Below are 72089 nucleotides of genomic sequence, written 5' to 3' on the forward strand. Positions count from 1 at the left end.
ATTACGGTTGAAGTCATTGATCACACTACAATAGTCCTCAGACCATGTAGTGATCACAGCATCATAGGATCCTTCGTGGCTTTTAGCCGATCCACTAGGAAACATAATAGGTACCAATTGTGTGCCACGAGCCACAGGTCTACCGGTTCGTGAACCAACATTCTCCGGAGCACCATCGTGTGTCTTTGCAACTCCCATGGAAACAACATTTCCAACGTTGCTGCCATCAACTGGCATCACGGAATGTGCAACATCATTGCCGTTCCGATCATTTGAATGTGCACCTCCGGCAACATTCACGGATCCAATACTCTTGGAATCCATCGACTGGTTCATTATCACCAACAATACAAATATATATATATTTCGGATATATATCAAATAATATTTTATATACTTGTGTGTGTATATATAAATATTATTTTGCGATATAAAATCGTTTTTGGTTCATTATCACCAACAATCTTAAAACCTTATTTGCCACCTCCCACAAGTGCTAGGAGCGTCGTGGCCTAGGTTTCCCAGGATAAAACGCGCTACGGTTCGACGTTTGAGCACCCAAACGAGCGAACCCGGCGAACTAGAGCAAAGCTATGAACACAGTTTAGGCAAAGAAAGGAGTAGAAGGAGAAGTGTTTTGTAGCTTGAAAACAAATTTCGTGTAGAGCTCTGTGCTTTCTTGGTGTGTAAAAGCTTATGCCTTCTACCCTTCTTATATAGGGATGGAGTACTTTATAGCATTAAACAAAGCCATTAACCTTAGCTTTGTAACATCTGAAACAGCAAACCGTTACATGGGATTTAAATTCAAAATTGAAATTGGAATTAATCCAAAATTAGCTCTACAGTTGAAGAATTTAATCCCACGTTCAGCCTTCCAAAGCCGAAACTTTCGGCCGAGACATTAGACCAAGTCTCGTCTAGTTGGAATTTGATTTGCACCACCCCCCCCCCCAGCGCGAGAGAGCCTCTATGCTATACAATTCTACAAGCTCTAAAAAAGCTCTTGTATAAAAGGGGGGTCAAATCCTCTTTCCAAACCAATGTGGGACAAAAGCTCACTTTTTCCCTTCATTTTTCCAACTCAATGGGTCTACTTTGAGAATCAATATCTCATTCACCCATTATCCGTTTTGAGTGTACAATATATCAATCTCTTCGTCTCACTACGAAGAAGCAGAATCCACTTTAAGTGCACTCGAATACACAACACTACAAAGACAACGATTTTAAAAACCGTTGTCTTTGCGCATTATAATTTTTTAAAAGACAACGGTTTTATTTAACCGTTGTCATTTATGTGTTGTCTTTAATAGCACTTGAATACACAACACTACAACGACAACGGTTTTATATAACCGTTGTCGTTGCGCGTTCTTTATTTGTTTAAGACAACAGTTTTATTTAACCGTTGTCTTTGATATGTTGTCTTTAAGCGTATTTGAATACACAACACTACAAAGACAACGGTTATAAAAACCTGTTGTCTTTGCGCATCATTGTTTTATAAAAGACAACAGTTTTGTATAAAATGTAAACAACAAGAGTCGAACCTATGACCTCAAACATAACAAACATGGTTTAACCAACTAAGCAACACAAACTCTTATGTATGCAAGTGCAACATCTGGTATATAACTGGGTTGCTTCTGTGTTGTCTCACATATGTACTTAAGCGCAACATCTAGGATATAACCAGTTTGCTTCTGTAAGACAATGATTGTACCTAAGACCTCTAACATAACAAACAAAGTTAAACCCATCAAACCACACCACCCCTTGTTTATTAAAGTGTTACACCTTATCTTTTACCTATAATTTTGGGCTGTCAGCTTTGACCTGCGGGCACTTTAACAAAGAAAGAATACAATTCAAAAGTTAATTTAATAGTTACTCCGTATATTTTCTTTCATATTTAAATATAAAATTATTCACCAAAATTCCAATTTCAATTCATTAAATTTTTGTTTTCAATTACAATTAAGACCAATCTATGAATTCAAAAAAATAAAAATAAAAATTATCAAGTATAAAAAATAATAGATTATATCTATAATATTTTTTAAAAAAATTGGGGGCCCTGTGCGGTCGCGCTGGTCTGACATGGCCTAGAACGGCCCCGGCGGTGCGGTGTGGTGTTCCGAATGGTGCGATATGGTGTGGATCGGGGTAAGGGCAGTATGATAGGGGCTGGGGTTAGTAATCGACCCTTCCGGCTAGCGCATGACTAACAAGGCTAGTTATATGTTGGTAATCGACCCTTCCGACATGCATGGGACACGTGGAAAATGGATATGAAAGAGTAGTTGATATCGTACAGTTAGCTATAACCCATTTCCTTTGCCGCGATCTTTGTAATAATTGGGCCGCCAGCTGTCTGGGTAATAAAGGGCAAATTATGTTGTGCAACTGTGTGCACCATGCATGGTGCACACTGTTCTATGTTCATAATTACCGAACTATATATTCATAATTTTTGAAATTCATATTCATAATTATTGAACTCTATATATATTCACAATTACATAACACTATGTTCATAATTTTTGATGTTCATATTCCAATTGTTGAACTCAGTATTCACAAATCACAAAACTTTAGTATAGAAATTATGAATCTACAGTAAAGATTTTATGAATCTATATTATAGAAATTATGAATCTTTAGTATAGAAATTATGAATCTATAGTATAGAAATTATGAACCTATAGTATAGAAATTCAAAATCTATAGTATAGAAATTATGAACTATTTTGGACCTAGCATTTCGCGTAATAAAGCTACTATTTTCTTACCTCCCGTTCTGTACCTATATACCCTGTACACCCCGCGTAATAAAGCTACTATTTTCTTACCCCGCGTTCTGTACCTATATACCTGGTACTATTTTGGGTCTAGCGCCCCGGATAATAAAGCTAATATTTTCTTACACCCTATTCTATACCTATATATATACCCGGTTTATGGTGGATCCGGTCCCTATAAAACCATGAAAATATTTATTTAATTTGAAAAAAAATGAAAGCTTATTATAAAATTAAAATAAAATTTCGTTATTTTCCTAATTATATTAGTACATAGTATATAGTATATGTTATGTTATTTCCCTCTTTACAAAATCAAAATAATTCCTTCAATTCTTTCCCTCTGTAAATTTCTAATCAGAATACTTAGCGCGAAATTTTCCTCTTTACAAAAAATTCAATTCCCTCCCAAACAAAAAAAAAAACTCAGACAACCCTAATCCCACAATTCCCTCCCACACTTAGCTGGAAACTCACACAGCCCTCAATTCAGAGACCTCTCCCTCCTCCGGCCATCCACCGCCGTCGCCGTCTTCCCTCTCCGGCCAGCAATCGCCATCGCGTCTTCCCTCCCCGACCAACAACTGCCGTCGTCGTCGCTCCAACATCCAATCTTAAACCCCAATCCCTAACTTCCATTTTTGTTTTATACACGATTTCTTTCTTTCTTTTACTTCATGTTTCTTTGTTTTATACACGATTTCTTTCTCTGCAAAGGTATAAGCCGTCCGTCAGCCACGCCATCGTCCTGTAGCCTCCCCTCGCTGCCAACAGCCACACAACGACTGCCATCGCCTCCTCGTCGCTCGCTACTGCCTCCTTGCCACTTGCCGCCGCCGCAGTCCGCTGCCTCGCCACCATTGCCGGCGACCTTGAGGTAAGTTTCGTTATTTTATTTTATATTTATATATTTATATTTATTTTTTGAATTTATTTCGAATTTTAATTTTATATTTGATTTTTTTATTTTGAATATTATTGTATGTTATTGTGTTATATATGATACTTTAGATTTTTTTTTTTTGAGATTTTGTTGATTTATTTTGATTTTTAGTGTTACTTTTTGAATATTAATAAATCTCTTTCTGCTCTGTATTCTTGTGATAGGCATATTTTACACTCATATTTTAGGTACATCTTTATAATAATTTTGCATTAATTATTTACTATTATATATTAATTATTCCATTTTAGAATTTATTTAATTAATTAGGTTTTATAATAGTATTTAATTAATAATTTAAATTTAGAGTCCATTTAGTTTATAATCCAATTCTAGGGTAATTATTTAAGTATTATTTTTGTTTAGCCCAATCATTTAACATAAAGACAAAACAAAATAAATAAAACATAAAAACTTCTTTTCTTTCTTTCGTACAGAGCTTGGGATAAAGCAACAAATTGACCTCCTCAAAATGCAGCGCAACTTGGATGGCAAATCAGCGGATGACTCGGGCGTGATGCGCAAAAGGAGGAAATGAGTGGCAGAGATTCATTTGAAATTATTTTAAGAATAGTATAAATAGTAGAAGTTTTTCTATTGTAAAATGTTCATTCTTCCCTCCTCTATAGTATTCGTTGAAGTTGTTATCAATGTCCATTTGTGGCTAATTTCTAGTTGGTTTAGTGAATTGAAGCCCTGGAGTTCATAACGCTGTAAGATTATTTATTTAACTTTATTATATATATGTTTTTATGCATTTTGAGTATTAAATATTCTTCTAAATTATTTGAATAGTTGTATCATTTAATTGCTAGGGAGGCCTACTAGTTATTTATTTGATATAATTATTTGCTATATTAGATAATGTTGTGCTACAAATTATTCTAATATTCAGTAGCAACTGAGGTTAATTATTGACGGCTTAGTGATAATTGGTCTCGGGTAGAATATTTTCCTAAATTAAATGCAACCGCTTGTGCTTGTGTTATTTAGTTTGTTGGTTTTCCTAGTTCCTATTGCTGCTATTAAATTAAATCTATAGCGCTTGTCTTAGATTATTTAGTAGTTAGGGGTAATTAAATCGCTTGTGCTTTATTTACCTACAACTAAGGGAAAACAGAAATGAAATAATTTCACGACAAATATTCAATTGCATATTAATTACTTTATGAATCAATGATCAGCGTTAAACTCCGGTGGTGGATCTTTACTAACCAAGGTTTTCTATTATAAGTGTTTCAATATATTATTTTCATCGCTTTATTCGTTCTATTAAATTACTTGTTTATTTAAATTCTCTTTTATTTTATCTTTATTCTCGATATATTCCAAACCCCCCATTATTTCTTTTAGCACAAAAGTTAAACTAGTTACTCCTCGTGGGATCGATCCTTACTCCCGCTACTACGTTTGTAAGGTTTTAATTTGGGAGCCTACGACAGCTCGCCAAATGTTGGCGCCGTTGCCGGGGAGATTTTCTTGTTTATTTTGTGTTTATTTAATTATTTATTTGTTTATTTGTTTTTCTCGTTAATTTGTCCCATAAAAATTTTTAAAAAAAAATCTTTTCTTTCGTTACATTTACATAATTGCTGCAATATATTTTCTTTTTGTTTATGCCTATAACTCGATCTGCTAACAAAGAAGTCTTGCCATACAATCCAGAAATTGAAAGAACTGTACGCAGGTGGAGGAAACAAGCTTTGAAGAAATTAGAGTTTAGTGATCTGGCTACCGATTCTGCCAACTCTGATTTAGAAGAGGAACCCATGGCTCAAAATCGGACCTTAAAAGAGCTTGGAGCTCCAAATTTGGATCAGCAACCTTTATGCATTACTTTTCCCGCTCTGGATGCTAATATACAATTTGAACTAAAATCTGGGTTAATTCATCTTTTGCCTTCTTTTCATGGACTTGCAGGTGAAGATCCGCACAAACACTTGAAGGAATTCCATGTGGTGTGTTCAAGTATGAAACCCACAGGGGTTACTGAAGAACAAATCAAGTTGAGAGCCTTCCCATTTTCTTTGAAAGATTCAGCGAAGGATTGGCTATATTATTTACCTTCCGGAAGCATCACCACATGGAATAACTTAAAGACATCATTTCTTGAAAAATATTTCCCAGCTTCAAGGGCGGCCAACATTAGGAAAGAAATCTGTGGTATAAGGCAAAACAATGGAGAGTCCCTGTATGAATATTGGGAGCGTTTCAAGAAACTATGTGCAAGCTGCCCACACCATCAAATTAGTGATCAATTACTCATTCAATACTTTTATGAAGGACTTTTTCCAATGGATAGAAGCATGATTGATGCCGCAAGCGGTGGTGCTTTAGTTGACAAGACACCGGACGCTGCAAGAACTCTAATTGCAAACATGGCTGCAAATTCTCAACAGTTTGGCAATAGACTTGTCCAACCGTCTAAGCAAGTGAATGAGGTAAATATTTATGCTCTTGAACAACAAATTACTGGTTTAACTACTCTTGTTCGTCAATTAGCAGTAGGCAATATGCAAACTGTAAAAGCATGTAGAATTTGCTCGGTAGTTGAGCACCAAACTGATGCCTGCCCAACTCTTCAAGAAGAACCTATTGAACAAGTCAACATGGCTGGAGGTTTTCCTGGACAACCTCAAGGTAAGTATGATCCATTTTCTAATAAATATAATCCTGGATGGAGGGATCACCCGAACCTTAACTATGGGAACTCACAGGGGAACCAGTTTGTTCCGAATCGTTCCAACTTTCAAACGTATAGACAACAATTTCCTTCCAACCACCAACCAGCCCAAAGCTCTAGCTCAGGTATGAATCTAGAAGATATTGTTAAATCTCTTGCTACTAACACTTTGCAGTTTCAACAAGAAACACAACTATTCCAACAAGAGACAAGGGCTAGTATTCAAGAAACAAAGTCTAGTATTCAAAACTTAGAAAGGCAAGTGGGCCAACTAGCAACTACGGTAAGTCGGTTGGAAGCACAGAGCTCTGGCAAATTACCCTCTCAAACGATCGTTAATCCTAAAGAGAATGTAAGTGCAATTACTGTGGGAAGTATGTCGCTGGAAAAGAATGTTGATTTAGACAAGGAAATAAGTGCAGGTAACATTGTCAATAAAGAGAAGTCCCAAGGTAACCTTTCTTCTTTTTCTGATTATGAACCAGTACCCCCTTTTCCTCAAGCTCTTTTGGAACCAATAAGAGGAAACTCAAATAATGATTTATATGAGACATTTCGTGAATGTGAGGCTAATAAACCATTTTTAGATTCTATGAAAAAGGTACCTCGCTATGCAAATTTTCTAAAAGAGGTATGCACATTGAAAAATAAACAAAATAAAGAAATTGATGAAGTGAAAGTGCACGAGAATGTCTCTATGGCTAGTCAAGGAAATCTTCCTGAAAAGTGCAAAGATCCAGGTATGTTTACTATTCCGTGCATGATAAGTGGTGTGAAACTTGAAAATGCTATGTTAGATTTAGGAGCTTCTATTAATGTCATGCCATATTCTGTTTATAATTCTTTAAATCTTGGACCCCTGAATAAAACTAATGTAGTCATTCAATTGGCTGATGGATCTACTACATATCCTAGGGGTGTGATTGAGGATTTGCTTGTTGAAGTTAATAACTTGGTTTTTCCTGCTGATTTTTATGTGCTTGATATGGAAGATGATAGTAAAATTTCTCATATTTTGTTAGGAAGACCATTCTTAAAAACTGCAAAAACAAAAATTGATATTCATAGTGGTATGCTTACAATGGAGTCCAATGGTAAACTTGTGACTTTTAATATTTATGATACCATGAAATCTCCTAGTGATGATAATTTTGCAATCGTTGTTGATTCTTTGAATCTAGTTAAATTTGAGGCAATTGCTTATAATGAAAATAAAGAAGAAAAAAATAATAAATCATCTTTGAGTACTAGTCTGCATGACGGGACTATTTCTTTGAATACTCATAATCATCGAAGGTACTCAAAAAGACGATGGAAATTTAAAGATATATCATAAGTCGAGCCAACGACGATAAACAAAGGCGCTGCTTGGGAGGCAACCTAAGGTGTGTTTGTTCCATTTTTATTTTATTTTATTTTATTTTATTCCCTATTCTCATTCAATAACCCTTTTTCTGCATGTTTTTATTCAACATTGGGGACAATGTTGATAATAAGTGTGGGGGAGGAGATTTAGTTTTATTATTTGTTTACTTAATTTAGTTTTATTGTTTGTTTGCTTATGTCAAACAAATTTTTATTATTATTTGTTTTCTTATTTCATAATTTTCAAAAAATATTTTATTAATATTTTATGCAAAATAAGTATTATTTTGAAAAATAATATTTTTTTTCTTTCTTGGAATGCATAACATGATTGAATAAATAGTTTGGCAAGTTGTGATTAGTTTGTTAGCATCTCTTGTTTGATATGTAGTGGCTATATTAAGTAAGCAATAAACTTGTGAGTGTTTTGAGCCACTGACTGACACTTCGGTCTTATTTTCCTTCTTTTGTGTGATTTCTTCCATAATTTTGTTTCTCTAGAACTTGTCTTGATTCTCTTTTAAAGCTAATTAGACCATGCATGATTCAAATGTGATTAAGGCCATTATTTGACTTTGAGCCTCACTAGCCAAATAACCGGTTTGTCCTATGATTTATTTCCCTTTGTTAACCACTTTGAGCTTTATGGTCATTCCTTTCTTTATTTTGGACCACATTACAAGCCTTTTATATCTAAAATAATGCCTTCACCCAGCTGAATAACTAGTTGAGCAAATTTTGGATTATTTTTGTAATCTACGTGAGGTTGGGAAGGATAAGTGTGGGGGAGATCACTTACTCTTATTAATATGATTGAGAGTGAGGTGAGTTGTATCTTCGTTGCCAATATGTCGTTGGTCTTCTATGAAAAAAGAAAAGAGGAAGCAGTTCACGATTCAAAAAAAAAAAAAAAAAAAAAAAAAAAAAAAAAAGCATGAAAAATTGAAAAAAATGAAATGGAAAAATGAAGAATATACGTTTGAAAAAGAAGAATATTGCTGAAAATTTATGAGAAAATGAAAAAGAATCAGCAATTGATTTTGAGTTGAAGTTACTTCTAAATAAATGAAGTAAGGGGAAATTCTGGTAATACTGAGGAAGCATTCTGTACCTCAATGGGATGTGTTTTTTTGATTGGAAATTGAGGGTGTTGGATTACTTGTATTTATTTGTTCCTCTAGTTTGAAGCTTTTGTTTAAGCTAATTTCCTAAAAATTCCCTACCTTAACCCTAGCCCCATTACAACCTGTGAAAAGTCCTTATGATTTGTGTCATGCATGACTCTTGTAGTGGTGATTGAGAAGATATGCAAGCCTATGGTAGATCAATTTTATAGGAATGAACTTGAGTGAAATTTATACCCATCAAACACTTGAGTGATGAGTGATATTCCTGTGAGGGCTTACTTATTTAGTTTTCTCCATTTTCAAACAGGGTGCTAACTTATTAATTGCGGGGTGCTTCAGATTGTTGTTCATGATATGTTATGAGTTTTGGGAATTTCATTTCTATTTACTTCGCAAATAATATTTTTGCTTGGGGACAAGCAAACGTTTTAGTGTGGGGGAATTTGATAGGCATATTTTACACTCATATTTTAGGTACATCTTTATAATAATTTTGCATTAATTATTTACTATTATATATTAATTATTCCATTTTAGAATTTATTTAATTAATTAGGTTTTATAATAGTATTTAATTAATAATTTAAATTTAGAGTCCATTTAGTTTATAATCCAATTCAAGGGTAATTATTTAAGTATTATTTTTGTTTAGCCCAATCATTTAACATAAAGACAAAACAAAATAAATAAAACATAAAAACTTCTTTTCTTTCTTTCGTACAGAGCTTGGGATAAAGCAACAAATTGACCTCCTCAAAATGCAGCGCAACTTGGATGGCAAATCAGCGGATAACTCGGGCGTGATGCGCAAAAGGAGGAAATGAGTGGCAGAGATTCATTTGAATTTATTTTAAGAATAGTATAAATAGTAGAAGTTTTTCTATTGTAAAATGTTCATTCTTCCCTCCTCTATAGTATTCGTTGAAGTTGTTATCAATGTCCATTTGTGGCTAATTTCTAGTTGGTTTAGTGAATTGAAGCCCCGGAGTTCATAACGCTGTAAGGTTATTTATTTAACTTTATTATATATATGTTTTAATGCATTTTGAGTATTAAATATTTTTCTAAATTATTTGAATAGTTGTATCATTTAATTGCTAGGGATGCCTACTAGTTATTTATTTGATATAATTATTTGCTATATTAGATAATGTTGTGCTACAAATTATTCTAATATTCAGTAGCAAGTGAGGTTAATTATTGACGGCTTAGTGATAATTGGTCTCGGGTAGAATATTTTCCTAAATTAAATGCAACCGCTTGTGCTTGTGTTATTTAGTTTGTTGGTTTTCCTAGTTCCTATTGCTGCTATTAAATTAAATCTATAGCGCTTGTCTTAGATTATTTAGTAGTTAGGGGTAATTAAACCGCTTGTGCTTTATTTGCCTACAACTAAGGGAAAACAGAAATGAAATAATTTCACGACAAATATTCAATTGCATATTAATTACTTTATGAATCAATGATCAGCGTTAAACTCCGGTGGTGGATCTTTACTAACCAAGGTTTTCTATTATAAGTGTTTCAATATATTATTTTCATCGCTTTATTCGTTCTATTAAATTACTTGTTTATTTAAATTCTCTTTTATTTTATCTTTATTCTCGATATATTCCAAACCCCCCATTATTTCTTTGAGCACAAAAGTTAAACTAGTTACTCCTCGTGGGATCGATCCTTACTCCCGCTACTACGTTTGTAAGGTTTTAATTTAGGAGCCTACGACAGCTCGCCATCTTGACTTTCTCCTATTTTTTGAACCACCCTTACTCCTGAACTCCAAATTTGACAGAAAGAGTATTGGTTTAACTTCACTGTATAGTAGGAGTTGAAACAAACTCTTTCCACTATAAAAGCAGGTGTATAGTTCATGCATTTGGTTGATCTTACTGGAAGTGACAGTAGATAGACACAATAGAATTCTCAATAACAGTAGTGCACATACCTAGATATTTAACCAGATCATTCCAACAATGACCTTATCTAACAATGTTCATGCAATTGTGTTTTTAATTTAATTCTTGTAGGCATGGATGTTTATAGATTTAATGAAGCTTTCTCGAATTTTACTCTTCATAGAAAGAAAATGACATGTTTACATTTCACATAAAGAAACATAGTAACTTTGTACTTTGAAAAGGTGACTAATTTATAATCTTGAGAAATTGCATTGCAAGTTTCCATTTAGGATTTACTGTTCATCAGTTAGTTAATTTATTTGGTCCCCTCTTTTCAATTCTTCAAATTTGCAGTTCTTATGTTTATTGCTGCTGAGTTTAAGTGTGCACTGGTTAATCCAAATAAAATTTGGGTTATGAAATGAAGAGAGAAATTTATGTTTCCAAATGGTATGATCACTAACAAGCTTGTGATGCCTTAATGAAACAGAGATTGGGCTAGGGTTGACTGGATTTGGAGTATTTTTCTCATTCTTGGGAATCATTTTCTTCTTTGATAAGGGATTAATTGCCACACTATATTTATTTTTCAGGCTTTTATTTCCATATGCTACTTCAATTCCTTGTTCATGTTGTTGACCTGTTATTGTTTTACTGAATCAGATCCTCTTCTTCTCAGGGGTGGCCTTAACCATTGATCTTAAATCATCCATGCAGTTTTTCACGAAACATACTAACTATAAGGTTAATACTTGTTTCTTTTGATGTTCTTCTCCTCACCATTCCCTTCAATTCATTCTTCCACATCTCCCTCCCCTCACATTGGTTGAATCTTTGTAACTTTGTATTGTTTCTCATTTTTCATTTTGTTTATTTATTTTTTCACTTCATTTTAAAATTTATTAGTTTACCTTGTTCTTTTGTTCATTGTGTGTAGGGAACTATGTCATTTGGTGTAGGCTTTTTCCTGGTTGTTATTGGGTGGCCTATATTGGGTATGATTCTTGAGGCATATGGATTTATTATACTCTTCAGGTTAATAGGGTGTCTGTTTCCATAAATTTAATGGTGTGTACGTATTTGCTTATTCTTAGTTAAATAATTAGTGGGTTGCTGACAAAATTATTTATGCAGTGGGTTCTGGCCAACGTTGGCAGTTTTTGTCGGAATAGGGATTACATTGAATGAACAAAAAGCAGAGATAAACAAGAGGCAGAGATGGAGCGAAGAAGAGGTGCAGAAGATGAACAAGAAAGAAAGTTATTATTGATGGTAAGTCCAATATTCTTACACTGGTTTTGTTTATATAAGGGAAAGAAAGGGAAAGAAATAAAAGGGAAATAAAGGAAAATAAAATGGAAGGGGAGGATTACATTTTTATCCTCCAACACACCCCCGTAAGCTGGAGCATGTAGGTCCTACATGCCCAGCTTAAACACAAAAAATAAAGAGGACTGCAAACATAGGCTACTCATTGAGTCCACCAAGAATGGTGGACCTCCTTATACACCCATCAGATTCTGCTCTGCTAGAGAAACCATCAACATGAAGCATCATCCTTCATCATGAACTCAACTCCACATTGACCAACAACATTCTGGATCGTACTCATATTGAATGAAAAGCCATCTCCAAGCATTTTAAACAGAAATTCCTTAACATCATTGTGAAGTGTGTCACTCTTCTCTGTATTCTCAGAACTTGAAGTTGTAGATGTGCTAGCTTGCAGATTGCAGATTATGTCACCATCAATAGAAGGATCGCGACCTGCTTTACAATAAGCTGAAGCAATATCTTCAAGTGAAACAACAGAACCAAAAAAACTTCAGAACATAGTTTCCCAATACCATTTGGTTCAAGCTCAAACGGATGGTTTGCTGCAACCTCTGCAACAGCGCTCCATCAAAATCTCCTAGCTTCAATTTACAGGCAGAACAATTTGAGAAGATCTGAGACCTCATCTTCATCAAAGTCTTTATATTCACATTATCAATGCTGTTCTTCTCCCAACAGTCCTGGAAATCAGAAACAACAACATCTCTGGCTATCCAGTGTTCTAGATCATCAATTGATCCACCAGATACTATTATTGCTTCTAAGCTGGACAGTCCATCTCGGAGATGATGCTTAAATGTTTCTCTATCAAACTCAACATATTTACCGATTGCACAGGCAGCCATCTGTTGAATGTGTGGATTTGAATGATCCTTGCAAGCTTCGAACAGGAGTGGAATGTATTCTGCATACTTCCTTAACACATGTTCTCCGCCTTCCTTTGCAATGTTACTCAAAATATTTGCCAAAAACCGTTCTTCTTTCTCCAGAGAAAGTCGGCTCAGAACCTGCAGAATTGTCTCAGAATTGCCTTGCGCCATTGAGAGATCAGACATGTCATCATAAAATTCAATATAACCTTTGTTCCCGCCCTGGTATCCCTGCCAAGGCGGCCGTCCACAGAGAAACTGATTCTTCTCAGGAAAGCTCAAACTACGGTCCTTGAAAATCGCACTGCGCGAATCAAGCACATTGGCCAAATTGCCGTCCGGACTGATCGGAATCCTCTGCGGATTGATCGGAATCGACGGAGCTCCTCCCTTCCGCTGCGGAACGGCTACGTCTGTGGCTGAATCGGAGAACTGATCCATCTGCTTCAACCACTGTGAGCTACGAACTCCTTCCTCTGCGGCTGGGGGATGATCGGCTACGGCTATGGCTCTCTGAACGTATTTGAAATGGAAATATACAACCGCTGCGGCTGATTGCTCCAAATCCCGAATCCTCTGCGGATTGATCGGAATAGACGAACGAGCTCCTCCATTCCGTTGCGGAACGGCTGTGGAGATCGCCGTATCTTCTGGATTCCTCTGCGGAATCAGTGTTGATGCTGATCGGACTGTTGATCTAGCGTCGACTTTGTTATTTCTACTCTGCGTAGAACTAATCTTCTCCGCTGCCTGGGATTGAAGAAGAAAAGCACGGTTGATCGAGTTCCTCTGCGGAACCGACTTTGGAACAACGCGAGAAAGGAATCGAACGAACAGATATTTTGCGGCTGGAGATTGTGCGATCGGAATGGTAGCCAGCGTCTCCTGCTTCACGCCGGCGAAGGTAGAGACGGCGGCGACGGCGTAGGATCGCGGCTCTGATACCATGTCGGAATAGGGATTACATTGAATGAACAAAAAGCAGAGATAAACAAGAGGCAGAGATGGAGCGAAGAAGAGGTGCAGAAGATGAACAAGAAAGAAAGTTATTATTGATGGTAAGTCCAATATTCCTACACTGGTTTTGTTTATATAAGGGAAAGAAAGGGAAAGAAATAAAAGGGAAATAAAGGAAAATAAAATGGAAGGGGAGGATTACATTTTTATCCTCCAACAGTTTTCCTACAGAAGATACCTATTCTTGGGTGGTTACTTCAACACTCGTTTCTCAGATCGGTATGGTTTTCTATATCTTGTCATTAGCTGTTTCATGTGCAGATCTATTTGTGAAATTGATGTGCAAGAAATTCGAAATTAGTTTTACCATTTTTACTTTATTTTTTGCCATTTTAATAGTTCAACTTAATGATCAACTGGTTGGGCAGATACTGTCTTAATGGAATACTTCAATTGTGTCTATACAACTCTAAACTTTTAATTTTAATTTCATGGTAGATAAGGTCATTGTTGGAATTTTCTGCTATATTAATCATCCCATATAGCTAGGCACCAGATGATATATGAACTTACTTGCTTGGCAGCTTGCCCCAGTCACCAACATTAGATCTCTTTTGCAATGTTTTGCAATAGATAGATCTTGAACCCATGTTTCAGTACCATCTCTTACCAACTTTTGATACTCTGGAGTAGTAATCATAATGATGCCATAGTAAGTTTTTTGCATTCATGAAGAATCATTAACTTTTAACCAAAGAAAGTAATTATATGAGCTATTTATCTCCTTGACAACACTACAATGACAAAACCAATTTTAAGGGTTACAGTGCAACAAATAGAAATTAAAATCATTAGCTTCTCAAGCCCTTCCAAATAGTCAAGACAATTCACAAGGTAATTGTGATCAATGTTAGTACTTTGAATTTTCTGCTATATTTAATAACTTGTTTTATCCTAATGATTTTGGGTAGGTAACTTACACTGTTGGAAGGGATCTACATTACAGACGAAGTATTGTTGCAGAAACTCTACATCTAATTACTACCCCTGTTATTGTAAGCAACTGTTCTATTGGTGGAGTAACTAATTTTTAGTTAGAGTAAAAGACATTTTTAGTTCTAAATTTATAGTGGCTTGGACAATTTTAGTCCTTTATAAAAAAATTTGCCATTTTATGGACAGAGTTATTGTGGCGATGACATTTTTGGTCCTCCGTCTATATTTCTGTTAGATAACCGTCCGAGAGAGTGGTAATTACGTCAATTTAGGCTATCTCCTTCTATCTATTATATCTATGTGTGTTTTGTTTTCTTCTCGATCATAATTCGAAGGAGTCGGAGAGTCCAAGTTGCAGTTGTACGAAGAAATTGCCGGAGAATCGAAGCCGCCAAACATGTTACTAATCAAATAGATAGAAGGAGAATCGAAGCCGCCAAACACACATTGATATAATAGATAGAAGGAGATAGCCTAAATTGACGTAATTGCCCCTCTCTCATACGGTTATCTAACAGAAATATAGACGGGGGACCAAAAATGCCCTCGAAATATAGACGGAGGACCAAAAATGTCCTCGCCACAATAACTCCGTCCATAAAATGGCAAATTTTTTTATAAAGGACTAAAATTGTCCAAGCCACTATAAGTCTAGGACCAAAAATGTCTTTTACTCTTTTAGTTATATTGAATCTAAGTAAATTCTCTCCTTTAAATGTTAGGTATTTGGTGGAGCAAGTGTTGCATACTTTTCCCACTTTTTTTGTTTCTTTGTATCATTTCTATAGCATCAATGGTTTACTTTTATTGTTGTGTAGTGTATAAATACCTCCCATGTTCGCATTTCATTGCAAATTTATTATATCTATACTAATTTATTTACTCACTTTTTACATGTAGTTCCAACAAGTTGATTATGACAAAGCGGTTACTGATCTGGTGCGTTCAGAATGGGCCGATATTCTATCAAGTTATATAGAGTAGGTATGATTTGACGTTGTAATCATTTAGACTTGGTTCGTAGAATTGTTTTTTGTAGTATTATAACTTGGATGATGATTCGATTAGAATTGGTAATGAAAGTATTTTGACTTGTTATTTTGAACCTTGCTCAGCTTCTTCAAAATTATGTAACTACACTTGGCCATGGTGAATGGATAAATTGATTTTTTTATATGATTAAACTTTAAGCAGGTTAAAAATGGGTTGAGACAACGGTTTATTTTACAATAGACAACAGTTTGAAACTGTTGTCTTTTCTACAAAAGACAACAATTTATGGGCGTGACTTTTAACAACAGCGATTTCAACAACACACAATAGACAACTGTTTATAACTGTTGTCGTTTAAAGAAAAGACAACAGTTAAAAACCGTTGTCTATGTGCATCACTTTTAACAACACTGGTTTCAACAACATTGAATAGACAACGGGTCAAAAACTGTTGTCTTTTTTAGAAAAGACAACGGTTAAAAACCGTTGTCTATGTTCGTGACTTTTAACAACAACGATTTCAACAACACTTAATAGATAACAGCAATGTTGCAAAACACGCTAGGCGCCCCCTAGGCGCCAAGGGGGCGCCTAGGCGCCGATTTTTTATTTTTTATTTTTTATTTTTTTATTTTTTTTATTTTTTTTATTTTTTTAATTAAAAATAAAATTAAAAATTAAAAATTTTTAAAATTTAGTAATAAAACATAAGGTTTCTATAGTTATTTCTTAGAAATTATTTACGAAAGTGGTTGTAAAAGTGTTCAAAAGATTGTTTAAACCATCTAAATACATAAAAAACTAAAATTAAGAGCTAAAGAAGCATTTTTTTGAGAAATTAGTGGACCAAACCGCCTTCGGCTGTTTGCGGTGGATAGATCTCGAAAAAATACGCGATTTGAAAAAAAAAAATTGTCCAAATCGGACAACCGAGTCAAAAGTTATGCCTTCCGAAACTTTTCCGACATTTTCAAAAAAAAAAAAAAAAACCGCCGAACCGGCCGGTTAGGCGGTCTAGGCGGCCGGCCGCGGAGGAGGCCGCGGAGGCCGTTCCTCGCGGCGGCGCAATGGCACCTAGCGCCTAGGCGCGATTTTTGCAACATTGGATAACGGTTAAAACACTGTTGTCGTTTATAGAAAAGACAACGGTTAAAAACCATTGCCTATGTGCATGACTTTTAACAACACCGGTTTCAACAACACTTAATAGACAACGGTTAAAAAACCGTTGTCGTTTCTAGAAAAGACAGCGGTTATTAACTGTTGTCTATGTACGTGACTTTTAACAACACCGGTTTCAACAACACTTAATAGACAACAGTTAAAAAATCGTTGTCGTTTCTAGAAAAGACAACGGTTATTAACCGTTGTCTATGTGCGTGACTTACAACAACACCAGCTTCAACAACACTTAATAGACAACGGTTAAAAAACCGTTGTTGTTTCTAGAAAAGACAACGGTTATTAACCGTTGTCTATGTGCGTGACTTACAACAACACCGGCTTCAACAACACTTAATAGACAACGGTTAAAAAACCGTTGTTGTTTCTAGAAAAGACAACGGTTAAAAAACCATTGTCTATGCGCGGGACTTACAACAACACCGGCTTCAACAACAGAAATTATACCCCTACGACAACGGCTATTAACCGTTGTCTATGTGCATTTTTCTTGTAGTGCGTTTTGAGCGTACAATATATCAATCTTTTCGTCTCACTACGAAGAACTCGAATCCACTTTGACCCGACCCAAATCAGAAGTGGACCCCACTGATAATTGTACCACAAAATAGTCACTTAAAAAGCCATTTTAATGCTATTTTTCCAACAAAGCAAAATCAAATGAAAAGCAAAAGCAACAAGAAGCTCTCAGTAACTCTCGAGACTCCCTTGTCCATTCCCTTCATCCCTTGCACTTAGAAAAAAAAAAGGAGATTACACAGACACCGGACTCTTGGATTTGGCATTAGGACCCTAAAGGAGATTACACTGTCAAGTCTTGTTATAGGCAATTAATGTGGGATATTTAGGATGGTCGCCCTTGGACGAAAATATGGAAACTACAGGCACCGCCCAAAGTGAAAGTTTTCTGCTGGCAGTTAGCATGGTCTTTTTTGCCCACTGGAGATGCTCTTAATGTGAAGAAGTGCCTTGTTTTCTAATGTGTCATATGTGTGGCCATGTGGTGGAACCTGCTTACCATTTGTTTGTGAACTGTCAAGAAGTGAAGACACTTTGGCCTAAAGTAGGGCTATCAACAATGGTGCATATCCATGGTGATTTGACAGATTGCCAACAGTGGTGCATATCCCTTAGTAACGAGCTACTGTGCAAGATGGTGATGTTATGTTGGGGTCTTTGGAGCACTAGGAATGATTGTGTTTGGAAGGGAGTTTCGTTTGTAGTGGATGCTATGATTAATATGTCCCTATCTTTATGGGCAAATTATAGAAGTGCAAATGCGGTGGAATTGCCTGCTGGGGATACGGCCGAGCCTGTGCTGTGGAGGAAGCCAGATGCTGGGCAATTGAAGGTGAACACGGATGCAGCTTTAGACCATGCAAACAAAATCACGGGGTTGGGCTGAGTTGTTCGAGATGATGAAGGGCGATTCATTGCAGCGAAGGGGGTCAAAATGCATGGCAATTTTAGCGTGACTGAAGCCAAAGTAGTTTGTATTCGGGAGGCACTCAGTTGGCTTAAGGAAATGGGTGTGAGAGATGTTGACGTTGAGACTGACTCTCAAATTGTTTATCATGCTATTTCTGCGGCTCCTTTTAATTCTGCTCTAGGTATTTTAGTAAAGGACATTAAAGAAACTACATCTTTGTTATATGGTATAGTTTTCCATTTTGTTAAGTGATTTGCGAATTCTGCTGTCCACTCTGTTACTCGGGAAGTCGTTTCTATGTCAAATTGCGGAGAATGGGTGGACATCCCTCCCCCTTTTCTTGTTGATTTGCTTTCTGATGATTTAATGCATTAAGTTCCTTTTCTTAAAAAAAAAAAAAAAAAAAAAAAAAGGGTAAGAGAAATTTGTGAATGAGTAAAAAATATCGGGGCTAAAATAATATTTGGCGAATCTAAAACCCTAACTCAGCGTCTTCCATTTTTGCACCTATAAAGCCCTAATTACTAGCGTCATCATCCGTGTCAGGAGCAGCTGCAGTAGCAATGGGTATAGATTTGGTCGCCGGCGGCAAAAGCAAGCAGACCAAACGCACTGCCCCGAAGTCCGACGATGTCTATCTCAAGCTGCTCGTCAAGGTACTCCATTTTCTCTCACTCTTTTAGTCTTTTTAGTTACACGCATTTACTATATAAATTGTTGTGTTTTGTTTTTCATTTATTGGATGTGGTTTTCTAGTTGTATCGATTTCTGGTGCGGAGAACGGAGAGCAAGTTTAATGCTGCGATACTGAAGAGGCTATTTATGAGCAAAACCAACAAGGCTCCACTGTCTCTCTCCAGGTTGATTCAATTCATCCAAGGAAAGGTTGTGTCTCTGTTCTCAATTTCAGTACCTTTTTTTTTTTTTTTAATCTTTATTTGTTTTAAATCAGTCGGCAGTTCCTAAATCTGGTCTTCAGGGAAATTCATTCATTTTTTGTTTCTAAAATGTAGGATTATCATTTTAATGATTTGTGTAACATTTACCATTGTTTTTTGATTAAATTATTATCATGAACTCATGGAATATGTCCTATGAGTTGCAGAGCATTTGGATTACCCGTTACCAATAAATATATGGGATGGCATAATTTTCATAAGTTCATAACTAAACTGTGTTAGGTTCAAGATGATTGTCCTGATTACTGCTCTGATTGCATGTTTAGGAGGATAAGATTGCTGTTCTTGTTGGGACAGTGACTGATGATACTAGAGCTTATGAAGTGCCCAAAATGAAAGTAGCTGCACTGAGATTCACTGAGACAGCAAGAGCTAGAATTGAGAAAGCAGGGGGTGAGTGCTTGACTTTTGATCAGCTTGCTCTCCGAGCTCCTCTTGGCCAGAACACGGTATGAATTTGAGTTCCGTTTTTGAAATTGAATGTTCTGGGTTGCTATACTATCACACATATTTCATTTTGTTTTGATGTGTTGTGCTTGAATTTTATCTATGCTGCTGCTATAACAAAACCAACCAGCTGGACGTGGCTGCTTGAGATCATAATCAAGTATCTTTTGGGATGACGAGGGAAACCCCACAACCCTTTTGGGTGTAGATAAACCCCGCCTTGTGACCCTAGCCGGCAAGGACCACAAGGAAGTAAACCAGCTTAGGTTACCCAAGGAGGCGAGGATTCGAACTTGTGACCTTGTGGTTACAAGTGTGGATCTCTTGACATCTTGTTTGGGGTTACCCATGCATCAAGTATCTTGTTTTTCCCATGGCTTGACTTGAATTTTAATTTCCTTCATCTCTTATGTTAGTGAGGATGAATATTTATTTCTCTGTAGGCAAATGGTTAATTGTACAGCTAAAATGAAATCACAAAGACAACATGTAGTTAAAAGTAATTTGAGAACTCAACTGCAGACCCCACTGAAGCTTAATTTCAACTTTCTGCTTGTTGCAGGTGCTTCTACGGGGCCCTAAAAACTCCCGTGAGGCCGTGAAGCACTTTGGCAGAGCTCCTGGAGTGCCACACAGCCATATCAAGCCCTATGTTAGGTCCAAGGGCAGAAAATTTGAGAGAGCCAGGGGAAAGAGAAATAGCAGAGGCTATAAAATTTAGGTATTTTAAATTGCTTAGTTCTTCAGCTGTAAGTGCTGAAATTTAAATTTTGTCATCATCTCAGGGATAATTTTTCTGTGTTATGTGAGTGATAGGTTTGGACAGTTTAGTCATAAACCCATAGTTCCTTTCAAAATCAGATTGTCTTTGAAGTTTATACATGATTTGATACATCCTTTTAAATTTTATTTGTAGTATATAGTAGTGAGGTATTAGGTTTTGATGAATATCTTGATATGATTCTAGAATAAGGGTGTGTTTGGTTGACAGGTTTTGTTATCAGGAATGGATATGAAAGTGATTGTTATTATTTTGTTAACAGGTTTTTAAAGCACTATTATGGGTATGGGTATGGAATACTCCATTAATGTAAAAATCCATTCCCTTATTTTATAAGGGTTTCATTCCATTATTCTCCCCCCTAATTGGTAATTTGATTTTTAAGTTTGGATTAGTGCTTTTAGATTTTTGTTTTTATTTTTATTTTGTTCATATTGCTTTGGATGTCTTTAATTTTTTTGGTGAGGTTTTGGTTGTCTTTATATTAGAATACATTGTTTTGATTTTTTGTTTTTGTATTTTTTTTAACTTTAATGTTTTCCATTAGGATTATTATACATAAACAGATAACAATATTGGTAATCATTTCAATTCTACTCTACTATCAAACATGCAAAATATTTTTACCAAAACACATTATCATTATCAATTATTTGATACCCATCTGATTTTGATTTCCATGTGAACCAAACACTCCCAAAGCTTCTTTATTTTAGCATTTTTGCGTAATGTTTACGGGTTCAATCACATATTCACATTTAATTTTTGTGGACAGTGGAAGTCTCTCTAGCTCGTGTAGACTCTCCAACATTCTTTAACGAACTCACTCTTTGAATAAATGTTCTAGGGTTTTTGTTCCCTTTCTTGCATCTTGGCAATCATCATTAGAGCATCCACAGTTGCATATTATGGGGAGATTTCAGTATTAATTCTTCTCAATGGGGATAATAACAAATGTGGGGTGGGGATAATTGTTTCGCGCACAGCAGCCCGCCCACACGGGCGCGTGCAAAGCACGCTCCCGAGGGCGCGTCAGTCGCGCCTGACAGGTTCTTTTTTTATTATTTTTTTTTTCGTTTGTTTTTTAATTTTGGTTTTTTAATTTTTTTTTTCTCCCTTCCCCACATTCTCTCTCCTAATCACTCTTACATTATCCCCATATTCTTCCCAACTAATGTGGATGCTCTTAGGAATATTAATTTTAGCCCAAAACTAATGGACTGGCATGAAAAGACTAAAAAGTTAACGGGTTAAGGTCTAAAGAAATTTAACTTGATAATAAAATGAGGCTGCACTTTTATTTTTTTATTTTTGAAAACAACCTCATCATAGAATTAACTCAAAGCGAAAAGGTGGTCGATACACGAAGGGGTTCAGAAACCCAAGACAAAAGATCAATTTGAGAGCAAGTAGTCCATGCAAGAGTATGGATCATCTAGTTTGTTGATCTCTCACCGTGTAAAAAAACAATTGAAGTAAAATGTTAAACTAGATCTAAACAATTTTTAATAATGGATTCAACATAAAAATAATCAAAAATTCTTCTCCAAAGACCGTTAATCACGTTCAAACAGTCTTGTAATACTATCTTTCCTCATTTTTTATCTTTCAATTAGAATAAAACTTCCTAACATGCCATAATCTCAACCAATTACCACCGCCCCAAATTAAAGCATGTTCTGACTTCACCTGCAGGAAAAGTTGTTACATCCACCTTACAAACCAAGCATCCTAGTAAAACCACTCGATCGTCGTAGCAGTTAGCTTCCTCTAATTATCGATCCCACTTGATATCCGCTATACTTTTGTAATACCCAATTTCTTATAAATGCAATTATGCTTAAGTTTTATTAAGTGAAGTCAACAAGTCAAAGCTTCTTATTTTAATATTGGATAAAATTACCAAATTACCCTTCTTTACCCTTAAAGGTTAAGGAACCACATGAGTCTTGGATAAGCATCATATTTGAAAGAAGACAAGGAGAGCTAATTAGAGAGAGTTAGGGGAAGGGAAAACCTTGAAGCTTGGATCTCCATCTTCTTCAAGCTTAGATCTCTAAGATATTGGGTATTCTAGGTGAGTTTAACCTCTATCTTTTACTCTTTATGAGTGGATTTATCTTTGGAGCCCTAAGATTGATATTTGAAAATATTAGGGATTTTGACAAGGAGTATTTGGGCAAGCTAAATAGCTAAGATTTGGATGTTTTAGGTAAGTGTTTATTCCTCTCAAAACTATTTTTACCCTATACTATAAATTAAGCTTGTGTTCCGAATTGTTATAATGAAGCTTGAGCTGCGTATTTTTGGACTAGAAACGTTGCTATGTAATCTGGACTGGAATTGTTGTAAACTGTGTTTCTGGACAGAAAGTATGATCTTATTTAATCTGAACTGGAATTAACACCATGTGTAGTGATGGTTGAATGGTTTATGGTTGCTGTGCTGGTAGTAGTTGGTCCAGAGTTTGAATCTGCTTTGCTAATAAGGCCTTATGTTTGTTTTATATACGTAATATATGACTTATGTTTGTTTTATATATGTAATATATGCTTATAAAATGAATTATTTGTTTAAAGTGAGACTTGAACTCTTAACCTCTTACTTATTAATTTAAGTTTTTTTCCAACTAAGCCATTTCAATCCATTTGAAATTACTTTGGTTTAATAAATCATTCTATGATTTTTAAAGAGTTATGTACTAAGAAAATTATTATTTTGAGAATGATTTATACCTTGCATATTTCTTAGTTTGATAAACTTATTATCTATTTTGGAAATAGGTACTTTGTTATGTGATTTTAAAGAAATGATTTTTGCTACATCGGGCTATTTGATTATAAGAACTATTTGGATCATTTGATAAAACTCATGAGGCAACCTACATTTTGTTGTTTGTTTTGTTTGGCTTGGAACGTTCCTAATTGCTCATTCTGAATCGTCGAGCTTGACTCATTCCGAATCGTCGAGTCTTTTGAATTATTTGTTGGAACGTTCCATCCGGCTCATTCCGAATCGTCGAGCCTGACTCATTCCGAATCGTCGAGTCTTTTTGGACCATTATACCAATAATGGCATGTGCCACAAAATATAATGGTGGTTGTAGGTTGCCAATGGGTCATATGTTAAGGAATGATTTGTGCTTTTGAAAGTCTTTTGTTATGAAATATTGTTGATGCCCATGTAGCTAAAGTTTCTTGTTTTGTGAGCTTATGTATTGTATGATGGAGTATATTATGACTTCGATATGGTTTAAAGATCAATTTTTGCCTCTAGTTATTACTCTAAAGCTTTTTGTATTATATTGGGGTTACTTGATCCGGGGTTGAGAGGAGTACCACTTACTGGGCATTAGCTCATTATTTGTATTTGTTTTTCCTCATGTTTCAGAGTAGTTAAGGACATGTGAATAGCACGAGCACAAGTGGTGGGGTCTCGAAGGTGACTTTTGGAAACTAGGAGACTTAGTCCTACTATTGGAGCTTATCACAGATTTTTGTTTCTTTTGGATATTCCCGTTGACCCTTTGTATTTTGGTAAACCATTGTGCTTGGTTTTGGTGCTTGTAATGCATTTTGTCATGCTAGTCTTGATTGTAAATATTTAATAGTGGTGATTTGGTGAGTTTTTGGGAAGAACTAGTTGTTTATATTGGCCATAAAAGTGAGGAATTGTTATGTATTAAAGTGTTGTTATGAAGGTTCCGAGAGGTATATATGGCTAGGTTTCGTATTGTTACAGGCTTTCGTGTAGCGATACGGCCGGGTCATGTCCTAGAAGCGGGGCGTGACAGAGTTGGTATCAGAGCCTAGGTTTGAATCCTTAGTTGGTCAAGAACTTAAGTTTAAATTTTTGCAAAATTAGGCTTTAACCTTGTGGCTGATAAGTTTAGGCTTTGAGCAAGTTTTAGCTAGTTGTGGATTCCTAAACATTTTTGCTAATGTGGTCCTACTTTCTCTGTTGCGAATTTAGGGAGTGTTGCTTTACTATGATTAGGAGGGGTGTTCGTACACGTGGTCAAACTCATCGAGGTAGGCCATCGACAAATGTGTCTCCCATTCGGAACATAGCTGTGGATGCAAGACCACCAAGGAGTCCCCCGGTTCAGGGAGTCAATCCTGGAGCTGCTGCGGCCCCTCCTGGTGCAACACCTACAGCTCCCCCAACTACCTTGCCAAATACACCACCATTAGCTACTCAAGCAGATATCATTGGAATCAGTACTGTTGTAGCTAATCTAATTCGACAACAGCAAGGACAACAAGATGTCACTACCCAGTCTTCATATTTCGAAAGGTTTAGGCGAGTGAACCCCCCTACCTTTAATGGTGGCCCAGATCCTACAGCGGCAGAGAGATGGATTAAGGAATTGGAAAAATTATTTGATGCAATGCAATACCCTAACGACGTCAAGGTAGCAGTAGCCGTTCCTTTATTGCAAGGGAATGCTGAGCATTGGTGGGAGGTAGAAAGGGCTGCCCACCCTGATGGTGTTAATTGGCAAGATTTCAAAAGAATTTTCTTTGACAATTTCTTCCCTGACAGTTTGAAGACAATCAAAGAAAATGAGTTTCTGGACTTAAAGCAAGGAAGTATGACTGTGTTGGAGTATGCGCACAAGTTTCATGAGTTGGGCCAATTCTGCTTGAGATATATGATTGACGAGAGAGACAAAGCTAGAAAGTTTGAGCGGAGACTAAGACCTGATATTCGAGATAAGTTATGTGGGACCATCTTCACCACCTACTTGGCTGTGTATATGAGCGCTCTTAAAGCTGAAGCCGAAGTGAATAAGCAAGCTGAATACTGGGCACGGAAGAAAAGAGCAGGGCCCAAGATATCTAAAGAAGCTAGTGGTTCTAACAATAAGAAAAGAGATGTTGGATTTCAGAAAAAGGAAAATACATGTGGATATTGTCATCGATCTCATACCGGTCCATGCCACCGTAAGACTGGAGCTTGCTTTGGATGTGGACAACAAGGCCATTTGATCAAGAATTGTCCCTCCATGAAGAAGAACGAAGCACAGTCGACTCATCCCAAAAGGGCTAATGCTCGGGTTTTTGCCATGACACAGGAAGATGCAGATAAGGTGGACAATGTAGTTGCAGGTATTATTCCCCTAAACACTGTGGATGCTTATGTGTTGTGTGATTCAGGTTCTTCGCATTGTTTTATTTCTGAGAGGTTTGCAAAGAGCTTAAATTTGCAAGCTAAGAAGTTGAGTGAACCTTTATATGTTAGTACCCCGATGGGGAAAATTGTGGTGACAGACACTTGGTTTCAAGATTGTCACCTACAACTTAATGGGAGTAATGTGTCAATTGACTTAGTTCAACTAGATATGCGGGATTTTGATGTGATATTAGGAATGGATTGGCTATCCAAAAACTATGCCTTCATTGATTGTGCTCGTAGGAAGGTGGTATTTCAAATTCCTGGGCAACCTATTTTTACTTTGGAACACTTTCCTAGGAGTGGGGTGTTGGTTTCGAGGGTGCCATTAAAAGTAATTTCAGCATTGAAGGCTAAGAAGGAATTGAGAAAAGGGTATAGAGGTTTCTTGGCTTATGTAATGGATACCCACCGTAAAGAAGTTAAGTTAGATGATATCCCCGTTGTTAAAGAATTTTCGGATGTGTTCCCAGAGCAATTACCTGGATTACCTCCAGATAGAGAAATTGAGTTTGAAATAGAGGTTGTTCCCGGAACCACTCCAATCTCAAAGGCCCCTTACCGCATGGCACCATCTGAGCTACGTGAGTTAAAGGTGCAATTACAAGAGTTGCTTGATATGGGATTTATTAAACCTAGTGTATCTCCTTGGGGTGCACCAGTGTTATTTGTGAAGAAAAAAGATGGTAGCTTGCGATTGTGTATTGACTATCGGGAATTAAATAAAGTTACTGTGAAGAACAAGTATCCTCTACCTCGCATAGATGATTTATTTGATCAGTTGCAAGGTGCTAAATACTTCTCAAAAATTGATTTGAGATCAGGGTACCATCAATTGAAGGTTAAAGCTAGCGATATACCCAAGACTGCTTTTAGGACCCGGTATGGCCATTATGAATTTTTGGTGATGCCGTTCGGGTTAACTAATGCTCCTGCCTTCTTTATGGATTTGATGAATAGGGTCCTCAAGCCATTTCTGGACAAATTTGTTGTGGTATTTATTGATGACATTTTGATATATTCAAAGAGTGAGGAAGAGCATGCTCAACATCTGAGGATCATCTTGCATACCTTGAAGGAAAATGAATTGTATGCCAAGCTAAGTAAATGTGAATTTTGGCTTAAGGAGGTATCTTTTCTTGGTCATGTGATTTCTGGAGATGGGATTTCTGTGGACTCGGGTAAAGTTGAAGCGATAACGCAATGGCCGAGACCCACTAATGTCACAGAAATAAGGAGTTTTCTGGGTTTAGCAGGTTATTACAGGAGATTTGTGAAAGACTTCTCATTAATAGCTATGCCATTGACTCGGTTAACTCGGAAGGGTATAAAGTTTGATTGGGATGAGGAGTGTGAGAAGAGCTTTCAGGAATTAAAGGAAAGATTGGTTAATGCACCTATCTTAACCCTACCATCCGGGGAAGGAGGATTTGTTATTTATAGTGATGCATCAAGAAGAGGATTAGGATGTGTGTTGATGCAAAATGATAGGGTGGTAGCCTATGCGTCTCGAAAATTGAAGCCCCATGAAGTTAATTACCCCACTCATGACTTAGAACTAGCAGCTGTGGTATTTGCTTTAAAAATTTGGAGGCACTACCTATATGGAGAATCTTGTCAAATATTTACGGATCACAAGAGTTTGAAGTACCTCTTTACCCAAAAGGAATTAAATATGAGACAACGACGATGGTTGGAGCTAATCAAAGATTACGACCTCTCTATTAATTATCATCCGGGTAAGGCTAACGTGGTAGCCGATGCTTTAAGTCGTAAGTCCTCCACGGTTAATGTGACAATGGTAACCACTCAAACCCAATTGTTGAAAGACTTGCAAGATTTGGAAGTTGAGGTTATTTCGCAAGATAAGCAAGGAGGAATTTTGGCAACTATGACTGCAAAACCAGTATTATTAGATCGCATCAAAGCGGCCCAAGTTCTAGATCCCGAGCTGATTAAGATTCGGGAAAAAGTTCAAACGGGTAACCCAAGAGAGTTCGGTATTCATGATGATGGATCCCTATATCTCAAGTCCCGACTATGCATTCCAAATGATGTTGAGATAAGGAAGGATATTTTAAAGGAAGCCCATCAGTCTCACTTCTCAGTACATCCAGGTGCTACCAAAATGTATAGAGATATGAGAAATAATTTTTGGTGGAGTGGTATGAAGCGGGATATTGCTGCCTTTGTGGCTAGATGCATGGTATGTCAACAAGTCAAAGCTGAACACCAAAGACCTGCAGGATTACTGAAACCCCTAGAGATACCTCAGTGGAAGTGGGAACATATATCTATGGATTTTGTGAGTGGATTACCGAACAGTCAGCATGGGAAAAATACCATTTGGGTTATTGTGGATCGACTTACTAAGGTTGCACATTTTCTACCCATTAAAAAGACAACTCCATTGAATGACCTAGCTGAGTTGTATGTGAATGAAATCGTAAGGTTACATGGCGTACCTGTTAGTATAGTATCTGACCGGGACTCTAGATTTGTGTCAAAGTTTTGGAGAAGCTTACAACGAGCCATGGGGACTGAATTAAGATTAAGCACTGCATTTCATCCACAAACAGATGGGCAAACCGAGAGGACAATTCAGACTTTGGAGGATATGCTTCGAGCTTGTGTTTTGGATTTCAAGGGTAGTTGGAGTAAATACTTAACTTTGATTGAGTTTGCATATAACAATAGCTACCAATCAAGTATAGGGATGGCACCTTTTGAAGCTTTATATGGAAGGAAGTGTAGATCTCCTTTATATTGGGATGAAGTTGGAGAAAGAAAGATCTTAGGACCAGAACTTGTACAACTCACAGTTGAGAAGATTAAATTAATTAAGAAAAGAATTAAAGCCTCTCAAGACAGGCAAAAGAGCTGGGCTGACTTGAAAAGAAGAGAATTGGAATTCAAAGTTGGGGATTTGGTGTATTTAAAGGTTTCACCAACTCGAGGAGTAATGAGGTTTGGAGAGAAAGCGAAATTAAGTCCACGTTACATTGGACCGTTTGAGATTCTGAGTAGAGTGGGTAGTTTGGCTTATGAGCTAGCACTACCACCACAATTAGTTGGAGTTCACAATGTATTCCATGTATCAATGTTACGAAGGTACATTGCAGATCCGAGTCATGTGGTGGAGTATCAACCACTACAAGTTAGGGATGACTTAACATATGAAGAAGTACCTCTTCGTATCATTGATCGGAAGGAACAAGTGTTGAGGTCCCGAGTAATCCCTTTTGTTAAAGTGCAATGGTCACATCATACCCCAACAGAAGCAACATGGGAAAAGGAAGATGATATGAAGGATAGATATCCTGAACTCTTCAAGTTTGAAGGTAAGTAAGTTTCGAGGACGAAACTCATTTTAAGGTGAGGAGATTGTAATACCCAATTTCTTATAAATGCAATTATGCTTAAGTTTTATTAAGTGAAGTCAACAAGTCAAAGCTTCTTATTTTGATATTGGATAAAATTACCAAATTATCCTTCTTTACCCTTAAAGGTTAAGGAACCACATGAGTCTTGGATAAGCATCATATTTGAAAGAAGACAAGGAGAGCTAATTAGAGAGAGTTAGGGGAAGGGAAAACCTTGAAGCTTGGATCTCCATTTTCTTCAAGCTTAGATCTCTAAGATATTGGGTATTCTAGGTGAGTTTAACCTCTATCTTTTACTCTTTATGAGTGGATTTATCTTTGGAGCCCTAAGATTGATATTTGAAAATATTAGGGATTTTGACAAGGAGTATTTGGGCAAGCTAAATAGCTAAGATTTGGATGTTTTAGGTAAGTGTTTATTCCTCTCAAAACTATTTTTACCCTATACTATAAATTAAGCTTGTGTTCCGAATTGTTATAATGAAGCTTGAACTGCGTATTTTTGGACTAGAAATGTTGCTATGTAATCTGGACTGGAATTGTTGTAAACTGTGTTTCTGGACAGAAAGTATGGTCTTATTTAATCTGAACTGGAATTAACACCATGTGTAGTGATGGTTGAATGGTTTATGGTTGCTGTGCTAGTAGTAGTTGGTCTAGAGTTTGAATTTGCTTTGCTAATAAGGCCTTATGTTTGTTTTATATACGTAATATATGACTTATGTTTGTTTTATATATGTAATATATGCTTATAAAATGAATTATTTGTTTAAAGTGAGACTTGAACTCTTAACCTCTTGCTTATTAATTTAAGTTTTTTTCCAACTAAGCCATTTCAATCCCTTTGAAATTACTTTGGTTTAATAAATCATTCTATGATTTTTAAAGAGTTATGTACTAAGAAAATTATTATTTTGAGAATGGTTTATACCTTGCATATTTCTTAGTTTGATAAACTTATTATCTATTTTGGAAATAGGTACTTTGTTATGTGATTTTAAAGAAATGATTTTTGCTACATCGGGCTATTTGATTATAAGAACTATTTGGATCATTTGATAAAACTCATGAGGCAACCTACATTTTGTTGTTTGTTTTGTTTGGCTTGGAACGTTCCTAATTGCTCATTCTGAATTGTCGAGCTTGACTCATTCCGAATCGTCGAGTCTTTTGAATTATTTGTTGGAACGTTCCATCCGGCTCATTCCGAATCGTCGAGCCTGACTCATTCCGAATCGTCGAGTCTTTTTGGACCATTATACCAATAATGGCATGTGCCACAAAATATAATGGTGGTTGTAGGTTGCCAATGGGTCATATGTTAAGGAATGATTTGTGCTTTTGAAAGTCTTTTGTTATGAAATATTGTTGATGCCCATGTAGCTAAAGTTTCTTGTTTTGTGAGCTTATGTATTGTATGATGGAGTATATTATGACTTCGATATGGTTTAAAGATCAAGTTTTGCCTCTAGTTATTACTCTAAAGCTTTTTGTATTATATTGGGGTTACTTGATCCGGGGTTGAGAGGAGTACCACTTACTGGGCATTAGCTCATTATTTGTATTTGTTTTTCCTCATGTTTCAGAGTAGTTAAGGACATGTGAATAGCACGAGCACAAGTGGTGGGGTCTCGAATGTGACTTTTGGAAACTAGGAGACTTAGTCCTACTATTGGAGCTTATCACAGATTTTTGTTTCTTTTGGATATTCCCGTTGACCCTTTGTATTTTGGTAAACCATTGTGCTTGGTTTTGGTGCTTGTAATGCATTTTGTCATGCTAGTCTTGATTGTAAATATTTAATAGTGGTGATTTGGTGAGTTTTTGGGAAGAACTAGTTGTTTATATTGGCCATAAAAGTGAGGAATTGTTATGTATTAAAGTGTTGTTATGAAGGTTCCGAGAGGTATATATGACTAGGCTTCGTATTGTTACAGGCTTTCGTGTAGCGATACGGCCGGGTCATGTCCTAGAAGCGGGGCGTGACAACTTTGAACCGCGATGGACCTTTCAACTCTTCCCTCCCAAACTGCATGACTCCTATTTCCATCTCATCATTCCCAGTGAGGTTTGGAGGTAAAGTTATTGTGTTACCTTGAGACAAAAGACAAATGCCAATAAAACAAAACATGACTAGTAGTTTCCACCTGATCATAGCATACAGGACAACTCAGCTCTGCATCAACCCTCTTCTGCCCAAGAGAATATTGTACTGGTAATATACTTTTCGCGAATATAATTTTCAAATAAAATTCTTTAAATTTGTCAAAAATTCCCCCTCAGCAACATATACACATTGTTGACTGACTGAGTAGTGTCGCCTTATATCTCACTTCCAATACCAACCATCTTCAAAATATGGGGTGATAGGGGTCTTTGAGATCAAATCAAGCATCTCTGAGTGAGAACAAATCTTTTATTAAGTCAGTATCCTACGCGTGAGTATTCAGAATCTGCAGTACAGTGAGAAAACGGTAATATTTTCGAGTTGGGGATAATGCAATGTCTTAATCTTTGCAATTGTGATATATTGCTTCAACCATTGTGACAATAAATTTGTAGCTAAAACCTTTTATTCATTGAAGTCTTCTAAAATATAATAAGTTCAGAGAAAAGAAAGGAATTTTTAAAGTGTAGAAAATGGAATAGTCACTACTTCTTGTCTTTAATATAATAATGATCAAGATAAATATATAGCCTTATTCCCCAAGCTAATCTTTCTCAAAAAGGTGTCCAAATTCATGCAATAAAAAAGGAGACTTTTTACATTTGAAGCAGATGTAACCGAAATTTGAGAATTAAATTGAACAAATATGATATCTGGAGTGATCACGCGGTACAAGATGAGGCATGTTTTCTTCCTTTGCTTTTATCAGCTTCTCTCATATGCCCTCGCAGTACAACATGTCCAATTATGTCCTTTCAAAGCAACTTTAAGGTGTGTTTGGTTCGTACATGAAAATCGGTATGAGAATGAGAATGAGAATCAAATACTTGATAATGTTAATGAGTTTTGGTGAAAGTATTTTGCATGTTTGGTAGTAGGGTGGAATTGGAATGATTACGAATATTGATATTTGGTTGTGTATGACCCGAGAAAATTTCAGTTTTGGTCATATGATTATAGGGGCTTTATTAATTTCAGCACTTGACTTTCAAAAGTGTTAATTTAGTACCTTGACTATGCAATTTTTATCAATTTTGGTCACTCCGGTTAAATTGCCGACCAAATTTCGCCAGAAAAATTTAATCCTTCATTTAGTCTACAATATCAAGGGCAAAATCGTCTTTTGAAATCTGGTAAAATCGTCTTTTTTCCGGCGAAATTTGATCGGAGTGATCAAAATTGACAAAAATTACATACTCAAGGTATTAAATTGACACTTTTGAAAAGTCAGGTGCTAAAATTAAGAAAGCCCCTTTAGTCATATGACCAAAATTGAAATTTTCTCTGTATGACCCTATAATGTGAACAAATGTTTCAAAAATACGAAAACAAAAAAATCAAGACAATTGATTCTAATATAATGACATCAAAAGCATCAATCTAACTCTATAATAAAGCAAGAAGTTTTGCCAATCATTGTTTCCTGCCCAATGAAAACGACGCAGTTTTGGTTTATTGATATTTATCCATCTAAGAGGTTATTTGTTCTGCGCGTGTTATGTGATTATGCATTGGTAGTATGCACAGCCGTTTTCAAAAGGCAACTATTCGTATTAACTTAGCATACACTCCTTGGTTCCCAAGGAGTTCAATTAATGTAGAACTCTTGGAAGTTTAAACAAAATAAATATTATAAACGCATCAGGCCTACAATTTCGAAGATACATGCAAGTAAATAACAAGAGAATATTATATATATTACACGGAATATGCAGAGTTGCAATCTGCAAATACACATTCAATGAGATGTGTGAATTCCAAAACATTGGCTGCTGCTCAAAATCAATGGTAAATTTGAATTATGAACCTGTATAAATACCCCGGTTCTTCATGGCAAAAATCCTTCACACATTAAGTTCAGTTTACTTCCTTTTCGAAATAGTATTGGTCTGTCAAGATGCCAAGCATGTTCATTGCTGTCAAGAATATCAAGCCGGAACACCAGCTCAGGGCAATCCGGGTGAGAGCAGTAAGGATCTATGTGTTAGAATACACACACAATTTGAACACATGTGATGACCTAACCTCATAGCGGAAGCATAATGATCAAGCAAAACTCCAGCCATAGTTGATACTTTGTTGCATTGTATTGTTGCTTCAAGAACTCCAATGATCATAGTTTTGTTGTCTACCATTAATCTCCTGTATGAACTAGATGGTGTAGTTGTAAAGCTGCAACAGGAGCAATGGGAGGACCATGCTTAACTAGCCTACATGCCATCATTATAGGCTAAGTAACGGAAACCGTTACTTCCGTTTCAAACCACAACATAATGGCCATAATTGGCCTATTAAACTTGCACCACTTAATAGTGTAATTATAATGAAAATGTTACATTCTCCCACTTGGTGCAAGTATTAACTCAAAGAAACAAAAAACATGAACCATAGAGATGGTTCCTCTTAATCAGAGTAGTATCTACTTATGATTACAATGTAATTTATTCTCTAAGTACCTTATGTGGTATAAAACTTAATGAATAAACCTTATGTTCATTCTTGATTATAATTAGTTATCAAAACTAATTATTGCCGCAATGGCTAAATTTGGCCTAATAAACTTACACCACTTGATTTGTACAACATTAATGGAAAATGTTACAATTTTCCATTTGGTGCAAGTATTGGCACAACCTTCATTGAAGATCAAAAGCATGAATCATAGTGGTATGTCCTCTAAATTAAAAAGGTGAGTAATACTATCTATGCATCACATGCATTTTGATTCCCAACTCAGGTCCTTTATGAATAAACCCTACGTTTATTCTTGGTCCAACCTTAGGGATGTTTCTCAAATAAATATGCGCATAACCATAGGAGAAACCATCCAAATTATTAAATAGAAGTGACAACATAAATGTACGTACAATATAGTCACATAATAAGTTCCATGTACCATGTATGATCCCTAAAATTTTTATAAGCATGCCTTAAGTAGGGATCCGAAACTATTAGCAAAATGCTAATATATTACATGACTAACTCATTATCTTTAATATTATTGCTGACAGCTAAGTTTTCAGAGTTGACACGTCTGCCACTCCTATTCTCATTAATCTTAGCCAAAGATAATAATTGAGTAGTCCATATTCCAACGACTTAGATAACAAATTCATGAGTCTAAGCCCACAAACGGAACTTTAAACATACACCTTATAAATGATCTCCAAAACAAAGGAAGGAAGCCCAACTTTCATGTCATAGAGCAATACCGAAGATTTATTAATGTAACTTTATGAAACAACAAAAATATTGTATCATCATAAAAACAAAAAACCCTCAAGATTCATCTATATGAACCAACATCATGAGTCTTTGCATGCTTTATGTCTCTCAACATTGAATCTTGAACCTTTTAAATCTTAATGGCCCAGGATCAATTTGATGAGACGAAAGACTCCAATAAATGCTAAAGAATCTAACTCGTGATAGTTCACCATAAACTTAATGTCATTGTTATAATAAAAACTATTAATGTTGTTACAACATTTTCAGAAATATGTTGCACAACTTGTAGCTAGTTCAACAAATTGAACTATTGATTTTATAATAACAAGACAAGGTGTCTTATCCTTGAAGTGGAGCAATCTTGAAGTGAGACATCTTTAATGATCTTTCCAAATGATCACTCCCACTGATCAAATGGGACATCTTATTGATCTTTTAAATGATCACTCCCACTGATCAAACCATTACTCCCACTAATAAAGTTATTCTTGAGCATAGATGATATACACACTAATGATCCTCAAGTCCAACTAATTTAACAAGGATTATAATTCCCCACCATAGTTGGACATGTTAAATATGTACATGTAACAAACACAATTTCCAACTATTTAAACAAATTAAATTGCTTTAGTTGAAATTTTGCTAGATATGTACAATTCCAATATAAGGATCCAAAAGTATATCAAGTCCAAATTCAAAAGCTTTATTGTGGTTGGGCTGAAAAATCAAGTAAGCCACATACAGTAACAATTTCAAGTTACTAAAGTTTTGGAGTTTAACAAAATACATGTGTTGCCAATGCAACCCATGTGACATAGAATTATAACTAGCCTTAAAGTTATAAATTCTAAAATTGGTATGATAAAATTCTATCTTGATCATCAATTTAAACAGAAGAATCCAGTGACATAAAACTTGCCTGTAGGCTAAAGATTTATTCAATTAGACTCAACTGAGACTTTATGATAATCAAATAGAAGAATCTAGTGACACAAAACTTGCCTGTGGGCTAAAGTTTTGTTCGATTAGACTCAACTAAAACTTTATGATAAAATTATTATCAAAGGGGATAGAAGAATCTAGTGACATAAAACTTGCATGTGGGCTGAAGTTTTATTCAATTAGATTCATCTACAACTTTATGAAAAAACTATCAAACCATGTTCCTTTTCTTAATCCCTGTGGGTAAATTAAGAAATATGATTTAATATTTTATCTTGACTATTTACATTAATATAATAAAATTCCTGTGGGTAGATTTTATTATACTTTATGTAATTAGTCACAAAGTGATCAAAATAACTTAATAATTTCAATTATGAAATTGTATTAATCACTTGATATTTGTACACAAAAGAATATTAATGTACCAAGCTATTAATCCAAATTTCATTCATGCATAATAAATACACATAAAAGAAACTAGACTAATACCACAAATGTACACATAAAAATACTTTTGAATATGTACATATATCATAACTTTATGATAGAAGACGCCAATTTATTTATATTAAAACCATATGTTAAATAAATTGACTTTCCTATCTGTAATGATAAAACTCACCAAAACTATATTCCGATGCATAATTGCCTGTGGGCTAAATTATGATCATAGTTTGGTGTTTTTACCCTAATTAATCATATAAACATAACAAAATTGCCTGTGGGCTAAATTTTATTATATCATATAATTAATCACAATCAATACGTCTATGACTGTATGTGATCTCACAAAATTTCAATTAATCAAAGATACCGTGGCTATTACTTAATTAATCAAAATTATAAGATCACTAGACTATTTTCTTAATATCTTAGGCATCAACTTTAAAGCCTAAAAAACAATTATGCAACAATATGAAAAACAATTCCAAGTATACTCCCAGGAAAGTTGGTTGGGACGGAGCCTCATTAAAAATAACCAACTCCTTAGACAGAGTAATGTTTCAAGGGAACTAGTAGCACATTGGCCCATTCCTGAGAAACTTTTCACCGGTTTATGTTTTCTCAAACTAAAGGCATAATTGACAAGCAATCTTTCCAAATCTTTAATAGTTCGCATATGGAAAGACTTTTAATCTCAAGTGAACATTCTAAACGGTCTAAAGGTGCTTAAACATAATGCACTACTGTTTATTATTCCACACACAAGGTTCACCTTAACAAGGAATTATTATAATTCCTAACTTATGCAATTCCAAAGGCATAATTAAATTCACATAACTAGAAAATATAATGTTATGCTAGTGAACGATTATATGTGAAATTCAGTATGCTCATATCCAAATAAATTGTGCACCATAATAACAATTTAAAGTGAGCTATAAAACTATTATTCAAATAACAACATAAATCCAAAACTTAAAGAATTATAAAATTTGAATAATAATTTATAATAATCATATACTTTTCAATTATTGAAAAGTTTTACCTTGTAGGCCCAATACAAAGGTGATTCAATGCATATAGTAAACTTTATGAGAACTAGCTTAAAATTGTAAATTCTAACCATATCAAAACCATATGATATGTTGACATTTACAAATTAAATTCTCATAAAACTAAATTGCATAATTTAAACAATAATATTATGCACTTAATTTAATTATATGCATAAAACAAACTTAAAAAATATGAATACAAAATCAAATATTCATACTTAATCAAAGTGGGCATCACAATCCAAAAACAATAATGATAATATAACAATGTCACGACATATTAATTCTTCAGTTCAAAAACGATAATCGTTATTACTATAATAACAATTACGTGACAGTAATAACTGAACAATCAATTTTCTCAATCGTAACCTCTGACATTTAATAGTAATGACTATAAAATGATATTATCACTATTAACACATATATGTTTTGGATCAAGAATGAAATGGTTTCAAAATTATGATTACAAATCATACTATCAAAATCTAAAACAAATGATGATAGTAACGGCACAAAGCATTGATCCATCGGTTCAAAAACCAATAGTCGTTATTACTATAATAATTCTAATAATTATTACATAACAGTAATAACGGAATAATCAATTCTCTTAATTGTAACCGATCAACATTTAATTATAATAATGATCATCATTATTATTAAATGTTACATAATATCATAATTATTAATATATAAAAGTTTTGGACAAGCAAATTCAAATGAATTTCAAAATATGATTCTTAACATCATAATCAAAAAATATTATGGCAAGACTGAAATAGAAAATAATATCCAATAGCCATAAACATATGCATTTTCCAAATTGTGATACAAAATCACAAACCATAGTTAAGGATATTATTAAGGATATTATCAAATTATGACAAAATTACAAAATTCAAAAATTGCAATTAATAGCCATAATATTAAAATAATTAGGTGATTTAACATGGAAAATCAATTGCTGAAACTGCTATTTTAAAACATTTTCGGAAACCTTTTAAAAAACTTGATACACCCAAGATAGGTCCCAAATAGCTTGTTCAAAAAAGGTTTTAAAGTCCCCAGTGAAATTAGGACTAAAATATGCTCAAAATTAAATGAGAAACCAAACAAGCTATCTTAATAGGCTATAATATTCAAACTAGCCTAAAAATTCGAAAATGAATAAAATCGAATATAAAGACTATGAGTTAATAATACGCTATATCCAACTAAATATGCTTTTCTAAATGTATAGTTATAACAAAATAATTTATGAATATACAAAGCATGCTTGAATTTTGCATATTAACATAATATTAACTCATAAATCCTAAAAAAAATTGCAAACACTTCAGGCAATTTAATATAACTTTGAATATTAAATTAAAATTCAAATAGCAAATTTAAATCTTAATATTTGCTTATAATTGAATAATAATTTAACTTAATTATGAATTTCAATGCCAAAAAGAATAAGAGGAAAAACTAAAGGGCATCATCCATAACAAGCAATTACCATATATTTTACCATTTGCCAAAAATTAATATACAATATTAATTAAGGTAATATAAATATGGTAATGTTAAATCAAATAATTACCATTTACCAAAATTAATTTATATAAAATTAAATTAGGCAAATACCAATATGGTAAAATAATAAAAGTAATTGCAATTAATATGAAGGTGAAAATTGGCGTACCATTATAATCACTAATCCTTCGTCTTCTTCCAACGTAACCAGAAGATCAACGCCACCTACCGCCATCCTCATCGCGATGCCACCAGTTCCCGTCTATCTTCAACTGGAGCCACAGTACCTTTGCGGCGACTAGAAACAGAAGCAGCATCGCCGCGCCAGGCCAAACGTCGCCGGGAAGAGAGAGAGGGAAGCGATGGTCGCCGGGAAGAGAGCTCGCTCCGCCGTCCCACCTTACCGCAACGCCAAACGTCGGCGCCGTTTCCGCAGCATCAGCAGCAGAGAGATAGCGAAGAAACATGGATAATCCATTATCCAGAGGAGAGGAAGCTTGACGTCGCCGAAAGCCCAGCCTCGTCGACGTCGTTTCCGCCGGAAGCCCTTTCATTGCAGCGCCCAAGCTCCTCGTTGTAACGTCATCCACCACCATCGTCCACCATCCGCGACTCCAAGTCGCATCCAAGTTGCAAATATTACAACAGATTATTTCAACAGATCAGGTTTATTATTTATGCAATTTGATTGTATATTTAATGTTTTTCAAAAAGGTTCCTGCATAATTTTCATGTACAAATATCCACACACACACACACACACACACACACACACACACACATATATATATATATATATATATATATATATATATATATAATGGATACATGTATGCCCAGAACAATCATATTCAAATTGCATACATATTCAAACTAATCCTCCAACGATGCCACATCAAGCTCCGGAGATATTGGACGGCAGTCGTGATCCAACGATAACATATAATGACAGTACATAAAACAATGAAGCAAAATTCCCACAAAGGTAATAGCATTTTATATATTTTCCAAAATAATATATACATCAAATATTACCTTCTCAAACAAAATGTCATGTTATCAACCTAACTTGTATACAATTACAGGAATATATATACATATGTACTTCTGCATCATAAATATATCATTCCAACTGATATTCATACTGCAAACATATTCTCGGGGAAAAAAAAAGAAACAACAGTAAAACATATATATTGCATAATATATAATTCAAATATATATCATATGCAAATTATCAACTAGGCAGAGATTAAACAGGCTCTGATACCAAATGTTAGAATACACACACAATTTGAACACATGTGATGACCTAACCTCATAGCGGAAGCATAATGATCAAGCAAAACTCCAGCCATAGTTGATACTTTGTTGCATTGTATTGTTGCTTCAAGAACTCCAATGATCATAGTTTTGTTGTCTACCATTAATCTCCTGTATGAACTAGATGGTGTAGTTGTAAAGCTGCAACAGGAGCAATGGGAGGACCATGCTTAAATAGCCTACATGCCATCATTATAGGCTAAGTAACGGAAACCGTTACTTTCGTTTCAAACCACAACATAATGGCCATAATTGGCCTATTAAACTTGCACCACTTAATAGTGTAATTATAATGAAAATGTTACACTATGAAGTGCCTGAGAAAAGGGGAGAAGGGCAGGCCAGTAAGAGCATGGAAGTATTGTTCCATGATGAAGAGGTAGTGTTCTTTATTTTCAAAAAATCATATTCATGCTATCTACAAATCTAATGGTCTATAAATGTGTATAATTTTTTTTTAGGTTTTTGCCGGGGAGACTACATTCATGATATGCTATCTACTAACCTAATGATCTTTTGCTGTGTAAAATTTTTTGTCTATTTTATTCGCAGGGAGACTACATTCATGCCAGTATTATTAAAAAGGACATTGGAAAGTATAGAGATATAATCAAAGAAGGGAAAATATTTGAAATCAAGAACTTCATGGCTTCTACAAACTACTATGTCTACAAGATTACAGAACATGACTTCCTAATCAAATTCAACTATAGAACACAAGTGAAGGAGATACATTCTAATGGCTTTCCTTGCAAAATGTTTCGGCTAAAGAGTTTTTTGGCTTTGAAAGATCCTGCTGATGTGAATGACAAGGAATTGATTGGTACTATCTTTACTTTTTTAACTACTAATATCTTCCTTAATCTATTTTTAGTAGTGTTTTCTAATATTTGTTAAATTGGCAGATGTGATTGGAAGGGTGGTTGAGGAGGAAACAAACAGTGATGCAATCTCTGAAGTAAGCCTTTCATAGCCTTACTGCTCTAGAATTTTTTTTTTTTTTTTTTTTTTTTTTTTTTTTTTTTATGATGGTGGCTAAATTGGTTTACTGATTTTGTTAATAATAGGAAGCCTCTATTGGAGTGGAAGTTAATAGTCCTGCCTCTATTCAAGCCTCACAAAAGGAAGTAGATGACAATGCTGACAACTCAGGAGATATTAAAAGGTCGCTTTTGGATGAGTTTTCATCATCCAAAAGTAGGAAGAAGTTGAAGGAAGCACAAATTAAAAAGGAAAAAATGTAATTGTGACCTTGGTTGAAACTGATTGTTGTGGACCTGCCCTATCCAGACTTAAAAGACTGATTTTTTTGTTCTTATTATGGTTTATTTAATCCTGATGATCTCTAAACAATATTTTTAGTTCTAATCCTGTTGATCCCTCATTATTAAAGATTATTTTTGGGATATTTTATAATTATGGTTTACTGTCTTGATGAGATTGCCTAACTCATTTTTACCATATTGCCTAACTCATTGTTACCATATATTGGTGCCTCTACTGCTACTATTATAACCTGTTTTGCAGATTTTCTAACTTCCATTTCAGGTGATTGGGAAGGATGATCAAGGTTCAAGGTTTTAAAATGCAGAAACAAGGGACAAAATTTGGCAAGGAACTTATACTTTGTAGATGTAGTTTTGTATAGGTTCCATTAGATATTAAACTTCTCCTATAAAACTGTGTAAAGATACTAAGAGCATTGAATGGCAAGAACTTTTTAAAACTTTCTAATACAAGTATAACCTCTTAGAACTAAATAACTTGTGCCTAAAATATAAAGATAGGTTTACTCACCTATTTGCAAGTTCTTCTTTTACTGTGTTTGCAACTCTCAAATCCAATTTTGGTCCATGCTGGTGTCCACCAAAAACTGCTAGCACATATGAAAATGAATTAATACACATCACTTAAGTGAAATCTTTGTAATACAAAATAAAGTTAACTAAAATTAACAATAAAATTGTTCAACTTCAGAATCTAAGTACTAATCTTAGGTTAAGCTTTCAAAGAATCCATATTGAGAAACAAACTACTAATCATAGGGTAGTGCCTGATTCTTAATCTACCAAATCTATTGGTTCCAATAAAGCACAGTAGCATAGAAACACTCAATCTGTTAGAATATCCTTAAATTAGAAGAAATACTTTGATACTACACCTAACTTTAATCTGCTGTGATATAGAATAAAAAAAAGCAATTTTTTAAAAAAAATCTAAGTCAAAAAAATTTGGAAAACATCCTTAACTTTTGAAATATTTTTAAATGTGGTGCAATTTAAATAATACAGTAAGTACTGCTCTTAGGTTAAGCTTCAGGAATTATTTATGTATCTAAATAGTTTCATTACTCTACCAAAGCTCTTAATTGTTCTATAGAATGACTTATATATATACACTAGAAGATTGATAGCTGAAACAAAGAATTCCAAAAAGTATTGGATTAATGGTATATTCATCCAACAATCAAAGAAAGGGCCAATTTGAAGTATATGAACTGGGTCTAAAATTGAGGACAATTTGTTAACAAAATTCTGTTTAATTAAAAGTTTCTATTGCCTTGCAAACTAAAATGAACAAACTTACAAACTATGCAATTATATGCATACAAACTAATCTAAAGAACAGGAAAAAAAATATAAAATCTTAACCTATTTGCTTAGATCCCCATGCTGCTTTTAGTTTCTTTGATTGATGTCTTATTTTCTGCTTGATTCTCTACAATTCCACCAGAGCTTGGGTTATTCCATCCTCAACAAAATAAGACAAAGAAAAAAAAAAGGTTAGAAATTGTATCACTGTATTAAAGAACACCACCAAAAGGAAAGGATACACTGGCACAAAAAAACATTTTTAGAGATATTTATAAAGGGAAGGATACAATAAAATTTAATGTTAACTTATCCTTAATTGTTCTATATAATGACTTATATACAACAATTAAATACACTAACTAATGCAAATTGGATACTTTAAGTTACTAGAAGACTGATAGCTGAAACAAAGAATTCCAAAAAGTTTTGTTTTAATGGTATATTCATCCAACAATCAAATAAAGGTCCGAGTTGATGTATATGAACTGGGTCTAAAATTGAGAACAATTTGTTAAAAACTAATCTAAAGTCAGGAAAATAAATGTAAAATGTTAACCTATTTGCTTAGATCACCATGCTGCTTTTAGTTTCTTTGATTGATGTCTTATTTTCTGCTTCATTCTCTTCAATGTATCCAGAGCTTTGGTTATTCCATCCTCAAAAAAATAAGAAAAAAAATAAAAACAGGTTAGAAATTGTGTGTCCAATATTAAAGAACAACACCAAAAGGAAAGGATACACTGGCACAAAAATTTTTTTTAGACAATTAGAAGCAAAGAAGCAATGTGTTCAATATTCTACAAACTTATATACAGAAATTGAATAAAATGGAATTATTGGGCTGTGAAGTAAAAACTAATCATTCTTAGGGAAAGTAAAACATTCTTTAGATATTAAATATAATTGATGGCCAGCTATCATTACTATTAAGAGAAAACCCTTCAGTTCCACTTCGAATCGCAAAATCATTGAAAAAATATAAATTTGCTACAATGAACCAATCTACTGATAGCTGCCCCATCTAACTACAAAAATAGTTTTCCAGTTTGAGACCTCTGCCAGAGAGACAATTGACATTAGCAGTTGCAAGTACACACAATAGACAGTGCAATGAAGAAGATTACTAAGTCAACAATTATAGGCATCAAAAGGAAACTAAGTGAGCAAAATAAAGGTAAGTTCGAAACTTATCTTTTTTCATACTTTAAATGAAGCTTCATTTTTGCATCCCTATTGCTTTCCGATTCTGTTTATGCTCTCCATCTCCTCCAATAACTCCAGTATGTCCATAAAAAAAAAATAGATTAGAGATTACAGTATGAAAAATAGATTAGAGATTACTCCTCAAAAAGTAGATTATAGGTGAGTGTTTGTGTGAATAATAATATATTTATAGCATTTAGCACATGAAAAAAACACACTTAACCGTAACTTCTCAATCTGGTGTTTTTAGAGCAGCATTAAAAATAACACGATTTAGAACCCTAATTGCGGTGAATCATACAAATCTGAAATTAAGAGATTTTATCTATGAGAATCGATCTGCATGCTTAACTATTCTTACTAAGGAGAAGAGATTACAGTATGAAAAATTGATCAATTTCGAATTGGACAACAGTCATGCATAAGAAACCCTAAACGAATTGACTGAAAGATGGAAGCATACTAATTAGAATGCTGTAATTTTTTTTTATTTGAAGAAATAAAGAGTATTTTTTTTCATTACAAACAACAAAGTCTATTTTAAGCCTAATACAAGAAATATTGTAGTACAACTAATCATGCATTGAGAATTATACCAGTTACATACTGTCAGTACAACTTAAACAGTCAAAATTAATGTATATACTCAACAGATTTGTGTAAAAATTCATACACATAGATAACTATTGCATAGCTAAAAAAAAAAAAAAAAAAATTATCAATGCATTGAGAGTTCTACAAGTTACATACTGTCCTAGGTCTTAAAAGAAAATGAATAATGAGCAGGTTAGGAAAACTTACTTTCGTAACTGAGGATGGATTGCATAAACTTAACACTGTAGAGCATAACCTATAAATATAATTAAGATATCATATTAAGTAACACAATTACTTTTTACTATAAAATTAAAGTAGAATCTTTAATCCAATAAAAACAAGAGAGCTTAATATAAGTCATACTTAATTTAAAGTTTAAGTATGAAAAAAAGCATAATGTTAAAAACAAGTATTACTTAATTTAAAGTTTAAGAACACTTACTTGACATTTCAAGTGCCAAGCCATTTGAACCTCCTTCAAATGAGCCATTTGGTCCCTGGAAATATATTGTTACAAAACAGTAGTCGGACATTAATAAGCCATAGCAATTATTAGTTTTCAATAGTACTTAATGACTATTTTTCAATAGATCTTTTTTTTTTTTTTTTTTTTTGTTTGTTTGTATCAGTACACAACATGTATATGAAATCTAGGTTGAAATTAAACAAATCAATGTAGAAGATACTTAGCTTTCTTCATGCTCGAATGTATGAAGCTACTCATTCTGCAAAAAAAATTTTAAAAAAAATCCACCATCAACAACAATCAACACATTTAATCCCCACCCAAGTACTGGAAAAGTTAAATAGATTAGCCTAACAACGCATGCATTGCAAGATTTAAAGAAAAAAAAAAAACCCTAGACAGACAATTAAGTGAACCTAATGCACAAATCGGGTAAAATCTTCATAGATTATGTCTTCTTAGACTTTAAATTGAAGAAATTCATAAACATAATCTACAAATGCTTGGCTAAATTAAACGAATTAGATAGATTTCATAGAAGGATTATACTTACAACGATGATGGTAGCAGCCTTCGTCTTCACTGTTAGCTTAGATTTATGGTAGTATGATTGCCAAATTTGTGATGCTTGAACAATGATTGCATCACAAATCTGGAAAATCAAGTAATATAGAGACATAGAGGTAATAGATAGATAGATGCAGAGAGAGAGAGCGATGGTGAGGAAGAGAAATGTGTGGGTGAGATATTCCGGGTAAGAAATGAACACAAAGCTTCCTGACCCTTCATTTTTGTTTTATATATATATATATATATATATATATATATATATATATATATATATATATATATATATTGAAATGATGTGTGTGCACGTGTAACCTGCATAATAAATTTGACATTTGAGGTGTAATGCATATATTATTTATATATATAATCTATATTATATATTACACACACACACACACAGGGCCGGCCCTGGGGCAAGGGCAGGCTGGGCCCTTGCCCAGGGCCCATGTTTGGGGGAGGGCCCCATCCTATCTCTTATATATATACTATATAGTATATATGTATTGAGTATAAGTAATTTATATACATATGTTTTATAGTAAGGTGAATTAGCTTAGTTGGTAAGATACTTGAATTTTAATCTCATTTAATCAAAAGGCCCATGATCCAATCCAATCCTTCCCTTTACGTTTTAGAATTCCTCAACTTTACTTCTTTGCTTATATTCTAATGTATATTTTAAAATTTTATTTTTATTGATTTTTTGTGTTTAATACGGAGTAGTATTTTTAATGTAGTTTTTAAATATACTCCGTATAAGTTTTGATATATTTATACTAAACATATTATGAATTTTTTTTATATTAAATATATAAATTTTTATGTTAAATTTTTAATGCAATTTCTAAATTTATAAATTTTTATATACTTATACTAAACATATTATGAAAAATTGAATTAAAAAAACTTCAATCAACTCATGTTAACCAAACAAGACACGTAAAAATAGGACGGAGGGGGTTATATGATATATTTTGAGATTGAATTATAAAAAAAAAATTAAAAGATAATTTACTTCGTACCTTTTTATGAATATCTAATCAATGTAATATATAAGCTTTTATCATGTGTCATTATATGTATTCAAATTATTCTTAAAAAAGTTTAAAATTTATCTATTTAAAAGAAAAAGTATTTGTATTAAAAAAAAGTATTTATAAAAATCATATAAATAATATAGAAGATGTGTGATTTATAATATGATTTATGTTCAAACTATTTTATCTAGATAATTATGTTTCATATCTTTTTGCATTTTTTTATTGTGTTTTGAAATATTTTAATTTCTTGCTCCTAGTCAAATTTTTTTTTTTTGAGCTTTTCATATGTTTGTAATTATTGTTTTATAAATTTTTAATAATAATTAATTTATTATTTATTATGATAAATGTTATTGTTTATAAGTTTACTCGATTTTAAATTATTTATTCATTTTTATAAACTACAATAATATTTATTTATGAAGACACTTATACAATTATTTATTATTTTGCATTAAGGAAAGCACTTAGAAAATTTTTTCATGATTATTGTTGTGTATAAATTGTTAAAAACTTGTATCTTACTTAAAGTTATTGATATTAATAATATTTTCCTTATTTAATTTAAATTTTAGATATGAAATATATATTAACCGGGGTCCCTTTTTTTTTTTATCCTGTCCCGGGCCTATAAAATTATAGGACCGGCCCTGCGCGCGCACACACACACACACACACACACACACACACACACACACACACACACACACACACACACACACACACACACACACACACACACACACACACACACACACACAGATTTTTATAGAGATTAATTAATAGATAGTGTTTATATTAGAGATTTTTATATAATATATAGTTTGTACTATTTCAATTTTTTTAAAATTTTATTTGATTGTGTCTGTAGAAAATAAACCCGTATTTGTTTATGGACAGTTATATGATGCTGTATTCAGATTAAGTAACTCAGACGGTCTTAAGATATTAATTTGTGGCGAAACATAAAATAATTGTATTTACTGATGTAGTTTATAAAGAGGTTTTTTTTATAATTTGTAATTTAATTTTTTCTGCCAATAATATTTTTCCCTTTTTGCACAATAACACTTTATTTTTATTAAAATTGTATTTACCCCGTGCATCGCACAAGACAATATCTAGAAAAATACTAATTATGCTCCATATGAGAAAGCAAAATACTAAGTACATACCACCAAAGTTAAAAAATAGGAAAAAAAATGTGATTCAAAAGGCATAGTAAAATAATGATTTAAGGAACAGAATCATTTAAACCCTTTTGTTAAATAGAAAGTCTACATTGTACGTAGCTGTTTCAAGTGTTAGTAATCCAATAAGTTTAAAATTTTTGATTTGTGGCGAACATGTACCATGTCTAAGTACGGCTAAAAAATGTTATGTCCAAAAGAAGTTTTCAACAATGTGTAATAAAACTTCATAGTTGATCATTTCAAATTTATTAGTTTTAAAATTGTATATTTTTTCATCTTATTATATTATACGAAATATTCTATATATATATATATATATATATATATATATATATAGCTGTACATCACACGGGTGCAACTACTAGCTCTATAATAAAGCAACAACTTCTTGCAAATCAATTTCCCCCCAAATAAAAAGCTACCGTTAAGAGCCATAAGACAATTACAATTGTATTAAATGCTATTCACACACTTGGTTGCAAATTCTGAGGAGGCTTAGCCGAAATAACTCTTGATTTTAAGAATAACTTTTGACAATTTGTTAAATTAAACTTAATATATTAACAATAACGAAGAGGTAATAATCTTGAATGGTTTAATGGATGTTCTATGATTTATTGTTGTGGAGTAAAATAGTATTTACATTATAATCATATTTTATATTAAAATATTAAAAGTACTTTTAATACAAAGTCTTAATTTATGAAAAAATAAATTGTTTTAGTAAAGAAATAAAATTTGGTGTAATGGGTTGGAGATAGAAAAAAAAATGATATAAGAATATACAAGGAATATTCCTTATGGTGTAAAATTTGGTGCAGATGCTTAGAGATGGCAATCGTTATTGTGTGGACTATAGTCCACAGAAGCTATGTGGATCATATTTTGTATGTTATAAAATAATGTATATTTAGTACAAAAATAATGTACTTTTAGAATATTAAAAATGTACTTTGTATTCAGAGAAATTATATTATTTGAATACTACAAATATATTATTTTTATAATGTACATTCGGTACAAAAATAATGTACGTTTTAATATATTAAAAATGTACTTTCTTTTATGGTCCATACAACACTATGTGGACCATGGTTCACACAATAATTTGCCTAGAGATAGTTTTAGGGTTAGGAGAAAACATTTTATTAATTGTTTTATTGGGTTCGGGTTATGTGCTACATTATTGGATTAGTTTTGGGTCAGATTATTTAGAAGAAAAAAATGAAAGAAATAAAGTTTGACCCAAGAATTTATTATATTTAGTATATTTGTTTAGTAAAAATTATAAAATAACATTGGTGTAATGGATTGGAGATGGAAATAATTTGATGTAAAAATATACTGAAGCGGTTTGGCGTCTGTTTGGTTTTGATATACAGCTTAGGGCGCTTTCAGTGGAAAGGTTAAGCTTTCACCTTCCTAATCAACAGAGTGTGATATTTGCAAATGATGATGCTGTTGAGAACATTGTTAATAGACCTACTATAGCACAGAGCATGTTTTTGGAATGGTTTGAGGCAAATAAAACATACCCTAATGCAAGAGAACTTACTTATGTTTAGATGCCAACACGATTCGTTTGGAAGAAAGACCTTAGAAAATGGTAGCCACGGAAAAAAGGGTTCTCAATCGGACGTATATTCTATGTCCCGCCAGCTACTGGAGAACTTTTCTATTTGAGGTGTTTGCTGAATAAAATCCGTGACCATGTGTTGGAAGGCCAGATCATGTGCGGTACAAATGCAGGAACCAGAGTATTGATTCCTAGGATGTCACTTACACCGTCAGATCCAAGATTGCCTTTCAAATTTCAACGAAAGCAATTTCCTTTGATGGTATCCTATGCCATGACAATCAACAAAAGTCAAGGACAAACGCTTGCTAAAGTGGGGTTGTTGAAAAAACCTGTCTTTAACCATGGACAACTGTACGTAGCTGTTTCAAGAGTTAGTAATCCCAGGGGTTTGAAAATTTTGATTTGCGGGGAAAGTGTACCATGTCTTAGTACGACTAAAAATGTTGTGTACAAAGAAGTCTTCAATAATGTATAATAACATTCCAGAATTTATTATTTAAAATTTAGTATTTTTTAAAATACTAGGTTTCTTATTCTTATTATATTATTATTATACGTAATATTCTATGTACTATATAGGTACCATGCATCACATTGTTTCAACAATGAAGTCTTCAACAATGTCTAATAAAATTACTATATTCATCAATGTGTAATAAAATCACAAGTTTTTCATTTCACATTTTGTGAGGTTCAAATAACTATATTCTATACTGTATATATATCATACTATATATATAGCCGCGCATCGCGCGGGTGCACCTACTAGTATGAACAAAAAAGAATCAAATCAGAAATCTAAAAGTACTAATCTTAACTTAAAAAAAAATTAGATTACGATTATGATAGAATGATACCCTTTTTTAATTAGGGAATAATTTTTTTTTTTTGAAAATAAGAATAAAATTTTTAATTGAATGGGTAATCAAAATCCATAGTTGTGTTTTAAAAAATTATCAGCTAAATATTAACTATGATTTTGATTCTCATTCCTAATGTGTAAACCTATAAATCAAAAACACCCTAAATTCTTTATAAATCATTATAACAGAGACGTCAATATTTGAGTGCAATGTTATATCTCTTATTAGATTGTCATTATTTGGAGACAGCAATATAAGCGTCACATACTCACATCTGCTAGCATTGCACGTTGTCCCCAAATAACCCGGGAACTGCTGGTAACCGTTTGGTTTCCTTTGAAACTTCTCCCGCTCGGCGCTTACTCTTCAAAACCAGACTTGAAGGTAAAAATCTGTCCTTAATCTCAATCAACATCTCTCTAAAATGGCCATCCAAATGCTGTTTCTCCGCAGTCTCCTCATCCCAATTTTCGCAGCCTCTCTTTTCCTCCCTCTCTCTCTTGCAGAAAAATCTGACATGCCCAAATTTGCATTTGCTTGGTTGAATAACGATGACACTTTTGTGGCTGGGGAAGTGGCCACTATAAAGGTTATAGTGCTCGGGAGCTTTGAGGCCGGCAAATACAAATACCCTTTTAATCCTAACATCACTGCCAATGATAAGACGGGAAATAGCTCCTACATTTCTGGGGTTTCTTCACTGTTTGGTACTGATGTTAACTCCTGGGCCATTTCTTTCATACCCATCATGGCTGGATTGTTCAATGTGCTTATTATGGATGACCATTTCGATGTCTTTGATTCGTCCCTGCATTTTCGAACCACCCCAGGTTTCGATTTCTCATATACATTAGATTGATAGTAACTGTTAAGTGTGCTTTTATCAATCTTTGAAATTTCTAGTTCTTGATTCTCTGTTCAGATGTATATGTTAGTAATCTAACTCAAATTTATCTTTTACACGAGATTGGCAATGAATCTAAGTTCTAGCCATTCCATTCTGCTTGCAGAGTGCTTGTTTCTTTGCTTAATTGAGTTGATGTGCTCTAATTTGAATTTATGGTGTTTTCTATCACTTTAGCCAAACATTGAAAAGTTATTGAGTTCATCTGCTTTCCATTTTTTGAATGTTTTCCTTTAATGTCAATGTTTTTTAGTAATAAGCAATTTGTTAATGAACTTTGCTACTATATGAAGGGCCTTTTTATCCAGCTGCTGGGATTGTGTCATGGTTGGAAGGAGAGAGTGATTTTGTAGCTGGAACAAAAGCTGAGGTTGTTATACTCCCTAAAGATGCATTTGGAAATAATATCTCTTCAGCCGATGATAACACATTGAATTCTTATAATTTCAACTTGTGTGCAACTAGTGCAAATGGTTCCATTGCAAGTTTTCTCAATGTCACGAATAAAGGATGGAACAAGTTTGGCTTTCTAGGTTTGGAATTTATGGTAGCTACAGCTGGAAGTCTCATACTTCACATAGAATTAAATAACCAGACACTGAAGGGCTCTCCACTGCCATTCAAAGTGTTCCCAGGTGATTTTTGATACATCATGGCTTTAATCACCAAAATTATGTGTAATCTTCTTTGTTAGCTTAAACATTATATCTGTATGCTTTTGCTTCATATTCCCTAGCATGAAATATGAGTGTTTCTGATTTTGTTTCTTTTGAAAAGCATTATAATCCTTTAGTTTAGGAGCTTGTCTTTTTTAGATTGGTTGTTTGCATTTATAGTATTTTCTTGCAGGGGCACTGGATGTCTCCAGTTGTGTAGTTCATTGGAATATTGAAACACAATATTTCCAACTATTTTCACTGATGGAGGGTTTCATTCACCAGCACGATCCATATGGAAATCATGTTCCAGGGTTTTATGCATTTGATGCTGAAATCATTGAAAGCGGGACAAATTTGATAATGCCTGTTACTGATCTGCGGTTCACAGAGGCCGGTGTGGGTATACAGTTGTTTTCTTTCAGCCTAGTGGAACCAGGGAACTTTATGCTTGTGATATTTGATAAGGAGCTGAACAACCACATCTCCAACATGCCATATCAATTTACAGTCTACATAGGTGCTCTTGTGTAATATGTCGTGTTATATTTTCAGCATCTTATACTTTCTTCGTTTTTATTGAAAACATATTGAATTGATAGTGATTTTTCCTTTTTTATTGCGTACCGCAAAGCATATTGAATCAATGGTCATTTTTTCTTTTTTACTTCAATCATTAGGTTGATTTTAGTGTATGCCTAATTAATCGTGGGGAGCTCTGTTAGTTTCCTCATACTATGTATTGTCTCAATTGATAGATTTTAAAGAAAAGTCTAAAATTTGTCTGTTAGGTTATTGCAATGGAATGAACAGCATTGTTAACGGGACTGGTCTCAATCATTCAGTAGCTGGTGAAGTTGCAAGGTTTTCCATTTATTTGAAAGATGCTTTTGAATATCCATCTCTAATTGAGTTGGAAATGCTTCAAGTGCAAATTTTACATGAAGTGAATCCCCAGCCTTTGCAGCTAAGCATACATCCAAAAAGGATGGTCAATGGTACAATAATGAGCAGTTGTTCATTGTATCCAGTATATAAGTACCTTGAGATTTCACTAATATAGAGATGTCCCTCTCTTGCACAGGTAGTTTTTCTGCTGGAAAACTCAATCTTACTGAAGCCCATGAAACGGAAAGAACATTTACTCCTCCAGTTGACAAGCATATAAATGTAAGAAACTGCATTAACAGTTTTTCTTGTAGCTATGTATGCCACATATTGGATGTTATTCAAATTTAATTTCGGATGCAGTCATCTGGAAGCATGAGCTTCAGTGTCTTTGATGTCAGTTATACACCTGAAAGGAGTGGAATATATCAAATCTGGATATTTTGTGGAAATATCCCTTTGAATTCTGGTCACCCTTTTAGAAAAGTAGTAAGTCCAGGTATGAAATACGTAGTCTGCATTCATAATATATTTCACTTGCTAAACAAAACGAAGAACAGGTGGAGTAATAAAAGATACATATATACATTGGTATCTGTTGAATATTAGGAAATCTTTATTGAATATTAAGAAACTCCTAGTCGGAGTGAGTTTAGTTTCCTATTCCTATTAGGATTGATTTAGTATATATAGTTTAGTATATATAGAGGTATAGAGTACATGGAGAGACAATCTATTGTAATCTTTCATTATAATATATTCTTTCTATTCTCTTCTTCTTTGGCTTCTCACATAATTTGCTTCCGCCTAACAGGCGAGTGTTTGTTATTCTCCACTTGCCAGGCCTTTCAATCTCTCAATTTCAACATGGTATCAGAGCCTAAACTCTAGTTTAAACCCTAAAAGTAAATCCCTTTTATTCGGTTATCGTCGCTGCTGTCGCCACCACTGTCGCGGCTGTCTTTCCTAGCTCCGACGTGCCTACTGGTTGTTCCAATCTTTCATCACTGGACTCCTTGGAACCTCGTCGCGATCCTACACCTGAAGACCTGTCTCCAATCTCCGCCTCACGCACTGCCATTGTCATTGGAAGTTTTCTCGGATTTCTGGCCAGATCTCCTTTTCTTCGGTGATTTTTTGGTCTCACCTCCTACACCTTTGGATTCCTCTCCTCTTGGAGACCTAACCTGGAAAATTTTGTCGTCATCCTGCTCTGCTGCAGGCGTCGTGCGCCGGCGCGTGTGTTTGTCCTCTGATGTACTTTTCCAGTGAAAATTTTCCAGATTGTTGTTTTGCCCTACTTTGGACCTTTTTGGTGAAATTTGAAGGCTTTTTGGGTTTGTTGTCAAACTTCTTCCCAGGGTGTTTTGGTATAACCGTGCTTGTTTGTTATGTTCTCGGACAAAGGCACGCGTCAAAGGGCGATTAGGGTTATTGGGGATGTCTATGTTGAGAGATAAATTTAAGGAACAAAGATAATAGGAACGTTTTGAGAGTTTTCTCACCTCTTGATTTTAACTTAACTTCTTTCTTGCTTGTTATTTTATTAGAATGAAAATCCCCTTTATATAAGAGGGTTACAAAGACTAGTAAAACATAAAAAGGAAAGAAGATTCATTAAAGCTCCTTACCATAATTATTTCCTATCTCTATAGGAAATAAATCAATTCAAATAGTAAGGATATAAATCAATTCTAATAATAAAGATATTTCCTTAATCATATCATTACTCCCCTCTTGGACATCAAGCTTGAGAACCTCGTGCAGCACGTAGCCAATACCACCCACAATCAAATGGCATCCCCAAAAGAAGTGCAAAGGGAAAAGCCTCAAGTGGCATTCTACGAATCAATGGAGGAGCGAAGTCAGCGAACAGTGGTGAGGAAGACCCCAAACTTGGAAATCCTTTGAAGGAGTTAGTTGGAACAACAACATTAGATGATGAGGTAGACACCAACGATGAAGATTGACCAATACCATATAACACAACCCTTAAATGAGATGGGGTTGGAGAGTGGTGAAATAACCATCCTAGCTACGCATAGGACAGTTTTTGGAAAGGGTACAACCTCAATTTCAGCAGCCTTTTGTGTTGAAACCACATGAGGCTCATTGGCTGAAGCAGTTGCTTGCAATGACGCTATCTCCACATGTGGGTGCTCAACAATGATTGTGGATGGAGTGGGATCTGGCGGCGTTAGGATGACAGCTTCTGGAGTGGCGTGGCTAGCGATAGAGTGCATGACAGCAGTGGAGCTCGTTGTGGGATGGTTGGTTCGCAAAAAAAGAGTTCATAACTGTCGTGAGGTGTGCGATGGCTTCAGACAGAGTATTAACGATTGCTGGTAATTCTTCAAGTTTTTGCACGGTTAAGTGGATGTGTCGCATCTCCTCCTGGAGCTTTTTGATATCGCCCATACTGACTTCTCGGCAACAGAACCAAAATGTTATGTTCTCGGGCGAAGGCACGCGTCAAAGGGTGATTAGGGTTATTGGGGATGTCTATGTTGAGAGATAAATTTAAGGAACAAAGATAATAGAAACGTTTTGAGAGTTTTCCCACCTCTTGATTTTAACTTAACTTCTTTCTTGCTTGTTATTTTATTAGAGTGAAAATCCCCTTTATATAAGAGGGTTACAAAGACTAGTAAAACATAAAAAGGAAAGGAGAATCATTAAAGCTCCTTACCATAATTATTTCCTATCTCTATAGGAAATAAATCAATTCTAATAGTAAGGATAATAAATCAATTCTAATAATAAAGATATTTAATCATATCATTGTTTCTTATCTCCGGTGTGCCTTATCCCATGGGTGTTCAGTTTCAGTACTAATATAAAGGCCTTTGATTATTTCCATGTTTGAAGTAAGGGGGAGTGTGATTATCTACCATCACGTTGCTTTGGGTTTATCTTCATTACTATGGGTTCTACTGCATCCTTTGCTATTCTTTTCTCCCTTTCGCCTCTACCACTCTTGATGAAGGCTTTGTTGGCATGTCCAAGAGTGTTTCTGTTGTGTTATCTTTGAGGCTGCTCATGTTCAACTCTTTCCTTGGTGCATTCATCTTCATTCCCAAGGATCGTGTTCAACTCCGTCCTTGGTGTGTTTATTCCCAAGACCGTGTTCAGCTCCGTCCTTGGTGTGTTCATCTTTATTCCCAAGGATGTGTTCAACTCCATTCTTGGTGCATTCGTCTTCATTCCCAAGGAAGGGTCAGGACTCAGGCATAGCGCCATCTCTTTTGAAGCTGTCCAACACTTATCCTCTAGCTGCATAATCTTCATTTGTAATTTTGAGTGAGGTAGAGTGCTTATTTTAATCCAAGTTGGGAACTTTCTAAGATGTTTCAGCTTGCGGGGGAGTGTTGAATATGAGGAAACCTTTATTGAATATTAGGAAACTCCTAGTAGGAGTAGGCTTAGTTTCCTATTCCTATTAGGATTGATTTAGTATATATAGAGTACACAGATAGAAAATCTATTGTAATCTTTCATTATTATATATTCTCTCTATTCTCTTCTTCTTTGGTTTCTCACATATTTTGCTTCCGCCTAATAGGCAGGTAGTTGTTATTCTCCACTTGCCAGGCCTTTCAATCCTTCCATTTCAACAGTATCCATCCTTTGTTTAGAGAAGTTCAAGTTTCAGGATACATTTATAAAAATACTATGGTTGCATTGATTGGATGCAGGCAGGGTTAATGCATCTCTCTCAGGGGTTGTGAAATTCGCTCCCAAAGTAGCAAAGCTGATGAAGAACAATATCACTGTACAGCTCGTTGATTCATATACAAACCCAATCCTCTTACAACAGTCTAAGTTAAAACTAGAGATTGCTTCGATCAATAGATCAGGTTTTTTGACGTGGATGTTTGTTGACAATAAGGACGGTTCATATACTGGTAGCTATATGGGCATGGATACTGGAACATATGAGATATGTGCCTCATTTGATGGGAACCGTTTCTTTCCATGCCCCTTTGGTGTGGCTGTGTACACTAGTAAGTTTCTTTCCATGCAAGTGTGATGCTTAGTGCATTTTGTATTAATGATGCAGGAGTATTCCATATTGGATCCAATCTTTTCCACTAGTGCTTTAATTAACATTTCTTATGTATATTCCCCCTTGCTAACTTTTCCCCCGTGAATAGGTGAATATTTTCCTATAGTATATAATGATGTAGTCTGTTTGTGGGAGGATGAATCAATTGCTTTTGATGCTCTGGAAAATGACTACTTTGCCGGTGATAATGCAACAATTTATGAATTTTCAAAGGTGATGTGAATCTGTCAGTTCTAGTCATCTACTACATTCAAATAGGGCATTGCATAAAGTACTGACTGCTTCTTGTTTGGCAATTGCTCGAGTTTATTCATTACACTGAATGTTTTTTGTTTTTTTTCTTCAAATAAACTATTTGGTGGCAGCCTAGTCATGGTTCACTTCTACAGTATGGACATCTCTTTAGATATACTCCTTATAAAGGATTTACCGGGAACGATTCATTCTCGTACACAATATCTGATACAAATGGCAACCTTGCTTCTGGAAGTGTTAATATATCAATCCTCAGCATCCCCCCTCAATTTGTTTCTTACCCAAGTCAGCTCCAAGCCACCGAAGATGTAATTAGTCCAAGATTTGGGTAAAAAGTTACTCTTGAAGATATGAGAAAAATGCTTAACACATCTTTGTAACAAGAGGTCAAGATCTGGGGCATGAATATCTTGATGAGATAATTTTTAAATTTTCTATTATTTTTGTTTTCAGTGGCTTTGCTGGGATTGAGATCATATATTCAGATTCAACTGAGAACATCAGCATTAGTCTCAGTGCAAAATCTGGGACAGTCCTCCTTTGTCCTATGCTAATGCAATTTTGGCAGCCTAACCAGATAGTATCTTCTTCTATGAACAAAGATGATGAAGGGAAGGCTAAAGAGTTAACTTTATCAGGAAGTTTGGAAGTAGTCAATTTTGCCATTCAATCAATTCAGTATTATGGGTATTTTATTTTGAACTTAGAACACTAGTCATTTTTCTAGTGTTACTAGTAGGATGTATATATATATATCTTGAGAAATTAGGAAATTAAACCTTTTTTCTTATTCATCTCCAGTAACATGCTTTGCTAACTTGTTTGTTTCCTTGGAATTAGGAATGGAAACTTCTGTGGGATTGATACCATAAGAGTTTGTACTATTAACAGAAATGGAAAGAATGATTTAGATATCCCGATATTTGTGGAGCCAATCAATGATCCTCCATTCATAAATGTCCCTTCATATGTTTTCTTGGATCAAAGAGTTGATGAAGAAGTAATTTTTGATATGCAAAAAAACAAATTTGAAGCCTTCATTGGAGATCCAGATCTACTCAACTTTCCTGGTATGAATAGGAAAATGAGAAATTAATCCACAGAATTTAATATTAGATGAATTTTACGTACATTGAGAAGTTTATATTATGAAATTTAGGTAATGGTTGCTTAAAAATTTGTTTATAATTTAAGAATTCATCAGATAATACATTTTCAGATTTATAAACTTCTTAACTGTTTGCCTGATATTATTATGTGTAGGAAATAAGTCGCGTTTTGTGGTTATGTTGAGCATGGAAGTGAGCTCTGGGTTTCTGTCAACAAACCTTCCAGCTGAGCTTATTCGCACTACTGAACTGAAGCTGAAGAGTAGTTATCAGTGGCAGCCAGTTCAGACATTTGTAACCATCTCGAAACACTTTGCAGTTAATAAAGCAAAAGGCATTAGATTTCGTGGAACACTTGACGACTGCAACAGTATCATGGAGCAATTGGTTTATCATCATGTATGCATGCATTATATATATTATGAAAACGAACTTTGAATTGGAATAGAAAGTCCCTCCCTCCCTGAATAGTTATATATTTCCTAATATAATGAAATAATTTTGTTAATGAGAAAATCCAGGGAGGAGAAAATTGTGCTGTTTTGAGTGTGAGTGTAAATGATATGGGGAACTATGGGTGCTATCCTGAGTGTGCAGAGATGATGTCAATGCCTCTTTATGTAGAGGCCACTGTAAATATTGTCAGAAGAAGACCAATGAATGCTTTTCTGGCTCATGGTAAACTAAACTTATCATAAGCATTATGGATAGATGATGCAAAGGCATTGTGAATTTCCTACTACTTTAACTTGGGCATATAATATGTGTTTGTTTACCCTTTTGCAGCTCTAGGGGCAGCAATTATTATGGAATTCATTTTTGTGTTTTCTCTGGGAGTGTTGCTTCTGTTCTTCATCTGCAAGTGTGCGATTTCCCTCGTTAAAGAAAGAAGGAAGAAGAAGAAGGCGGCGCCAGAGATTGAACTCGTGACGATTCAGAAATCCCATGAATGCAGTAGTGTGAGTGAGTTGTCTTGATTGGCTTCTTCATATATGTTTTCTTGATCTTCATATTCATATACTACTTAAACCTTGTCCATTTTGTATTTGCAGACAAGCAGGAATGTATCTCACAATGTTGGCTGCTCTTCTACTTCCTTCTTGCTCACAACTTGGCCTTCCCACTTCCGCCAAAGGTAGTATTATAATTTATTACTCGCCCAAACAACATATATTATATGACTTAATACCTAATTTGGCCCGTTGCCTATTAGGATTTCACCACTTTGGTTCTGGATTATTAAAGTTGCTCTATTTAGTCTTTAACTATGCAATTTTTACTTAAAATGATCTCTCGACTATTAGGATTTCACTATTTTGGTCATCGACTACCAAAGTTGCTCAATTTAGTCTCTTACTATGCAATTTTCACTTAAAATGATCCCTCGACTATTAAGATTAACCACTTTGGTCCTCGACTCTCCAAAAAGGTCCCCAAATCCACACTAAACGTACATTTTATGTTTACCATTTGCATAGTTGGGACTAAATTAAATACCTTTGGTAGTTAAGGACTAATAGTCGAAGGGCCATTTTAGGTACCTTTGGTAGTTAAGGACTAATAGTCGAAGGGTCATTTTAAGTAAAAATTGTATAGTCAACTAAAGTGATTTGAAACTTTAATAGTCAAGGGACCATTTAAAGTAAAATTACATTCTTAGAAATTAAATTAAACAACTTTAATAATTGAAAACCAAATTGGTGTAATTCTAATAGTCGAAAGACGAAATTGGATATTAACTCTATTATATTCAAACCACATTTCAATTCTCAAACGGTTCTTGTTGTATTGCGGTAATCATCATATATACTATAAAAATGTTCAGGTCTCGGAAAAAGCCGGAAATGGGAGAATCTTCCCAGGCCGCCCACTCAGTTTATCTCCCCTAATCTGTCAAGCGTATCAAATCGTAGGCATTTCTTATATCTTTTAGTTGTGTATTAATTGATTAAAGTTAATTTCATCCGATTTAGTTTTTTTTTTTTGAAAATTACTGGCTCTATCTGTTCATATACTTTCTCAACCTATTGAAACACAAAGAACCAATAACGCCTCCACTGAGGCTCGAACTTATAATCTTCCAAATGAAAGTCCAACCCGGATACCATTGGACCACTAATTTCATCCGATTTAGTTAAATATATTGTTCAATGTCTATTATATATATATATATATATATATATATATATATATATATATATATATATATATATAGGGACGCACTCAGGTGCGAATAAGTGCCCAGGAAGGAAATACGAACGAATCCGCGCGCGACACGTGTCCAGATCTAATAACTTAAAAAAAATGCGGTGGCATTTTCGTAAATAATTGAACATCGAAGTGCAAGTAAAATCTCTTATAAGTGCACCTATTTTCACCTATACGTGCATGTAATTTTGCCTTGTTAGCATTCACTTTCCGCAACCATTCATGCACCTGGGTGTGCTTATAATTATATGTGCAACTATTTATAACTATAGGTGCAACTACTTATAACTATAGGTGCAACTACTTTCACCTATAAGTGCATGTAATTTTGTCTTGTTAAAATTCATTGATCTGAGTTCAGCGGGTAGTAATACTCCTGAAAACCACTCGCAAACATTCATACACCTAGATGCAACTACTTATACCTACGTGTGCAACTACTTAGAACTATAGGTGCAACTACTTAGAACTATAAGTGCAACTAAGTATTGATGCTCAGTGTAAATTTTTACTTGGACCTATAATACATTTTACATGCACTTGTAATACATTTTACTTGCACTTCGATGTTCAATTATTTACGAAAATGCCACCGCGTTTTTTAAAAAAATCAGTGTTTCTCATCCATTAGATCTGGACACGTGGACGAACAGAATCCATTCCTATTTCGCGCCTGGGCGAGCCGTTCGCACCCGAGTGCAAGTCTATATATATATATATATATATATATATATATATATATATATTACAATAGTTTTGGCTCAAGTGCCATTCCATACCATGAACAAATAGTGATTCTTCATGCCTTATCTTGACTTTTTATAAGTGCTGATTGGATGCATAAATCAATTTTTTTTTTCTATCTAGAATTTTTCATTGGTTGTCCTGTAAACTTGATGACATGAAGCCGATAGCATCTAACGTGGCCTTATTAAAAATGAGAGATAGGAGTCCATGTAAGCATTTTTTTAATTAAAAAAAAAAAAAACTGACTCTACTACCGTGACCTTCGCCTCTCTCATCCTTTTGCTCTCTTTCTCTCTCGCTGTCTGGACGAAGAAGGAACAACAGATGGGAGTGAGCTCCGTCGTTCCCTTCCGACGAAGCAAGCAAGACGATGGCCAGCTCCCCTCCCTTCTCATGTTTCTCTCTTCATCTTTGCCCCTCTTCCTCGTTAATGGCAGCACGGCGCCAGCAGCAAGCAGATCCGGCGACTCCTTGGACGGTGGTGGTTGGCAGTGTCTAGAAGCAGCGATGGGACGAGTTCCGTCATTTTCCCCGCTCCTCTCATCTGAAGCGGTTGTCTCCAGAAATCCTCTGGTGTCGTTTCCCGGCTGAGGCCACGTCGGTGGTGGTGCTGATAGGCTGCGTCTTCGTGTTGGTGTGGCGGCGAGCGTCCTCGTCGGCAAAGAAGGCCGGTCGGAGATCAGTTCGCACAACGGAGATTGTCGTCGACAACTTGCCATCACCGTTGTTGGTCACCGATGAAGAGTTGACTGATTTGAATAGACTGCCCCAGAATCTAAGCACTGTGGTTGAAGCCTTGACGGCGTTCATGCGGATTATCAGCTCTGGGAAGGAGTCGCTAAGGAAAATTCTTGTTAGCGGTGAGTTTGATGAGTACCCTGATGAGAAAGAAATGCATTGCACGACACAATTGGTGGAAATGCTTAATGAGTTGCGGGAAACTGGTTGGAGGCAAAAGAAATTGGGCTCCCCAATTTTCTTCTATGTAGAGTGTTCTTTAGCGTTTTGCAGAGAAGGGTGAAAGTGATATCGACAAGGCCACAAGATTTTGTGGGACTATATTGAGAAAATAGTGGTGTACAGTTTTGATGCAACATGCTGATAGAGTGATAGTTACCCACAGCTTCAGTCTTCCATGCGAAGAGCTTCACAGAATTTGATTGCAAAGATGAAACAAAAGTCTGTTGATTAGGTGGTACGGTGGAAATAATCGGAATGGAAATGATGGCTTCGCATTGGGTGCTTTGAGCGGCGGTAGTGACTGATGACCTTGGACTCCTCTTCCTGCGACTCATGGGAAAAAGACTAAAATAGGACAAATAGGCTTCCCATTTCCCAAGCTTATTTTTTGTGGACAATTTTGTGAAAATATCATTTGGGACATGCGTTTTAGGCATGTCCCAGCTATTTTTTTTTTTTTTTTTTTGTTTTTATTTTTTTAACCGTTTCCAAAGACGCAAATGGGATTTGCGTCGAAGGTATTGTATACGTCAAACGCATTACGTAAATACGTTTGACGTAGATTATTAGTATACGGTAAAACGCATGTAAGAGATATGTTGCTTTACTGGAATTGGGAACCTGTGAGCAGAACTGACTATTGTTCGCTCATTTATCATTCCAACTTCTTTACATACGCGCTCAAGAATCATTAGGAAGTCCCTCACCACCATGAAAATTCTGAAAGGGTGAGCCTCTTCTTTGGCTGAATTCCCATGGAAGTATTCAGTTATCTCCTTCACGAGAGACATGACTACGCTTTCTAAGGCTTGGAGTTTTATAATCTCTTCCTCAGCCATTTTTGTGAATCGGTTCATTGATTCAGAAAACTTTTGGCTGTAGCTTTCATCCAAAACCATCCCTTCGTTCAACCGTACAACCTCTGTAATGTTAACGATCCCTTTAGAGAGCTTTTTACTTGGAACGCAATTTCCACACGCGGGTTCCCATTGTCCTCCGGCAACTGACTGACTACTAAAATGCATGTAGGAAATGCGTTTGACGTATAATACTCCAAACGCATCTCTTACATGCGTTTTACCGTATACTAATAATCTACGTCAAACGCATTTACGTAATGCGTTTGACGTATACAATACCTCCGACGCAAATCCCATTTGCGTCTTTGGAAACGGTTAAAAAAAAAAAAAAAAAACAGCTGGGACATGCCTAAAACGCATGTCCCAAACGATGTTTTTACAAAATTGTCCACAAAAAATAAGCGTCATATTTTGGGAAATGGGAAGCCTATTTGTCCTATTTCAGTCTTTTTCCCTGTGCTTGTGGGTGGTTGGCAGAGTTGATGATGGTGAGAAGCAGCTGGACGAGTTGGAGAAGAAGATGGAGGGCGAGAAGACTGTGTTGATGAAAAAAAAAGAAGAAAAAAATCCATGTCACTAATTATCACCTGCAATCTATAGGTAACATGTGAAAAGTTTTAAATAGAAAAAATAATTGAATGTGCATCGAATCAGCACTTATAAAAGATCAGCGTATAACATGAAGAATCGCTATTAGTTCATTGTGCGGAATAGCACTTTAGCCAACCATTTTCGTTATGGAATGTTTAATTATATATTAGGTAGCATGGATTGGGATCGCTGAGTTATAGAGACTTTTTTAAGGAAAGAATTTATTTTGTTTTCTTTTTAAAACTCTTCTAGTATGTATATGAAAAATGGTATACGTACTTGTAATTTTGCATTTTCTCAGTTTAAGATTATTATTAGAGATAATTGACTGATGTATTGGACTGACTGAATCAGAGACATGAATTGTCCGTCAGTTAGATTGCAGAGTAGTTTGTAGAGGAAAAACTAGAGCAGATAATAAAACAACACATACGATGTTTACCCAGTTCGCTACAGTGTGTATCTACATCTGGGGGACGATCACCGATGCGTTCAATCCACTAACTCATGATCCAATGTACAAAGGTAGAGAAACAACAATCTCACCCAAGTGCCCCACACAAGGTACGTACCCAATCTACAAAGGTTTAGTGGATTGTTGAAGTCGGAGAGCCACGCATGCAGAAGTCCAATGAAATCCCTTCAATTGGAGAGCTAACTCTGATGCAGTCCGCTTCAATGACGCAGTCCCACGTTGTTCCTACAATTGAGTGATCTTCGCGTCCTTTCGTTTAAGCAACGATAGTTCTTCTCAAGTTCTTCATCATAATCACAAAGAAGTTATTGTCTTGAGAAGAGGCATTAGATCAAAGATATATGTCTCTCAATAGCATGGAGTGTTTTCGTCTTCTTAAAATCGTAACCCTAATTCTTGACCGAATAAGGATACTTATAAGCTTGGTAAGAACACTCCCCATAAATATCTTTGATTGTAGATGGTAGGACAAATTGTGAAGAATGCAATCTTAAAGATTCGGTCCATACCTTCCAAAACAGATTTGCTGATTTTCTTTCCAAAACTGTCTTCTCAAACCGCGTTCAGCATTTTGGAGACATCTTCCTTTATCAGATCTTCAGTGTCAGTGCGTCTGCTGATGAACCTGATCAATCAGTCTTCTGTAACAATAAATAGACACCAAGCTAAACCCTATCTTAGTTTGCCATAATAATATTGTCAATTATATGTTGGGATTTTTTGGAGAAAATAAAAACACTAACAGTACTCTTATGGAGTATAATTCCTGCCACATATACAAAATCTTGATATAAATATTGTATTGGGACCATATGAAAAAAGTATCTTATCAGTGCCCACCACATCAGGAAGTAAAATTTAGGGGGTAAAATACTCTTAAATGAATCAAATGATGACAGATCAACATGAAATAAAAAGTGGGAGGACATGTAGTATTACTCCATGTATATAATGAGCTATTATCCATTTATCCTGTCTAATTACAATTCAAAAACCTTTTCTTCACCTTCTTACATGGTATATGAGCCTATACCAAAAAAAAAAAAGTTTTTCTTTCCCCGATTTGTTGTTGTCACCGCCGATATGAGGAGCGTCAGTGTCCAGTGACCGTATTTGATAAACTTGACGTTGATATTGTCATCTATTGCCCTTCTCCCAAGCGTCGGCGTCTGACAATTTTTTGGTGACTGAATTTTTTTTTCACCAACTATTCTTGGGTCAACTGAGTTCGTATACCTCAGTGATGGATTTGATTTGAACCATTGCATCTTCGGTGTCTTTCGCATCCACAATCAATTTGCCTCGTACACATTCAGGCTTGGGCTTTGTGTCCTTTGTGATCTAATTTTTTTTTTTTGCTAGTATTTTTTAATCAAGTATGATTGAAAATAAATTTGTTTGTTGTGACTATGTTGTTTCAGTGACTTCCAAAATCACAAATTGTAAAGTTAATGGACCTAATTATTTGGAGTAGAGATGAAAATAGGCCAGACTCCTTCATAGGGGCAAATTATATCATGCACCGCGCGTCAGACACTACAGTGTGTTTAAATCGACACTGTCAAAACGACGTCGTTTTATTTAATGAAAAGAAACAGAATCTTCGCAAAAAATAACTCTGTTCTTCAGTTTCATTTTGTATACACTGCAGTTTCAGTTAACGCAACTACAGTTTCATTTCGATATAACTATAGTTTCATTCAATATTTATACACTCAAATATGTGAAAATGTTATTTAATTTTATTTTATATACACTATAATTTCATTAAAACACAACTATATGATCATTTGAATATAATTACAGCTTCATTGTACAATATACACTCAAATATGTGAAATGCTATTCAGTTTCATTTTATATATACTGTAGTTTCATTTCACCACAACCACAGTATCATTTTGATATAACTGTAGTTTCATTTGATAATATAAAAATAATACGTGAGCCAGTGTCGATTTAGACACACTGTAGTGTCTGACACGCAGTGCATGATATAACGACCCTTCATAGGGGCATATGGCCTGGCTTGGTTTGGGCTTGGCTTATGTAGTAGAAAAGGCCAAGTTTAGGCTTATTTTAAAGTGACCTAGCCTATATGCAAGCCTACACGTCTGGCCTATTTAGTTTTTTTTTTTTTTAAATATTTTTTAATGACCTATATATTAAATAGGCTTTTAAACATGCTTCATGCTAGGCCAGACCAATTGTAAACTCAAGCTTGAGCTTTAAAAAAAAAAAAAAAAAAAAAAAAAAAAAAAAAGAGAAGCTTACGCCAATGCCCATGCTCATGCCTTTTTAGATTTCTATAACAGGCTCAAGCTTAATTTTCTAAAGCCTGGTTCGACCCAGCCTATTTTCATCCATAATTTGGAGTGGAATAATTTTATTAAGCTTTATCTCAATAGTGTGGGTAAAGAGGATCACCTAACTAAGACTTTGTATGATGAAGATAGTGTTTGGGTGTTGGATGATGCACGTCTGTTTTTTCAAATCCGAAATTCAATTGATAATGGTATTGTTGGATTCATTAGTCATTCTTAGGGGTGAGCACGAAGTAGATTGGAGTGGATTTGAGTTCCATGTGAAGTCGGGTCGCCTGGTACCGATTCTAGGGGGATGAGAAGAAAGAGTGCCCGCTTTAAGCCATATAGCGGAGAGATGTCCATGCCATACTCCATTTTATTTTGAGTTGGGTCTTGGCGTATAAGGATGGAAAGGGTTTAGTGTAACACCCCACTTTTCTTAAATCTAAATCCCAAAATACTTAACTCAATAAGGTAAGCTAAACAAGATTAAAAGAAAGATTCGATAACTTAATTCAACCAAAACCATCCAACGGGTGTTACCGCCACAGCCACTGCCCGCGGTGACTTCACAGGCTAAAAAGGAGATTGAAAGAAGATGTTAACACTTAACACTATATATTTGGTAAAATGCACCAATTGGATTAACTTGCTATGAGAATGGGATCTAATCCTAATTCGAAATTCAATGTCCATAAGAACGACATTATTGACATTTAGTAGTATTTTCCATGATCCTTGTTAATTCATAACATGACCCATATCATAGGAAAAATATATAGTATCTACGCAAGAGTAGTTTGATCCAAGCCCCTTTTATCTATCATTTGTTAATTGCTTTGCTATTTTGCGTTATACTTAATTGTTCTTTAGTGTCTTGTAAGTTGTAACTCAACTATTTGAATTAGCTTCCAAACACTAGATACTTTTGTGATTAACAACTTACTATTCGCTCATTTTCAGTTCACTCCTCCAATATCCAGTGTACCCTTTCACACACTAAACCTACCACTAAAATTCAACTTTCAAAAGTAGTCCACGCAAACGTACAATTTCAATACAAAACTTTTGGACATAGAATGGGCTCCAAGTTTTCAAGGAATGGGGGTTTAATTTTATAATGTGTTAGTCGAGTTGGGAGGGAAGGTGGTGCGGAAAGTAGTTTATAGTGGGAGGGCGAGAGAAAGGGCGCTATGAGAGGTTACTCTATGATGCAAAGATAAAAGGGGTGACTCCTATTACTTTATATTTTATGTTCTTGTATTTTAGCGGGTACTGTTATTAAGTGCTCATGAATCATATTATATTTTTTTTTACAAGAATTTAAATTATTTTTTCAAAATAACTTTGAAGTCTAATTTTTTTTTTTTTTAAAAAAAATTGGGCATATACATCTGATAGCCGAAGCCCATCTCTGGTAGCTAAAATTTATTTGTTTAGGACTTAGGTCCATATATACTCAAAATGTATTTACTAATAAAATAAAATGATATTACACTCTTTAAAATTCTGAATGTCAAATTTAAAAAATTCAGTAGTGTATTAGACTATAAGTCTATTAGTTATAATACAAACTACTTCAACAAAAGTTGGATACATACAACATTGACAAGTAGCCACATATTACATAAGAATGTAGCTCCATACAAATTATAAAGTTTGGTTTCATGTTTTTCTTGCTGAATCCGAGTAATGACCGTACCCCATGTGGCCATGTCGTCCACGCTCAAATGTGTGATAAATTGTGCTCTATTCCTCCGAGCTTTCGTCCTCAAAATGGAAACCAAATAAGAAACATGAAGAGAATAAACTTAAATTTAAAGAAAATACATCATTGAATCATTAGGCTCAAAATATATATAGGTTTCGTTGCAAAATCCACAAATTAAATTACAGAATATTACCTTCAAGGAAATGTACAATAATCACGTATAACAAGTTTAGTGTATCCAAAGCACTCCAATTGCTCTTCTTGTATTTGTTTAGCAGAAGTAACAAGGGAAGAGTCACATCGAGTCAACTCAATTAACTGTAATGTTGTAACATCAACAAATTCAGTAGGAAATTTTTTCAATTTCCTACAGAAATCAAGTATTAGACATTCAAGAACGGGAAAACTAGCACTCCAATGCTCGAAATCTATCACTGCAATTTCCAAGTACTTTAATTTGAAAAATCCATTCTCTGTTGTTTTCCACTTTGAGCCACAGAAAGCTTTATGTTTCAATTTTAGAGCCTCAAGGTTGGGCAATGTGGCAATAATAACCATATCATCCCATGGAAGGCAAGTTCGTTGAAGTGTCAACTTCTTGAAGTTTGGTGAAAAAGATGTCGGAAGTCGAAAGGCATCTTGAAAATTAATTTTTTGTGGTAGATCAATTTTAAGTTCTCCAATTGATGCAAATTGCAAAGAACATTGAGCCAATCATATGGCCAGGAAGGGCCCTCACTTAAAAGCTCAGACTTTGAAACAGAGTTGATGTCAATGTAAATTCCTAGTTTTTTCACATGTGGAATTTTTTTGAAATTTTCCATACTATGCCAACAACGCTGAGCACATAGATATAAGCAAGAGATAGTTTGCAGGTTATAATGAACACTCCAACTTGGAAGATAAACCGATGACTTACGGAACATAACATGCCTTAGTTGGGGCATATTGTCCAAAATATCAATTGGTGACTCCCAAACCTCCCCTGGAGCATTAGGTCCAATGGTTTCAACAATGAAGGTCTTCAAACATTGAAGCATAACCCATTTGTAATCTTTAAGGGGTGCATTAGTTCTCAAGGCTAAGTATCTCAAAGAAACAAGATTCACTATTTCACTTGGTATGTCAACCAAATCACAAAGACTTAAGTCCAACACCCTTAACAATTTAGGATAGGAGGGAAATGTTTGAGAGGAGTAATTGGCCAATAATTCAAAAGCCTTATGAAAATATAGAATGGAACGGAATTCCTGATGAGATGTGAGAGGAATAGTAATGGGAGAATCCAAATGGATGGACCGATTGCTGATCCAACGGTAAGGTTTTTTATCCAAACCTGTTGACTTGAGCATGCGAGTTTTGGATCGAAGCTTTTGTATCCAAGATTTTGCTAATCCAAGATTTTGAACTCTAGCCACCTCAACATTATTTTCATTTATAACATCTAGAAGCTTTTCCCTCCGTGCTTCTCCCAAGAAAAAGTTATGCAATAGGTCATGACAATACTTGATTTTTCCAACACAACTCCACCTAACAATTTGAACTAGACCTCTATCTACAAGATCCTGCAAGTAAATCTCGCCTAATTTTTCCATGGTTCTACCACTATCTAACTTTAAGAATCCTTCTGCAACCCAAAGCATAATCAATTTTTTCACACAAATCATACTATCTTCTGGGTAAACACCAAAATATAGAAAACAAACTTTCAAGTGCAGAGGTAAGTGGTCATAACTTAGTGAAAGTATTTTTGAACATTTTTCTTCCTGATGTGTGTTAAGAAATGAATTCAAATTTTCAGCAATATTCCCCCACTGGGTTGGTGATGGGTCATTGAATGAGGTGAGAAGCCCAGCAACCACAATAATTGTTAGAGGTAATCCTTGACATTTTTCAACAATACCTCTACCCATTGTCTCAAATTCAATGGAGACATTTCTTTCTTCAAATACTTTCTTGTAAAATAAACTCCAACTTTCATGGGAATTTAGGAAGCGCATGTAATGAAGATTATTGTTACCTGAGCCTGCAGAATATTCAGCCACTTGTTTGAGCCGTGTAGTCAACAATATTCGACTTCCATTGAAGTTTTCTGGAAAACATCTTTGGATGTCATCCCATGCCTTGGTGTCCCATATATCATCCATAACTATTAAGTATCTCTGACCCATCAACTTTTGACGCAGTTGATTTGCAAGATGATTGTTGTCTACTCCATTGGTAACATTAGAACTGAGAAGGCCAATGAGCATTTGTGTGAGGTTATGGTGTTGAGATATTGTAGCCCATGCTCGAACATCAAAATAACTAACAATTGTTGGATCTTTATAGACTTTTTTAATCAAAGTAGTCTTGCCGATGCCTCCCATCCCCACAAGTGAGATGACTTGGAGTGGTTTTGATAGTGAAGTGAGCTTGCACACTATGGTATCAAATTGATCTTCACATCCTACCATTACATTATTCTCGGGCATTGAAGAAGAACGTTTAGAGAAACTAGCAACTTGGATATTCTCTATTCTGTTTCTTCTTTGCGGCTCTGCAGCAGAATGGTTGTTTTTGCTCTCAATATGAATATTCCTCCCTTCAATTGATGCAGTATTCCGCTTTTCTTCTTTCAAGGTCTGATAAAGACTCTGAGGAGGCATAACTATGCTGATTTTGCTCATAATCTGAATTCTCCGTCCAATTGATTTAATTTTTCGATTTACTTGTTCCAAGGTCTGATAAAGAGTCTGAGGAGGGTTAACTCTGCGGCCTGACTGCTTAGCTTGTACATCAAATAAAGTTGATGTAATTCTGGTTCGATTTTGTCTTCTGCATCGCGAGCCACCCCTATGATCTATCTCTGACTCCAAGGCTCTCCTTGTCTTCTTGTTGTGAGAATCCTCCAAAAAGGCTTGCAAATTTCGAATCATGTAACACAAAGATGCCGTCCGCCAACTCTCAAAAGAACACAGTAGATTAATCTCTACTGTATTTAGTAGAGAAGTGATAAGAACGAAATCCATTATATTATATTCAAGATATATGGATCTATCAGAGTTGAGCTGAGCAAAATAAAATCTATGTTTCAGAATCTCAAAGAGATGAAGCAACTGAATGGATCTGATATATATCATATTCTTTGGTCAATAGTAAGTTTACTCAGCTTAGCTTAGCTGTGACTTGTGAGGCATCATAATTTGACGATGGAGGAGTGTTTGTCAACAAAACTGCAAGTATTCTTCCAATGAAGTCTACCGACAGAGTATAGAGAGAGATCTGTAATAAAACAAAATATATATAAAACATACATAATTTCTACATACAATTCCTTTAATTTTATAATTAAGGCAATAAATAAATAATATAATTGCAAAGTGACTCGAGTCCATACAATAATCTGCCATTTGATATCATTTTCCTATTATTTATGTATGTGGGTCACATTAATTATTTGATTACTTTTAAATAAATAACTAAAAAAGAACTTAGCTTGCTAAGTACCTTGTGATTTGATGTCATCACTACTACTAAATTGAAAGTCACAATAATAATAATAATAATAAGAGTTAATTCTTAAAATGGTCCTTCGACTATGACCTTTTCACAAGAGTAAATATCCAAAATGGTCCCTCGACTATAGCTAAATTCACAAATTGGTCATTGACTTTCAATTTCAACCAATTAAGTCCTTAACTTTGCAATTTTAACACGATTTGGTCCCCCCGTCTATTTGACCGTTTGTTGACTGTGATTTTTGAGGATATATAAGTAATTCACGGTCCATCGTCGCATTTTTAAGGTTTCGGTTGCATTTTCATACCGCAATGTTGCATTTGAATCCACTGTCGAAAGCAATCTATCAAATTTGGTCGCTTTTGGTAATAGTTGGGCGTAATCATCTCCGTGCTAACCACCAGGGCGTTAGAGTTGGGGTGCACGTACAGGAGGTCACGTGCGAGATCGATCGAGATCAGGCCGGAGCTGCACCCCATGCCGGAGAGATTATAGTTTTTGATAGATAGATCGACGAAGTCCCTGGAGCGGCTCTTCAAGAAAGCCGTGACTCCAAGCGACGTAGGCAAGCTTAACCGGTCAAAATTCTTTTGAGCTTTGCACGTGAAATTACATATATATCCTCAAAGATCACGGTCAACAAACGGTCAAATAGACGGAGGACCAAATTGTGTTAAAATTGCAAAGTTAAGGACTTAATTGGTTGAAATTAAAAGTTGAGGACCAATTTGTGAA

General features: G+C 34.8%; 4 protein-coding genes and 4 long non-coding RNA genes across 14 annotated transcripts; 4 read left to right on the forward strand and 4 right to left on the reverse strand.

The window, feature by feature from the left end:
- Positions 1-11300: 11300 nt before the first annotated feature.
- On the forward strand, positions 11301-14314 carry LOC109148478 (vesicle transport protein GOT1-like; the record flags this gene model as incomplete). Its single annotated transcript, XM_019296227.1, has 6 exons — positions 11301-11390; positions 11484-11564; positions 11758-11855; positions 11955-11977; positions 14202-14260; positions 14303-14314. Coding segments are annotated over 6 exons (363 nt in total), but the record flags the coding sequence as incomplete, so codon positions are not given.
- A 4768-nt stretch (positions 14315-19082) lies between these two features.
- On the forward strand, positions 19083-20990 carry LOC109148499 (60S ribosomal protein L18-2-like). Its single transcript, XM_019296248.1, has 4 exons — positions 19083-19237; positions 19338-19466; positions 19807-19989; positions 20550-20990. The coding sequence occupies exons 1-4, from the start codon at positions 19145-19147 to the stop codon at positions 20706-20708; spliced, it is 564 nt and encodes a 187-aa protein (XP_019151793.1). The 5' UTR covers positions 19083-19144; the 3' UTR covers positions 20709-20990.
- Positions 20991-29700: 8710 nt separating this feature from the next.
- LOC109148503 lies at positions 29701-31221 on the forward strand. Its single transcript, XR_002048811.1, has 2 exons — positions 29701-29734; positions 30913-31221. It is a non-coding gene; the product is annotated as an uncharacterized LOC109148503 (long non-coding RNA).
- Positions 31222-41808: 10587 nt separating this feature from the next.
- Positions 41809-43253, reverse strand: LOC109148500. Its single transcript, XR_002048808.1, has 3 exons — positions 43163-43253; positions 42664-42763; positions 41809-41885 (listed from the first exon to the last, which is right to left on the reverse strand). It is a non-coding gene; the product is annotated as an uncharacterized LOC109148500 (long non-coding RNA).
- Positions 43254-44373: 1120 nt separating this feature from the next.
- Positions 44374-44886, reverse strand: LOC109148502. Its single transcript, XR_002048810.1, has 2 exons — positions 44823-44886; positions 44374-44659 (listed from the first exon to the last, which is right to left on the reverse strand). It is a non-coding gene; the product is annotated as an uncharacterized LOC109148502 (long non-coding RNA).
- Positions 44887-45152: 266 nt separating this feature from the next.
- LOC109148501 lies at positions 45153-45642 on the reverse strand. The gene is made up of 2 exons (XR_002048809.1): positions 45426-45642; positions 45153-45199 (listed from the first exon to the last, which is right to left on the reverse strand). It is a non-coding gene; the product is annotated as an uncharacterized LOC109148501 (long non-coding RNA).
- Positions 45643-51314: 5672 nt separating this feature from the next.
- On the forward strand, positions 51315-59923 carry LOC109148498 (protein GAMETE EXPRESSED 2). Its single transcript, XM_019296246.1, has 16 exons — positions 51315-51391; positions 51487-51656; positions 51871-52197; positions 52469-52675; positions 52762-52847; positions 52929-53064; positions 56261-56569; positions 56720-56844; positions 56997-57214; positions 57340-57573; positions 57727-57956; positions 58150-58394; positions 58517-58673; positions 58782-58954; positions 59048-59130; positions 59821-59923. Exons 2-16 carry the CDS (start codon positions 51566-51568, stop codon positions 59882-59884), a joined length of 2685 nt encoding a protein of 894 aa, XP_019151791.1. The 5' UTR covers positions 51315-51391; positions 51487-51565; the 3' UTR covers positions 59885-59923.
- Positions 59924-67638: 7715 nt separating this feature from the next.
- LOC109148473 (putative late blight resistance protein homolog R1B-17) lies at positions 67639-71039 on the reverse strand. 7 transcript variants are annotated; one of them, XM_019296224.1, is made up of 3 exons: positions 69874-71038; positions 68047-68220; positions 67639-67904 (listed from the first exon to the last, which is right to left on the reverse strand). In XM_019296224.1, exons 1-2 carry the CDS (start codon positions 70973-70975, stop codon positions 68213-68215), a joined length of 1110 nt encoding a protein of 369 aa, XP_019151769.1. In that variant the 5' UTR covers positions 70976-71038; the 3' UTR covers positions 67639-67904; positions 68047-68212. The 7 variants fall into 7 exon arrangements, with proteins under 7 accessions (XP_019151769.1, XP_019151766.1, XP_019151767.1 ...); XM_019296221.1 differs by having other exon boundaries at positions 68047-68171; positions 69874-71037; XM_019296222.1 differs by having other exon boundaries at positions 67639-67912; positions 68047-68171; positions 69874-71037.
- Positions 71040-72089: the final 1050 nt, after the last annotated feature.

This window comes from Ipomoea nil, unplaced genomic scaffold (genome assembly GCF_001879475.1).
Source record: "Ipomoea nil cultivar Tokyo-kokei standard unplaced genomic scaffold, Asagao_1.1 scaffold2115, whole genome shotgun sequence".
NCBI lineage: Eukaryota > Viridiplantae > Streptophyta > Magnoliopsida > Solanales > Convolvulaceae > Ipomoea > Ipomoea nil.

What these genes read in the sequence shown, in the direction of transcription:
- LOC109148499 (XM_019296248.1), top strand. Translation starts at nt 19,145, where the DNA reads ATGGGTATAGATTTGGTCGCCGGCGGCAAAAGCAAGCAGACCAAACGC. An exon ending in ATCTCAAGCTGCTCGTCAAG is followed by an intron (nt 19,238 to 19,337) that starts GTACTCCATTTT and finishes GTGGTTTTCTAG; the next exon opens with TTGTATCGATTTCTGGTGCG. An exon ending in TTCAATTCATCCAAGGAAAG is followed by an intron (nt 19,467 to 19,806) that starts GTTGTGTCTCTG and finishes TTGCATGTTTAG; the next exon opens with GAGGATAAGATTGCTGTTCT.
- LOC109148498 (XM_019296246.1), top strand. Translation starts at nt 51,566, where the DNA reads ATGGTAGCTACAGCTGGAAGTCTCATACTTCACATAGAATTAAATAAC. An exon ending in TGGTGTGGCTGTGTACACTA is followed by an intron (nt 56,570 to 56,719) that starts GTAAGTTTCTTT and finishes CCCCGTGAATAG; the next exon opens with GTGAATATTTTCCTATAGTA. An exon ending in AATCCCATGAATGCAGTAGT is followed by an intron (nt 58,955 to 59,047) that starts GTGAGTGAGTTG and finishes TTGTATTTGCAG; the next exon opens with ACAAGCAGGAATGTATCTCA.
- LOC109148473 (XM_019296217.1), bottom strand. Translation starts at nt 70,975, where the DNA reads ATGATATATATCAGATCCATTCAGTTGCTTCATCTCTTTGAGATTCTG. An exon ending in GAGCAAAATCAGCATAGTTA is followed by an intron (nt 70,450 to 70,500) that starts TGCCTCCTCAGA and finishes AGCGGAATACTG; the next exon opens with CATCAATTGAAGGGAGGAAT.